Raw genomic sequence first — 51041 nt, 5'->3', positions numbered from 1 at the left:
TTACCTTTGCCGCAAAACTGACCTGTGCCCTTCATTCTCTGGGTCAGTACGAATACATACGAACGTACAGTATGTATACATTTCTTTATTGGCAAATAGGGGGGGTGGCAGGGGAGGAGCCAATACAGGAGGTGGGATGGGCCAGGGGTGGGTTGTGGGCGGGGTTAGGGGGCCCAATTCAGATTTTTTCTATGGGGCCCAGTGATTTCTATGTACACCCCTGTGCATGTTAGTGTATCTGCTAGTCTGGTTTCAGCTATCCGTTTGGGTTTGTTGGTACCCACAGTTACACTTTAAGGACACACTGAAGATGGCATCAGAGGGTTCCTCCAGCTAAGCCTGAAAATGGACTATAGTGTCAAGCCAGAGGATAAGATGGAACCAAAGTCAGGCCAGGAGACGATACTGAAAGTAGAACCACAGGTATCAGGTGACAAATCGAAAGGGTGAGACAGGAGCAGAATCCAGGAATGCAGCAAGTGTCAGGAAGGGAGTCAAACTGCAACAGGAACAGTGTGCCTTAAAGGGGGTTTCTGGGACCCACCGAATCCTGCAAAGCCAACTTAATTAAACAGAGTGCCCCTGTAGGAGGTGCACCTGTTTGTAATTTACTTACCGCTCTAAAGTTGCATGGATTGGTCACTTGGAACTCAGTCTCTCCTCTTCTGAAAATCCTGCTTCCACCGACGTCACATCTGTTACCAGGTTTGCCGCCTGTCTCCCCTTTGGATGGGGCCATAACTATTCCTCTTCTTGGCACCAGCACTAATAAAGTGGATTCAGGAGTTTGTGTATGTGCCTAGGAGAAGAATAGACCTTGTTCTGTCCATTGTCCAGACTGAATACCTGGTAGAGGTGGTGATGTCGATGGAAGCAGGATTTTCCGAAGAGGAGCATTGCGTGACCAGGTTCCTGGGACGACGATTCACACAACTTTACAATATTGAGTATATTACAAACTTTGGGTGCATTCACGCGACGGTACCTGTTTTTTGCAGACCGCAAATTACGGGTCTGCAAAACACGGATACCGGCCATGTGCATTTCGTATTCCAGATCAGAACGTCCTGCCTAATGATAAAAACTTTAACTTTTTTCAGAGTTTGTTATGTTGTTCCTTGTGCTAAAATAAAAAATAATTCATGTTTTCCCCCATCGTTCTGCACTCAATACCCCATAATGAGAAAGTGAAAATAGAACTTTAGAAATGTTTTCAAATTTACTAAAAAGGAAAAACTAAAATGTTGCCAGGACATACAGTCAATATTCAGACTCTTTGCTTTATCACTTGACTTTTAGCTTTGGGGCCTCCCATTTCTCTGGATCACGTTTGAGATGTTTCTGAACCTTGATTGGAGTCACCAGTGGTAAATTCAGTTGATTGGACATGTTTTTGAAAGACACAGCTCTGACTATATAAGGTCTCATAGCTGACAATGCATATCAGAAGAAAAACCTAGCCATGACGAGACAAAACTACCTGTAGAGTTCAGAGACAGGATTGTGTGGAGGCAAAGTTCTGAGAAGGGAACAAAAACATTCTGATCTACTGAAAGTTCCCAACAGCACAGTGGCCTTCATAATTCTTAAATTAAATAAGTTTGGAACAGCCAGGACTATTTCTAGAGCTGGCCGCCCCATCAAAACGAAATAATTGATTTGGAAGGGCCTTGGTAAGACAGGTGATCAAGAAACCAATGGTCACTCTGGCTAATCTCCAAAAATCCTGTGTGCTGATGGGAGACACTTCCAGAAGGTCAACCATCACTACAGCTTACCACTAATCAAGGCTTTATGGCAGAGTGGCCAGAAATAACTCTTTCCTCAATAAAAGACACATGAAAGCTTGCAAAAAATTGCAAAAAAAAAAAAAGAAGCACCTAAAAGACTCTCAGACTATAAGAAAAAAGATTCTCTGGTCTGATGAAACCAAGATTGAATTTAGTGGCCTCAATTCTAAGCATCATGTCTGGAGAAAACCAGGCTGTCTTCATCACCTGCCTAATACCATCCTTACAGTGAAGCATGGTGGCGGCAGCATCATGCTGGGGGGACAGGTAGACTGTTCAGGGTGAAGGGAAAGCTGAATGGAGCAAAGTGCAGAGATATTCTTAATGAAAACCTGATGAAGAGTGCTCTGGACCACAGGTTCACCTTTCAACAAGCACACAGTCAAGACAACACAGGAGAGGCTTGGGGACAACTCTGTGAATGTCCTTGAGTGGCCCAGCCAGAGCCCTGACCTGAACCAAATGGAACATCTCTGAGGAGACCTGAAAATGGATGTCCCCATCCAACCTGACCGAGCTTGAGAGGATCTGCAGAGAAGAATGGCAGAAAATCCCCAAATCCAGTTGTGCAAACCTTGTGGCATCATCCCCAAGAAGACTGGAGGACTTAATCACTGCCAAAGGGGCTTCAACTAAGTCCTGAGTAAAGGGTGTGAATCCTTATGTCAATGCAAGATTTTAGATTTTCCTTTTCAATAAATTAGTAAAGATTTCTAACGTTCTGTCCTCACCTTCTCATTATGGGGGTCTGAGGGCAGAATGATGGGGAGAATTAAATTTGAACAAGTGAAAGGGTCTGAAGACTTTCTGAATGCATTGTACGTCCTTTGATGTGAATTGAGATAGCAAATAGCAGTGGCCCATAATATGGCACTTGGGGCCCAAACACCTCTGCGCTCTGTAGAGGCCGGTTGCCATGGTGATTATTCACGCAGCCGGCATTCAAAACCTTTCACGTTGCAACCTGATGAATGCATAGACATCCGAGACGGCTCCCTGGAAATGCGTGTTTAACGCAGTTGTGTATGCATACATATAGAAAGCGGTGTTTCTATAGTGGTCTCCATGGTGACGGTATTACACTGTTCCCGAGTAACTGTCCTTGTGCCGTACTGGTCGTCACGGCTCGCATCTTATGGCGTAAATTAAGACTTAACAAGGTCAAAAGCGTGGGTGGAAGGCGAGAGAAGCTAAAAGAAAAGAGAAACATAATTTTCCGTATGCAATTGTGCTGGGGCTTTAAATATTCCAAAATGGTTGACCATGCAAGCTAACGAACTGAACAGTGAACCTTTGCAACAGAAAAAAAAAACTGTTGTCAACCTACATCTGAAATTCTGTAACGACTGATTAAAAAAGCTTTATATATTGTTTTCTGATGCAGAGCTCCAAATCCCCTGCAATAGACAGATTTAAAGGGGAATTCCACTGGTACACTTTTCATTAAAATGAGGTTAGAGTGAGGAAAAATAAACATTTGCTGCTACTGCTGCTCTTCCGCTGCTCTGGTCACCGTTCCTCTGTATGTCCTGCTCTCAGGCTCGACACCCCTGAATTGGCTTGGACTACCACTTTGGTATCCAATTACTGGATAGACCATCAGTACTAGGTTGGTGGGAGTCCATTTCACGCTCTTTAGGATAGACCATCACTACTCGGTTGGTGGGAGTCCATCCCTGGCTCTTTAGCATAGACCATCAGTACTAGGTTTGTGGGAGTCCGCCTCTGGCTCTTTAGGAAAGACCATCAGTACTAGGTTGGTGGGAGTCCATCTCTGGCTCTTCAGGATAGACCATCACTACTAGGTTTGTGGGAGTCCATCTCTGGCTCTTTAGCATAGACCATCAGCACTAGGTTGGTGAGAATCCATCTCTGGCTCTTTAGGAAAGACCATCAGTACTAGGTTGGTGGGAGTCCATCTCTGGCTCTTCAGGATAGACCATCACTACTAGGTTTGTAGGAGTCCATCTCTGGCTCTTTAGGATAGACCATCAGTACTAGGTTTGTGGGAGTCCGTCTCTGGCTCTTGAGGATAAACAATCACTACTAGGTTGGTGTGAATCCATCTCTGGCTCTTTAGGATAGACCATTAGTACTAAGTTGGTGGGAGTCCATCTCTGGCTCTTTAGAATAGACCATCAGCGCTAGGTTGGTGGGAGTCCGTCTCTGGCTCTTTAGAATAGACCATCACTACTAGGTTGGTGAAAATCCATCTCTGGCTCTTTAGTATAGACCATCACTACTAGGTTGGTTGGAGTTCATTTCTAGCTCTTTAGGATAGACTATCAGTACTAGGTTGGGAGTCCATCTCTCTACACCAACAATACGGTGATTGACGTTGATCCCTTTTATTGTTTACCAGTCACAGCGCCGTACTTTCAGTAGTGGCTGTGCCTGGTATTGAAGTCCTATTCAAGTGAATAGGACTAAGCTGCAGTAACTGGCATAGTCCTAAGGAGAGGACCCCTTTAAATTTTGATATTTGCTGATATTTTTTTCTACCTTGTCTTCTCACAGTTCTATTCTCTGCAGCTTTATTTATCCGGAGCCTTCTGGTTTCAAAGTTTTGCGTCCATGCAGCATTCATTATTGACTACAACCATGTTTTGCCTTGCTTTTCTTATCCTGTCCTCCCACAATTTTATGCACTGCTCAGCCTGGGCCTCCTGATGCATAAATATAATTCCAAAACTCTAGTGAAGATTGGCACTGAAACCAGTAGGATATGATTTTATATAGCAGTGCAAATGCATATGTCATTCAGGGTCAGCGGAAAGCTTGGTATCCAAAATTAGTCGTATCTACCCAGCATCTATGACGGAGAAGACGCTCGTGCTGAGCCCTATCATAGATGTGCCTGGTTCAGTTTCCCCGCGGTGAGGATCACAGCGTCCAGAGCGGCTCACATTAACATTCAGCACAGCCCGTGCCGATGAGTCACCCAATCAGGGATACGCGCCAATACATCTAATTCCTTGTCTGCAGAAGATCAGACCCCTGCACCCCCAGGAGAATTGGGTTTCAGAGTAAATTACAGCAGCCAGCTCTCACCTGCAGCGCCAAGAGTATGGGGAAAAAAAGCGCTGTCTGCTACAAGCCATTTAGAGCTGGAAAAATGCTATGAATCCAGCATTTGTGATGATGACAAGGGTGCAGGAGGCCAGACAGCCCTCAGAGCCTTTGGTTTTAGCTGAAAAAAAAATTATCAAAAGAAATTGTGTCAGTTTTCACTGTAGCACTAGCATTATATTCATTAACTAGGAAGCTGCGGAGACGTCAGTGCAAGCTCCAGGGCCTAAAAAGCTGCTGACCCCCAGCCACCGCAAAACCTTGCATGTCTTTCCTGGAGATCTCAGGCATGGACACTGACCAAAGAAGTGAATCACGATGGTTATCTGGTGATGATGGCACCTGTCAAGTGATGGGATATATCAGGCAGCAAGTGGACAGTTCTTGAAGATGATGTGATGGAAGCAGGAAAAATGAGCAAGCATGAGGATCTGAGCAAGTGTGACAGGGGTAAAATATTGATGTCTACACGACTGGGTTAGAAAATCTTCAAAACCGCAGGTCTTGTGGGGTGTTCCCAATATATGGTTTAGATCCTACCAAAAGTGGTCCAAGGAAGGACAACCGGTGACAGGGCCATGGACACCCAAGGCTCATTGATGTGTATGGGGAGTGAAAGCTAGCCTGGAACGGCTTGAGGAACATGACTTGGTCTCTATTTTCCACAGATCATTGTCTGTGAGATGTGCTAGAACTCTGTGGAGGACTTGCCTCCAGATCTCCCAGGTGTCCCTCTTTTGGAGGAACCATCCCTATTTTTGACCCAAGACCCCCTGTGCTCCTTAAATGTCTCTCTATTTGATCTGAGGTAAAATTGCATTATTACGTGTACAATATTGATCCAGAAAGTGTTTCTCTGGTTCTTCTCTGTATATTAGACCCCATTTTGTATATTATATAATTATTTGATGCAATTTGCATGTTAGAAATTTCTATATTTAGAAAATGTTTTCATTATTGTGCGCTAAGAAAACGATTAAAGTGCATAAATATACAGGAAAAATTTATATTTTACACAATGGACCTTAAGTGTCCCTTTTTGACCGTCCACCTCACAAATTACAGGATCTGCTACTGATGTTGTGGCACCAGACACTGCAGGACCCCTTTAGAGGTCTTGTGGAGTCCATGCCATGCTTTGTGCAATGATCCCCGTCACAGATGTGTGCAAGACCTGCACAGATCAGTTCATAGGACTATATGTGCGCAGGACCTGAACAGATGAGGTCTTAAGACTGTATGTGGGCAGGACCTGGACAGATGAGGTCATGTGACTATATGTGCACAGGGCATGGACAGATAAGGTCATGTGACTGTATGTGTGTAGTACCTGGACAGATGAGGTCATAGGACTATATGTGTGCAGGACCTGAACAGATGAGGTCTTAAGACTGTATGTGTGCAGAACCTGGACAGATGAGGTCATGTGACTATATGTGCACAGGGCATGGACAGATAAGGTCATGTGACTATATGTGTGTAGTATCTGGATAGATGAGGTCATAGAACTATCTGTGCGCAGGACCTGGACAGATGAGGTCATAGGCCCATATGTGTGCAAGGACCTGGACAGATGAGGTCATGTGACTGTGTGTAGTACCTGGACTGATGAGGTCATGTGACTGTATGTGTGTAGTACCTGGACTGATAGGTCATGTGACTGTATGTGTGTAGTACCTGGACTGATAGGTCATGTGACTGTATGTGTGCAGGACCTGGACATATGAGGTCATGTGACTATATGTGCCCAGGGCATGGACAGATAAGGTCATGTGACTGTATGTGTGTAGTACCTGGACAGATGAGGTCATAGGTCTATATGTGCGCAAGGACCTGGACAGATGAGGTCATGTGACTATATGTGCACAGGGCATGGACAGATAAGATCATGTGACCATATGTGTGTAGTACCTGGACAGATGAGGTCATAGGTCTATATGTGCGCAAGGAGCTGGACAGATGAGGTCATGTGACTGTATGTGTGTAGTACCTGGACAGATGAGGTCATAGGACTATATGTGTGCAGGACCTGAACAGATGAGGTCTTAACCCCTTAAGGACCAGGCTCATTTTCACCTTAAGGACCAGGCCATTTTTTGCAAATCTGACCAGTGTCACTTTAAGTGCTGATAACTTTAAAACGCTTTTACTTATACAGGCCATTCTGAGATTGTTTTTTCGTCACATATTGTACTTCATGACACTGGTAAAATAAAGTCAAAAAAATTAATTTTTTTGCATAATAAAATACCTAATTTACCAAAAATTTGGAAAAATTAGCAAATATCAAAGTTTCAGTTTCTCTACTTCTGTAATACATAGTAATACCCCCAAAAATTGTGATGACTTTACATTCCCCATATGTCTACTTCATGTTTATAGCATTTTGGGAATGATATTTTATTTTTTGGGGATGTTACAAGGGTTAGAAGTTTAGAAGCAAATTTTGAAATTTTTCAGAAATCTTCAAAATCCCACTTTTTATGGACCAGTTCAGGTTTGAAGTCACTTTGTGAGGCTTAGATAATAGAAACCTTCCAAAAATGACCCCATTCTAGAAACTACACCCCTCAAGGTATTCAAAACTGTTTTTACAAACTTTTTTAACCCTTTAGGTCTTCCACAAGACTTCATGGCAAAAAGACATACATTTTAAGAATTTAGATTTTTGGGAAAATTTTCCAATATAATCAATTTTTTCCTGGAAAAAAACAAGGGTTAACTGCCAAACAAAACTCAAAATGGGTTGCCCTGCTTCTGTAGTTTGCAGAAATACCCCATATGTGGTCGTAAACTACTGTTTGGCCGAACGGGAGGACATAGAAGGAGGGGAATACCATATGGGTTTTGCAAGGCAGATTTTGCAGGACTGGTTTTGTTTATACCATGTCCCATTTCAAGCCCCCCCTTGTACCCCTAGAATAGAAATTGCAAAAAAGTGACTCCATCTAAGAAAGTACACCCCTCAAGGTATTCAAAACTGGGTTTACAAACTTTGTTAACCCTGTAGGTGTTCCACAAGAGTTAATGGCAGATGGAGAAACAATTTAGAAATTTCTATTTTTTGGAAAATTTTCAATTTTAACCAATTTTTTACAGCAATAAAGTAAGGGTTAACAGCCAAACAAAACTCAAAATGGGTTGCCCTGCTTCTGTAGTTTGCAGAAATACCCCATATGTGGTCGTAAACTACTGTTTGGCCAAACGGGAGGACATAGAAGGAGGGGAATACCATATGGGTTTTGCAAGGCAGATTTTGCAGGACTGGTTTTGTTTATACCATGTCCCATTTCAAGCCCCCCCTTGTACCCCTAGAATAGAAATTGCAAAAAAGTGACTCCATCTAAGAAAGTACACCCCTCAAGGTATTCAAAACTGGGTTTACAAACTTTGTTAACCCTGTAGGTGTTCCACAAGAGTTAATGGCAGATGGAGAAACAATTTAGAAATTTCTATTTTTTGGAAAATTTTCAATTTTAACCAATTTTTTACAGCAATAAAGTAAGGGTTAACAGCCAAACAAAACTCAAAATGGGTTGCCCTGCTTCTGTAGTTTGCAGAAATACCCCATATGTGGTCGTAAACTACTGTTTGGCCAAACGGGAGGACATAGAAGGAGGGGAATACCATATGGGTTTTGCAAGGCAGATTTTGCAGGACTGGTTTTGTTTATACCATGTCCCATTTCAAGCCCCCCCTTGTACCCCTAGAATAGAAATTGCAAAAAAGTGACTCCATCTAAGAAAGTACACCCCTCAAGGTATTCAAAACTGGGTTTACAAACTTTGTTAACCCTGTAGGTGTTCCACAAGAGTTAATGGCAGATGGAGAAACAATTTAGAAATTTCTATTTTTTGGAAAATTTTCAATTTTAACCCATTTTTTACAGCAATAAAGTAAGGGTTAACAGCCAAACAAAACTCAAAATGGGTTGCCCTGCTTCTGTAGTTTGCAGAAATACCCCATATGTGGTCGTAAACTACTGTTTGGCCAAACGGGAGGACATAGAAGGAGGGGAATACCATATGGGTTTTGCAAGGCAGATTTTGCAGGACTGGTTTTGTTTATACCATGTCCCATTTCAAGCCCCCCCTTGTACCCCTAGAATAGAAATTGCAAAAAAGTGACTCCATCTAAGAAAGTACACCCCTCAAGGTATTCAAAACTGGGTTTACAAACTTTGTTAACCCTGTAGGTGTTCCACAAGAGTTAATGGCAGATGGAGAAACAATTTAGAAATTTCTATTTTTTGGAAAATTTTCAATTTTAACCAATTTTTTACAGCAATAAAGTAAGGGTTAACAGCCAAACAAAACTCAAAATGGGTTGCCCTGCTTCTGTAGTTTGCAGAAATACCCCATATGTGGTCGTAAACTACTGTTTGGCCAAACGGGAGGACATAGAAGGAGGGGAATACCATATGGGTTTTGCAAGGCAGATTTTGCAGGACTGGTTTTGTTTATACCATGTTCCATTTCAAGCCCCCCCCTTGTACCCCTAGAATAGAAATTGCAAAAAAGTGACTCCATCTAAGAAAGTACACCCCTCAAGGTATTCAAAACTGGGTTTACAAACTTTGTTAACCCTGTAGGTGTTCCACAAGAGTTAATGGCAGATGGAGAAACAATTTAGAAATTTCTATTTTTTGGAAAATTTTCAATTTTAACCCATTTTTTACAGCAATAAAGTAAGGGTTAACAGCCAAACAAAACTCAATATGGGTTGCCCTGATTCTGTAGTTTGCAGAAACACCCCACATGTGGCCGTAAACTACTGTACGGACACACGGTAGGGCGTAGAGGGAAAGGTGCGGCGTGTGGTTTTTGGAAAGCAGATTTTGCTGGACTAATTTATTTACACCATGTCCCATTTTAAGCCCCCCTGATGCACCCCTAGAGTAGAAACTCCATAAAAGTGACCCCATCTAAGAAACTACACCCCTCAAGGCATTCAAAACTGGTTTTACAAACTTTGTTAACCCTTTAGGTGTTCCACAAGAGTTATTGGCAAATGGAGATGAAATTCGAGAATTTACATTTTTTGCCAAATTTATTATTTGCTCCATTTTTTCCAGTAACAAAGCAAGGGTTAACAGCCAAACAAAAGTCTATATTTATTGCCCAGATTCTGTAGTTTGCAGAAAAACCCCCCATATGTGGCCGTAAACTACTGTACGGGCACACGGTAGGGCGTAGAGGGAAAGGTGCGGCGTGTGGCTTTTAGAAGGCAGATTTTGCTGGACTGGTTTATTTACACCATGTCCCATTTGAAGCCCCCGTAGAGTAGAAACTCCATAAAAGTGACCCCATCTAAGAAACTACACCCCTCCAGGTATTCAAAACTGGTTTTCCAAACTTTGTTAACCCTTTAGGTGTTCCACAAGAGTTATTGGCAAATGGAGATGAAATTCGAGAATTTAAATTTTTTGCCAAATTTTTTATTTACTCCATTTTTTCCAGTAACAAAGCAAGGGTTAACAGCCAAACAAAAGTCTATATTTATTGCCCAGATTCTGTCGTTTGCAGAAACACCCCATATGTGGCCGTAAACTACTGTACGGGCACACAGTAGGGCGTAGAGGGAAAGGTGCGGCGTGTGGCTTTTAGAAGGCACATTTTGCTGGACTGGTTTATTTACACTATGTCCCATTTGAAGCCCCCCTGATGCACCCCTAGAGTAGAAACTCCAAAAAAGTGACCCCATTTTAGAAACTACGGGATAGGGTGGCAGTATTGTTGGTACTATTTTAGGGTACATATGATTTTTGGTTGCTCTATATTACACTTTTTGTGAGGCAAAGTAACAAAAAATTGCTGTGTTGGCACCATTTTTATTTTTTGTTATTTACAACATTCATCTGACAGGTTGGATCATGTGGTACTTTTATAGAGCAGGTTGTCACGGACGCGACAATACCAAATATGACAACTTTTTTTGGTTGTTTGTTTCAGTTTTACATAACAAAGCATTTGAAAAAAAAAACTGATTCTTTAGTGTCTCCACATTCTGAAAGCCATAGTTTTATTTATTTTTTGGGCGACTGTCTTGTGTAGGGGCTCATTTTTTTCGGGATGAGATGACTGTTTGATTGGCACTATTTTGGGGTGCATATGACTTTTTGATCGCTTGCTATTACACTTTTTGTGATCTAAGGTGACAAAAAAATGGCTTTTTTTACACCGTTTTTATTTTTTATATTTTACGGTATTCACCTGAGGGGTTAGATCATGTGATATTTTTATAGAGCAGGTTATTACGGACGCAGTGATACCTAATATATATACTTTTTTTTTATTTATGTCAGTTTTACACAATGATTTCATTTTTGAAACAAAAAAAATCATGTTTTAGTGTCTCCATAGACTGAGAGCCATTGTTTTTTCAGTTTTTGGGCGATTATCTTAGGTAGGGTCTCATTTTTTGCGGGATAAGATTACGGTTTGATTGGCACTATTTTGGGGTGCGTATGACTTTTTGATCGCTTGCTATTACACTTTTTGTGATCTAAGGTGACAAAAAATGGCTTTTTTTACACAGTTTATATTTTTTATTTTTTACGGTATTCACCTGAGGGGTTAGATCATGTGATATTGTTATAGAGCAGGTTATTACGGACGCAGTGATACCTAATATATATACTTTTTTTTTATTTGTCAGTTTTACACAATGATTTCATTTTTGAAACAAAAAAAATCATGTTTTAGTGTCTCCATAGTCTGAGAGCCATAGTTTTTTCAGTTTTTGGGCGATTATCTTGGGTAGGGTATGATTTTTGCGGGATGAGATGGCGGTTTGATTGGCACTATTTTGGGGTGCGTATGACTTTTTGATCGCTTGCTACTACACTTTTTGTGATGTAAGATGACAAAAAATGGCTTTTTTTACACCGTTTTTTTTATTTTTTTTTTACGGTATTCACCTGAGGGATTAGGTCATGTGATATTTTTATAGAGAAGGTTAATACGGACGCGTCAATACCCAATATATAAATATTTTTTTTATTTATTTAAGTTTTACACAATGATTTCATTTTTGAAAAAAAAAAAAAATGTTTTAGTGTCTTCATAGTCTGAGAGCCATAGTTTTTTCAGTTTTTGGGCGATTGTACTATGTAGGGGCTCATTTTTTGTGGGATGAGGTGACGGTTAGATTGGTACTATTTTGGGGGGCATACGCCGTTTTGATCGCTTGGTGTTGCACTTTTAGTGATGTAAGTTGACAAAAATGGCTTTTTTATACACAGTTTTTATTTTTTATTTTTTATGGTGCCTATCGGATGGGGTGGATCATGTAATATATTTATAGAGCCGTTCGTTACGGACGCAGCGATACCTAATATGTGTGTTTTTTCTTTTTTTTTCAATTTTTTATTAGAAAATCAGGGGAATGGGGCTTTTTTTTTTTTTTTTTTTACTTGAAACTTTATTTTTTTATTCCAAACACTTTTTTTTTTTACTTTTTTTAAAACTTTATTTCTATCCCACTCTGATCCCCTCTGCAATGCATTACAATACATCTGTATTGTAATGCATTGCCTGTTAGTGTATGACATTGAGTCATACACTAACTGGTTGCCTAGGAGACCCAGCCTGAGGCTGGATCTCCTCGGCTCCCGTAGAAGGCAGTTCCCGATGCCGTGCAGGGCATTGGGCAGCCTCTGCACGGCATCGGGCTGCCTTGTCACGCATCGGGTCCCCGCCACAGCAGCGCGGGGACTCGATGCGATCACTCACCTGCCGCAAACAACTTCTATGTCGCGGTCCGCGCGGACCGCGGCATAGAAAGGGTTAATCCGCCGGCATCGCTGTAAACAGCGATGCCGGCGGATACAGCAGGGGCCCGGCTACCAGGGACTGCCGGACCCCTGCAGTGATCGGGTGCGCACCGCTCCGGTGCCCGCCCGATCATCCTGCCGTACATGTAAGGCGGAATGCATTCTGGCAATGCATCCCCCGCCGTACATGTACGGCGTTCTGCGCTAAGGGGTTAAGACTGTATGTGTGCAGGACCTGGACAGATAAGGTCATGTGACTATATGTGTGTAGTATCTGGATAGATGAGGTCATAGAACTATCTGTGCGCAGGACCTGGACAGATGAGGTCATAGGCCCATATGTGTGCAAGGACCTGGACAGATGAGGTCATGTGACTGTGTGTAGTACCTGGACTGATGAGGTCATGTGACTGTATGTGTGTAGTACCTGGACTGATGAGGTCATGTGACTGTATGTGTGTAGTACCTGGACAGATTTTAAAGCCAGTGGCCTTAGAAGCAAGAAGACTCAACAGGTGTGTGTGTGTGTGTGCGTGGGGGGGGGGGGGGACTGTGTAGGCCGCTGGGTAACTGTATGGGGTCTGTGCAGGGTAACGCTGGGGAGTATGTCAAGTTTTGGGAACAGTCTAGGGCTGTGATGGCTAACCTCCGGCACTAAGCACAAATTACAGAAAAAAAGATAAAAGACAAAACCTCCGGCACTCCAGCTGTGGTAAAACTACAACTTCCAAGATGTACACTTGCTTGGCTGTTCTCAGAACTCCATAGAAATGAATGGAGCATGCTGGGAGTCGTAGATTCACCACAGCTGGAGTGTCGGAGGTTAGCCATCACTGGACTAGGGATTATGGTCTACTTAATTCACCATTGGGGTAGGTAAGTATGACAGGCATGTATATATAGGGATTATACGTCCACCTATATGTCGGTGCACACATATATTACAGAAACATCATTTCCATGCACAGATTTTACATATTTCGTATTTGTACCAGTGCTCGATATACATTATACAGTAAATTACCACACAAAAGAAACACAAACCAGTCTGTACAAATACACAGAACCATCCGACACAGCGAAGCAAATCCGAAGGGTTCCAGGGTCATTCACCGTAGGCAGCCATATTGGTGTTGGAAGAGCTCCGCCTCCCTGACTCCTCAGATCCAAGGCTCACAGGAGTCAGCTGCAGGGAGATGTGTCATGTGACCAGTCTTGGCTCTCCTGAATGGCTGAAAGGGATTGTGAAGGGGAGAGGTATAGACATGATTCGATCAGAGCCTAGATGACGATGAAAACCATTTTCAGTCCCACATATAAGATCCACAGAGGTCTTTTTGTCCCAAATGGACCCGCGAGGCTTTGTGCACCTTCCCTTATGTAAAATAGTTTTTAAAATATATATACAAAAAGGCGAAAACCATGGCCTCCGGTAGAGAGGGGACCCGGGTCAATCTGAATAGAGGTCTTGTAGGCATCCATCTTGAATGAGAAGTGGAGGGTTACATGATGGAGCAGGTGAACCCGCAGCACTCTTTTAGGAGCGTTAACCCTGTTTTCGTGACGTAGGGATTGGAGGTTTGCTGGGAGCCCGAGGTGACTGTAGCCATCTTGTCCTTCCTGCGAACTGGAGAAGGAGTATAAACAGTCAAAGATGGCGGAAGGAGATAATACACCACAATCCATATGCAGTACAGTGTATTGTATTCCTCACCCAGCTTACTACCCAAAATGGTGGAAAGTCATGTGACCCTGTCCCCCATTTTAGAAAATTACTCACCTGCTTTCTTCAGGTAACTTTTAGAAAGTTTACTCTGTAGAAATTCTGCCATTTCTTTGTCCTCCTCACGTTCCCTGAAAAAAGGTGTGAGACATTATTATATATGTACAGCTGGTATAAGTTATACATCTTCTTGTATACAGTGATATGGACCATGCTGGTATAACCTGGGTATCTCTTGTATATAATTATATATGTACAGCTGGTATAAGTTATACATCTTCTTGTATACAGTGATATGGACCATGCTGGTATAACCTGGGTATCTCTTGTATATAATTATATATGTACAGCTGATATAGGTTATACATCTTCTTGTATATAGTGATATGGACCATGCTGGTATAACCTGGGTATCTCTTGTATATAATTATATATGTACAGCTGGTATAAGTTATACATCTTCTTGTATACAGTGATATAGACCATGCTGGTATAACCTGGGTATCTCTTGTATATAATTATATATGTACAGCTGGTATAAGTTATACATCTTCTTGTATATAGTGATATGGACCATGCTGGTATAACCTGGGTATCTCCTGTATATAATTATATATGTACAGCTGGTATAAGTTATACATCTTCTTGTATACAGTGATATGGACCATGCTGGTATAACCTGGGTATCTCTTGTATATAATTATATATGTACAGCTGGTATAAGTTATACATCTTCTTGTATATAGTGATATGGACCATGCTGGTATAACCTGGGCATCTCCTGTATATAATTATATATGTACAGCTGGTATAAGTTATACATCTTCTTGTATATAGTGATATGGACCATGCTGGTATAACCTGGGTATCTCCTGTATATAGTTATATATGTACAGCTGGTATAAGTTATACATCTTCTTGTATATAGTGATATGGACCATGCTGGTATAACCTGGGTATCTCCTGTATATAGTTATATATGTACAGCTGGTATAAGTTATACATCTTCTTGTATATAGTGATATGGAGCATGCTGGTATAACCTGGGCATCTCCTGTATATAATTATATATGTACAGCTGGTATAAGTTATACATCTTCTTGAATATAGTGATATGGAGCATGCTGGTATAACCTGGGTATCTCCTGTATATAATTATATATGTACAGCTGGTATAAGTTATACATCTTCCTGTATATAGTGATATGGAGCATGCTGGTATAACCTGGGCATCTCCTGTATATAATTATATATGTACAGCTGGTATAAGTTATACATCTTCTTGTATATAGTGATATGGAGCATGCTGGTATAACCTGGGCATCTCCTGTATATAATTATATATGTACAGCTGGTATAAGTTATACATCTTCTTGTATATAGTGATATGGAGCATGCTGGTATAACCTGGGCATCTCCTGTATATAATTATATTCTGGCCCAACAGAACCTTTTTTTTAAGGGGCAAAAACACTTTACAGAGTCAGGGCGACCTGGTAAACTCCTCGCTAGAGTAATCTCCAATCAACAATCTAAAAAACATATAGATAAGGTCCGATTGAGTGATGGTAGGATAGTCACTTCCCAGGGCCCGGTGGAGAAGGCCTTTCTTGACTATTTTGTTGATCTGTATAAAGCGGATTCCAACATTACAGATGATAAGATAGATCTCTATTTAGATAGGATCAAGTTTCCAACTATTACTGAGATGCAAAAGAAAGCACTAGAATTGGAGGTCTCAATTCAGGAACTTGAGGGAGCTATTAAACTATGCTCAACTAACTCCACCCCTGGCTCAGACGGGCTTCCATATGAATTCTATAAGAAATATGAGGACTGCATTCTTCCCAGACTGTTGGAGGTCTTTGCTGAATCATCAGAGGAGGGGATGCTTCCAGACTCAATGATGGAGGCCATAATAATATTAATTCCAAAAAAAGGCAAGGACCCTTTAGATTTAGAATCCTATAGACCAATTTCACTGCTTAATGCAGATGTTAAGCTTCTTGCGAGGGTCCTGGCTACAAGGCTCTCCAGGGTCATTTCCTCCATTGTCCATCCTGATCAGAGCGGCTTTATACAAAACAAGGGTACACACCATAATCTACACCGACTCTTTTCTAATATCCAGGCCCCGGGGGGGACTGCCCGCTCCATCCTGTCATTGGATGCCTCTAAGGCCTTTGACAGGGTGGAGTGGCGCTTCCTCTGGAAGGTTCTTGCTAAGATGGGCTTTGGGGAAAAATTTATACGTATTCTTAGGTTGCTGTATAGATCCCCAAGGGCAAAACTGAGTCTCAATGGAATTCTGAGTAGTAGTATTGATTTAAACAGAGGCACCCGACAGGGTTGCCCACTATCTCCCCTGTTATTCGATATTTATATCGAGCCCCTTGCGTTGGCCATCAGACAGGATGACCAGATTAAAGGATTTGGTACCCTGGGAACACAGGACCGCATCTCATTATATGCAGATGATGTCCTGTTTTTTATAGACCATACGGAAACCATTCTTCCTAGGATTATTCAAATGGTTAACGCATTTGGTGAGGTATCTGGTCTCCGAATAAACTGGGCAAAAACTGGTCTGCTCCCAATAGATCCCCTGCCACAAAAGGAGGTTCCTGCTACACAGTTGGATATCGTTGATACTATTCAATACTTGGGTTTGACTATATCGCCTCGGGTTGAAAATTTTGTACAACTCAATCTGATCCCCATAATGGTAAAGATCAGAGCTAAAATAGGAATCTGGTTGAAACTTCCCCTATCCAGAGCTGATCGAGTTTCACTAGTTAAAATGGTGATATTACCACAATTTCTTTATGTGCTCAGGAATACACCTATTTGGATACAAGACAAACATTTTAAACTCATGGAAAGAATAATTAATGATCTTATATGGGGAAGAAAGCGAGTGCGAATTAAGTTGGAATACTTGTATAAATCAGTGGAGTGGGGGGGTTTAAATCTCCCCTACTTTAAAGGGTACTTTATTGCAGCCCAGCTACTGAGGTGCTATGAAGCAGAGGACAGTGCACTCCTGGGGAAGTTGGTAACTAGCCACGCTCACAACAACATTTTTACCTTGTTGGAATCCGGGCTTTTGAAGAGCTACGAGCAAGGCTATAAAGAGACTATAAATCTACTCCTGAAAGTGTGGAGTACAACTAGGACATGGTTGAAGGTTAGGGGTTCACTCATATTTACGCCTCTTTGGCATAATTTCTATTTACAAAGGTTAGATGATATTGCAGCTGACACATTTTGGCAGAAGAATAAAATATTATATATTTCACAGGTAGTTAAAGATAGAGAAATTAAATCTTTCACAGAAATGACACACAATATAAGAAATCTCTCATGGTTTAGGTATTTTCAATTGTGATCTGTACTATCCAGTTTGGACGATAAACGTCTGCTGGATATAGATAATTTATCCTTTCTGAATGATTGGGTAGGGGGTACACCTCTTAGAACTAAGATGTCCAATATATATAAGTTATTAATTAAGGCACGATTTAGCGATACACAATCACCAGGACAAAAAGCATGGGAAGCGGACTGCCCGCATTTGCGAGTAGAAGGGTGGGAGAATATTTTTGGGAATCTGACTTCAGTATCCCAGAACTTTAACCATGTCCTAATACAATTTTACATTTCCCATAGATTATACATTACCCCCTTATGGATGAATAAATGCGGGTTGAGAGTCACGTCCAACTGCCCCAAATGTGATATTGTAGGAGCAGACTTCCTCCACATGGTTTGGACTTGTCCAGAACTTGTAAAATACTGGAATAGCATCAATAATTGTATTATTCATAAACTAAAAATTCGAATTCCTTTTGAACCACACGTATTCGTGCTTAACGACTTTTCCAAATTAAAAAATCACAAGTATCAAAAGATCTTTCTGAGCAGAATATTGATGTTGGCTAGAGTTCTGATTAGTCGGACCTGGTTTGCTCGATCCACTCCAGATATAAATATACGGATAAACTTAACTGATAAGGTAAAAAACTACGAGGAAATTATATATAAATGGAGGGAAGTTGAGGACCAGTGGAATGGGATATGGGGTGGCTGGAAGATTGACTAACTGAGGTCATGTTGGGTTGTTTATGGGGGTCCTACTTTGACGCACCACAGATTAGGGGGGAGGGAGGGGAGGGTTAGAAAAAAAAAAAAATATATATATATATATATATGTACAGCTGGTATAAGTGATACATCTTCTTGTATATAGTGATATGGACCATGCTGGTATAACCTGGGCATTAAAAATAAAAATAGGGTTTTGGACAGTACTTACCGTAACCTCTCAAACTCTACATCATCTACTAGGAAATCTCGGGTCTCCACCAGTTTGTGGATACGCTGTAAGAGTTCCTCTTCTTTCTTTTGGTCTTCCTGAGTTTTGTCCTTATCTAGGGAAACAAATTCTATTACTTTTGGTCGGCTCCTGCAGATCTTCTGAGGTCCGTCCTCTAGGTTTTTCCGGCCTCCTGAATGGCAAATCTGCTTAGTTCTTCAGTGATACATTCGCTTCTTTTCTTCCCCTGTCTGACTGGACAAAATTGCCATTCGGGAGTCTGAAAAAACTTGCTGACAACCAACTAATGGTTGACATATTTGTTGTCAGGCAACAGATATATCCTCACACAAAAGTGGTGCCACGGGGCTAGAAAAGCGGACAAGTACCACATTAATAAATACTGTATTATTGGAATAATTGGGATTACCGGGTTTGGAGACCAGAATCTGAAGATCTTTCTTGACGCACGTAATTTCTTGACACAACTGAAAATCATCCATCCTGTAAAAAGATCCCCCCACCAAAAAATATACATTTTTTAAATTTGCAAGAATAAAGATCTTATTATACACGACCAATCATGATCACTGTCCCCATTTCTTATATTACATAGCAGAGGGCGACAAAGAGCACGAGAGAAAGCTCTGCCCACTGTAAAGTTCTGCTTCCTGTTCTCTTGTTCTCTGTCCTGATGCATGATGGGAGTGACACCCAGGACTATAATAACAGAATGTATGTACAGTACAGACCAAAAGTTTGGACACACCTTCTCATTCAAAGAGTTTTCTTTATTTTCATGACTATGAAAATTGTAGATTCACACTGAAGGCATCAAAACTATGAATTAACACATGTGGAATTATATACATAACAAAAAAGTGTGAAACAACTGAAAATATGTCATATTCTAGGTTCTTCAAAGTAGCCACCTTTTGCTTTGATTACTGCTTTGCACACTCTTGGCATTCTCTTGATGAGCTTCAAGAGGTAGTCACCTGAAATGGTCTTCCATCAGTCTTGACTGAGTTCCCAGAGATGCTTAGCACTTGTTGGCCCTTTTGCCTTCACTCTGCGGTCCAGCTCACCCCAAACCATCTCGATTGGGTTCAGGTCCGGTGACTGTGGAGGCCAGGTCATCTGGCGCAGAACCCCATCACTCTCCTTCATGGTCAAATAGCCCTTACACAGCCTGGAGGTGTGTTTGGGGTCATTGTCCTGTTGAAACATAAATGATGGTCCAACTAAACGCAAACCGGATGGAATAGCATGCCGCTGCAAGATGCTGTGGTAGCCATGCTGGTTCAGTATGCCTTCAATTTTGAATAAATCCCCAACAGTGTCACCAGCAAAGCACCCCCACACCATCACACCTCCTCCTCCATGCTTCACGGTGGGAACCAGGCATGTAGAGTCCATCCGTTCACCTTTTCTGCGTCGCACAAAGACACGGTGTCTGGAACCAAAGATCTCAAATTTGGACTCATCAGACCAAAGCACAGATTTCCACTGGTCTAATGTCCATTCCTTGTGTTCTTTAGCCCAAACAAGTCTCTTCTGCTTGTTGCCTGTCCTTAGCAGTGGTTTCCTAGCAGATATTCTACCATGAAGGCCTGATTCACGCAGTCTCCTCTTAACAGTTGTTCTAGAGATGTGTCTGCTGCTAGAACTCTGTGTGGCATTGACCTGGTCTCTAATCTGAGCTGCTGTTAACCTGCGATTTCTGAGGCTGGTGACTCGGATGAACTTATCCTCCGCAGCAGAGGTGACTCTTGGTCTTCCTTTCCTGGGGCGGTCCACATGTGAGCCAGTTTCTTTGTAGCGCTTGATGGTTTTTGTGACTGCACTTGGGGACACTTTCAAAGTTTTCCCAATTTTTCGGACTGACTGACCTTCATTTCTTAAAGTAATGATGGCCACTTGTTTTTCTTTACTTAGCTGCTTTTTTCTTGCCATAATACAAATTCTAACAGTCTATTCAGTAGGACTATCAGCTGTGTATCCACCTGACTTCTCCACAACGCAACTGATGGTCCCAACCCCATTTATAAGGCAAGAAATCCCACTTATTAAACCTGACAGGGCACACCTGTGAAGTGAAAACCATTTCAGGTGACTACCTCTTGAAGCTCATCAAGAGAATGCCAAGAGTGTGCAAAGCAGTAATCAAAGCAAAAGGTGGCTACTTTGAAGAACCTAGAATATGACATATTTTCTGTTGTTTCACACTTTTTTGTTATGTATATAATTCCACATGAGTTAATTCATAGTTTTGATGCCTTCAGTGTGAATCTACAATTTTCCTAGTCATGAAAATAAAGAAAACTCTGAATGAAAAGGTGTGTCCAAACTTTTGGTCTGTACTGTATATACAATGTATAAAGTATCTTTTGAATAGAATTTTGGAATATTTACCGTGCTGTTCATGTTCATATATACTGGGAATGGAACTCCCCTTTAAAGGGCATCTATCAGCAGATTTGTCCCTATGACACTGGCTGACCTGTTACATGTGCACTTGGCAGCTGAAGACATCTGTGTTGATCCCATGTTCATATGTTCCGGCATTGCTGAGAAATATGATGTTTTAATATATGCAAATGAGCCTCTAGGAGCAACGGGGGCGTTGCCTTTACACCTAAAGGCTCTGCTTTCTTTGCAACTGCTGTGTCCTCTCAACTTTGATTGACAAGGCCAGACAGTGTAAACATCATCACACCTGGGCCTTTAATCAAAGTAGAGAGGGCGTGGCAGTTGCAGAGAGAGCAGAGCCTCTAGATGTAATGGTAACACCCCCTTTGCTCCCAGAGGTTCATTTGCATATTTTAAAATGTCCTTTTTCTCAGCAGTGCGGACACATATGAACATGGGACCAACACAGATGTCTTTAGCTGCCAAGTGCACATGGAACAGGTCAGCCAGTGTCATAGGGACAAAACTGCTGACATATGCCCTTTAAGTCCATCAGTAAATTATAATTTGTGTAGATATTGGCTTAGGACAAACCCTACTTGTTAGAAGGATCCTTTGACAATACATTGACACCGTGTCCCTCTTTCTAGTTCCCCAGTGATCGGCTGTAGTCTGTGGAGATACTTGGCAGAAGTGTTCAGATTTCCTGCAGCGCCACCACAGGAGAAAGGAAGAATTGCACAGTGTCGATTTAGATCAAAGTATGGTGCAGGACAGGACAAGGTCCTCCAGAGCACGAGAGGCTCTTTGGATCCGCTCTTCACTCTGGCCATGAGATCTATTAGGGCGTATGATGGATTTTCATGAGTAGACTCCACCATTAAAGGGATTTTTTGGGGAATTAGGTTTGGTAGGGATCGGACTCCCGATACCCTCATCTGACTGGGCCACTGCAGTTGGTTGCCTCCTGGCGGTACACATTGTATGATCAGTTCTTTTACCTGTGACCGGTAATACTACAACTCCCGTCATGCCCTGACAGCCTGTGTCTTCTTAAAGTGATATGGCACGCCCTATAATCTGCATTGCAGAAACGGGCCGCGCTCCCTTCCTCATATGCGGGGATTATAATTTGCTGCGCACCTGGCGAGCCGGCAGAGCTGTCAGCGGGGCATCTGCCATTCACGTCCCCGCTCGCATCTTCTTAACAAGTCTGGTTAGAGGCTCGTTAATAAGACTGGACGGGCCCTCGCAGCGCCGCATCCTGCCCTGTTGCTAGGCAACCTGTGGAGCGGGGCACGCAGTGACTCATCGCTCGGTGACTCACACCTGCGTTCCTCTGCTTCTCCTACCCAAAAGGAAGATGTCCGCTTAACCCCTCCTCTGCCATAATCAGCCTTTACCATCACATCTCTAATATCTGCCAGGAAAGGAGAGAGAGTCCTAAGATAAGCAGGTGCCATGTTCTCAAGGTCACGTGAGGACAAAATGTGCGCAGTGCGGCACAGCAACCAACTCAGCTCTGCTTCATCTGGTTATCGTGATATCAAGATGTCATCAATTCCCTAAGCAGGACTTGTCTACATCAAAAACGCAGGACCCGACTAGTCAGGTGTGAACCGAACTGTACGGCAGTGTACAAAGTGTATAAATGCTGCCCCTTCAAGGCGCCTACAGAACCCCGGTAATGAAATACCTTTTCATACATGGCCCCACCCATTAGGGAAAATTTACTACACTAAATTATGTCTTAAATCTTTAACAACTACATTTATTTATGCAAAGAATAGGATGTTGACCAATGTTCTAATATACATCTATTTAAATGTACGATATCCATATAGTAGCCTCTCCCTAAAGAAAAAAAAAATGGTCCGGCCGATTTTAGTCCATTAAAATGCATCTATAGGACAGCTGGAAAGGACTAAACATGGTTTCAGTCAGGTGACCCTCACAAGTGTCACGTGACCCAGCTTTCAGTTAACTGCCCAGTCATGTATTTTATCCAATCATCATGTCTGTCATTGTCTGTGTTGTGCTTATTTTTTTATTTTATTGTACACTATACTTTATTAACATCATGACAGCATCACCTAGAGACAGGCATCCATTTTTATCAAAATCACCTATAGACAGGCAGCCATGTAAATACACACAGTGATGCAGTTACTGTAATAACCACAATAAAAATCATGATTCCACCACTAGTCCTATGTACTTGTCACATGTGTGTTGTGTGTGCTGACCCATGACACAGGGATGTGTCCCATAACTGATGCCATGTTTCAGGTAGGCCATGGATACATTACACATAATACCATTGTACTACATATAGGCGTCAACTGCATGAAATATACCTGTATATATATGTACATGCAGAATTTTAAGTATATGCATTGTATTAACTATTATATAAACAAATAACTAAGGGCCCTTTCACACCTGCGTTATAGTCTTCCGGCATAGAGTTCCGTCGTCGGGCTCTATGCCGGAAGAATCCTGATCAGTTTTATCCTAATGCATTCTGAATGGAGAGAAATCCGTTCAGGATGCATCAGGATGTCTTCAGTTCAGGACCGGAAAGTTTTTTGGCTGGAGAAAATACTGCAGCATGCTGCGCTTTTTGCTCCGGCCAAAAATCCTGAACACTTGCCGCAAGGCCGGATCCGGAATTAATGCCCATTGAAAGGCATTGATCCGGATCCGGCCTTAAGCTAAACGTCGTTGCGGCGCATTGCCGGATCCGACGTTTAGCTTTTTCTCAATGGTTACCATGGCTGCCGGGACGCTAAAGTCCTGGCAGCCATGGTAAAGTGTAGTGGGGAGCGGGGGAGCAGTATACTTACCATCCGTGCGGCTCCCGGGGCGCTTCAGAGTGACGTCAGGGCGCCCCACGCGCATGGATCACGTGATCGCATGGCACGTCATCCATGCTCATGGTGCGCTCTGCTCACTCTGGAGCGCCCCGGGAGCCGCACGGACTGTAAGTATACCGCTCCCCACTACTACTATGGCAACCAGGACTTTAATAGCGTCCTGGCTGCCATAGTAACACTGAACGCATTTTGAAGACGGATCCGTCTTCAAATGCTTTCAGTACACTTGCGTTTTTCCGGATCCGGCGTGTAATTCCGGCAAGTGGAGTACACACCGGATCCGGACAACGCAAGTGTGAAAGAGACCTAAAAAAGAAAATTAAAATTGGAATGCCCCTTTAACGGGGTTGTTCAGGATTAGAAAAACATGTCTGCTGTATTCCACACCTGTCCATGTTGTGTATTGAAGTTCAGCTAAATTGAAGTTAATTGGTCTGAGATGTAATACCTGTAATACCACACACAACCTGTGGGCAGGAGTGGTGCTGTTTTATGAATAAAGCTGCCTGTCTTTTTTCTCTACTTCTGGACAACCCCTTTAATTAGCACTGATAACTGTGCTGCACTATGGCATTCCATGGAGGCAGACCACGTGACCACTATGGGGCAGGGACCCGACATTGAACTGTTCCTTCTGTTCCCGACATGAACACACTGCAGCCCCCATTAGGGGGAGCGCAGTGCCAAGGGATTTTACAGCTCCCATTGCAATTAGCGGTAACTGTATAAATTCCTATGCACTGAGCTCCCCCTTGTGGTGGCTCTGACATATAATTTTCTAATACACTGTGTACGTCAGACATAGAGATGTATGGGGGAGAGTTATAAATGTACTTATGCCGCTTGTCTGGTATAAATACACTTAGAAATATGGTGCCGGATAGTGGATCGGGACGAGGGTAACAACTTTTTTTTAATTAAAATTATTTCTGATCAGTTTTTGCCTTTGGTCTTGTGCCACATTTATTATGTTAGACCTGTGTCTTGCACACAAAAAAGGTGTGGCTTATCAAGAAAGGGGTGTGTCTTATTGAGAAAGGGTGTGGCTTATCAGGAATGGGGTGTGCTTTACTGGGAAAGGGTGTGGCTTATCAGGAAAGAGGTGTGGCTTAATAGGTACAGCCTCCTCATCACTGAGCATTGGGATCTGGACTCTTTGCTTCCCCAATCAGTGGGGATCCTAGGGGGCAGACTCCCACTAATCACCCCGCACATTACTAAGCCCCCCCCCCCCCCCCCCCATCATTGTTCCTTTCTGTGGTGAGCCCCTTTTAAATGACCCTTCAGTAGAATACACTGCACTCACATGTATCGCAGCTCAGACTCCCTCCTGACCAAAATCTCCCGAATCCTCTCAATCTTAAAGAGCTCATCTTCGATATCATCCACTGTCGTGGTGGAATCGGCCATGGATATGACATCATCAGCTGCAAAAGAAGGCAAAAACAGTCCAAAAATCAAAAACTGGTTACAAAGTTCATCCCCGGCATCCTGATTCATGAATACAATGCCAGCTCCAGTGAAGACTGACACAGGCAGAATGAGAACAGACAGTTGTGAAGGTGAGTATTTAGTACACCATTCAAAGTCTAGGGGAGCTATAGGACCATCCATGACTGCACGGTAACGGCAGCTATAAGTGGTTGAATTACAAAAACATGGCCATTTTCTTCCCAAAACAGCGCCACTACCGTCCACAGGTTGCGTCTGGTACTGCAGGTTAGCCCCATCTCTCTTGGAAACATTGGTGGAGGAGATTAATTCTCCCCGACAACGGTTATATATAGAAGTGGATGGCGGTTCATGGCCACCGCTCCCATTTCTAAGGTTACTGAGGTAGATCCATCCATTACCTTCAGATTGATGTTTTCTATATAAAACCTGCCGGCGATCGTGGTACTGACCGGGGGGCGCCCAGGGGAAGATGTGGAAGATTATTGATCTCGTCTGCGGTGTTAAAGTATCCCTCCTCCTCCACTGCTATAGGGTTCATGCACACAAACGTATTTTCTTTCCATGTCCGTTCCATGGACCGTATACGGAACCATTCATTGCAATGTGTCCGCAAAAAAAAACTGAAGTTACTCCGCGTGCATTCCATGTCCGTTTCGCAAAAAAATAGAACATGTCCTATTATTGTCCACATTATGGACAAGCAAAGGAATGTTCTATTAGGGGCCAGCTGTTCCGTTCCGCAAAATACGGAATGCACACGGACGTATTTTTTACGGATCCGTATTTTGTGGACGTGTGCATGAGTCCAAAATGTGACTGTGCTGTTGTAGATTTGTACATTCATATTGGTTTATTGACTTATCCTCCAGTCACATCCAGAGCTGCGTTCATAATTCTGCACTTGGCTTTGCTAAGCTGCTATGATGCTGTGTTCTTTTTGTCATTGTATTGTACGGGATACTGCGCAGAGATGCAATGCACCGCAGCAGGGTGCGCTATGCACAGGCGCTGAGGCATTTGCAGTTAGCATCATGACTTGTACTCCAGTCATATCCAAAGCTGCCTTCAGGAAACTGCATTGCGTTGCATGGAATCTGCGTGGCTGAGAGTGCATCTTCTAAAGTGCACCGCACAGACACCGATCCAGCAGGAGCCGCAGGGTGATGCTGCAGCATGAGAGCTGTCAGGAAGTCGGCAAAATTTTAATTGCAGCTCTGGATGTGATTGGAGCATAAGGTCTGGACATTGCAGTACAGGTTATAAATTATGATATGGGTGAATATTAGACTCCTGTGATATGGGTGGCTTACTAGGATGGCTGGACTTAAACAGCTGTCAGGACAGACAGCCATGATCTCTGGAGAGCGCAGGGTGTCAGTATGTACTGACACTTTCTTCAGCACTTGATGGACTGTGAGCAAAACAAGCCTCTCTGGTGCCCCATGAGGCGTTCAGTAAATGTGTGCAATGTTACGCTGCGTTCACCGCAGAGATCTTTAATTTGACGGCTGCGGTGACCACACTGAACCGAGGAGAACCAGGGGGGCCTGCCGTCAAAATGGTTTCCATGTGCTGCTGTGACGGGGTATCTAAGCCATCATGTGTGATAATCCTAGGGTGATACTGTCCCCTGCCTGCTATGCAATACTCTCTGCTGAACTGTGTATCTAAGCCTGTCATATGTGATCCCGTCTGCTGACCTGTGTATCTAAGCCTGGCACATGTGATACTGTCTGCTGAGCTGTGTATCTAAGCCTGTTTTGTGATACTGTCTGCTGAGATGTTTCTAAGCCTGTCGTGTGTGATACTGTCTGCTAAGCTGTGTATCTAATCCTATCGTGTGTGATACTGTCTGCTAAGCTGTGTATCTAATCCTATCATGTGTGATACTGTCTGCTGAGCTTTGTATCTAATCCTATCGTGTGTGATACTGTCTGCTAAGCTGTGTATCTAAGCCAGTCGTGTGTGATACTGTCTGCTGAGCTGTGTATCTAATCCTATCATGTGTGGTACTGTCTGCTTAGCTGTGTATCTAATCCTATCATGTGTGACACTGTCTGCTGAGCTGTGTATCTAATTCTATCATGTGTGATACTGTCTGCTGAGCTGTGTATCTAAGCCAGTCATGTGTGATACTGTCTGCTGAGCTGTGTATCTAATCCTATCATGTGTGATACTGTCTGCTGAGCTGTGTATCTAATCCTATCATGTGTGATACTGTCTGCTGAGCTGTGTATCCAATCCTAACGTGTGTGTGATACTGTCTGCTGAGCAGTGTATCTAATCCTATCACGTGTGATACTGTCTTCTGAGTTGGTGTACCTAATCTTATCATGTGTGATACTGTCTGCTAAACTAAGTATCTAAACCTATCATGTGTGATAATGTCTGTTGAATCCCTGTATCTAAGCCTGTCATGCGTGATACTGTCTGTTGAATCTCTGTATCTAAGCCTGTCATGTGTGATACTGACTGCTGAGCTGTGTATCTAATCCTATCATATGTGTGGTGTACAGCTGGTGTATCGCACGTCACAGGCTTAGATACATCAGCTCACAGAGTGACTTTCATACACTGGCTCACAGTATCACACAGCATAGGATTGGCTCGGCAGAAAGTATCACATATGATAGGATTAGATACACCAGCTCGTAAGTGGTACTGTCTGCCAAGTCAATGTATCTAATCCTATCATATGTGGTACTGTCTGCCGAGTTAATGAATCTAATCCTATCATATGTAATACGGTCTGCCGAGCTGGTGTATCTAATCCTATCATGTGTGATACTGTCTGCCGATACAGTGTATCTAAACGTATCTTATGTGATACTGTCTGCCGAGCCGGTGTATCCAATCCTATCATATGTGGTACTGTCTGCCGAGTCGATGTATCTAATCCTATCATATGTGATAGTCTTCCGAGCTGGTGTATCTAATCCTATCATGCGTGATACTGTCTGCCGATACAGTGTATCTAATCGTATCTTATGTGATACTGTCTGCCGAGCCGGTGTATCCAATCCTATCATATGTGGTACTGTCTGCCGAGTCGATGTATCTAATCCTATCATATGTGATACGGTCTTCCGAGCTAGTGTATCTAATCCTATCATGTGTGATACTGTCTGCCGAGCCGATGTATCCATTCCTATCCTATGTGATACTGTGAGCCAGTGTATCTCCTGAAAGTCACTCTGAGCTGCAGTATCTAAGCCTGAGACGTGTGATACACAGGCAGGACACCACAGGACGGCTTTTTTTCCTCCCTCATTCATGAGGCCGCACGTGATGGGGGAGACTTTCTGAATGAATGGAGTTGTGCAGAGCTGAGGAGCTGCCTCCCGATCCTGCGCTGTGAACCGCCCTGGAGGACGGCCATGGCATGTAAGGACACCCCGGTGCCCGTGTGTGCCACCCTTGTGCAGTGCTGAGGGCACCCACATACCTGAACCCCAAGACATAAGTCTTAGATTGTGGAGTTCTATTCCTCAGTCCTATGTATAGCATGCAGTCCTGGTTCCTGGGGGACTCCTGCAGGGACTTACCTGTGCCTTGCTCGCCGGCTTTCCACACGGTGGATTCCAGGGATCCGTACTGCTTTGATGATCTTCGTTCCTTCTCCATTGTCAGCAGCCAGGTATAACCTGCGCCCTGTGCGCTCTATGTGTGCAGGTGGAGGTCCTTCGACCACAGCATCACTGCAAGAGAAAGAACTACATGGCAGAGGGGCACGGTGCAGGAGGAGGGCGATCGTGCCGACACTCGCCTGGCTGCTGCCAAACCATTGGAGATGGGAGATTCAGGGATGCTGAGGACCAGACTGCTGGGCTGGTGTCTGCCGGGCTCCCTCTGGTGGCCGTTCTTTGCATCTGCAATCAGTCTGCAGGTTCCGTAAAATAAGCTGAAAGTCGCAGGACACCCTTTTATTTCAGAAACGAAAGGGGAAATAAAATATCTGAATACCCCAGCAAGTAATGGGTGAGGGAGCCTATGTCCGGAACATGGAAGCCATATTGGATCAATTTTTCCAATGGGAAGGGGGTCATGTAGCATTTCAAAGAAGACCAGAATTTTCTCAGAAATCGATTGCCGTAATCAGATTTGCAATATCTCTTGTGGTTCAACACAGAAAGTTAAAAACTTCAAAGTTCTGTGTTCAGCACCAGGAACAACACATTGCACATGTCAAATAGCTGTGCATCACAGGGAACGTCCCCGGTTGTTGTTGCAGCTTTCTGTGTTGATAACTTTTAAACCACAAGAGATATTCTAAATCTGATCGTGGCAATTGATTTCTGAGAAAAAAATGTCTTTGAAATGCCTCCTAGATTGGAAAAATTTGGTCTTAATCCAATATGGCTGCTTTCAGGATAAAATATAGACCCCCTCACCCATTACTTGCTGGGGTATTCAGATATTTCATTATTCCCTTTTGTTTCTGAAATAAAAGGGTGTCCTGAGACTTTTGGCCCACCCTGTAGTTGAGACCCAGAGCCTTAAAGGGGTTGTCCAGGATAAAAAAAAAAAACATGGCTGCTTTCTTCTAGAAACAGCGCCACGTGTGTCCATAGGTTGTGTCTGGTATTGCAGCTCAGTTCCATTGAAGTGAAAGGGGTGCTGCTTGCTGGAGCCTTAGATATGGCTGCATTTTCTACGCCACCCATTTGCATGCAGAAAAAAAACTGTTCCCTTCACTGACAACAAGCAGAGGTCTTAAAATGGTGAGGAATGCAATAGATAAAGCGCAGCTGTGTCAAGCCTTACCTTTGCTTAAAACAAATTCAATAAAATATCGTGACATGTTGGCAAAATTTCGACAGGGTGCAGTTCACATCACAACCACCAGGTGGACACGCACACACAGAATAGACATCTCAGAGCAGAGCGTCACAATTATTTTTTTGGGTGGGGGGCTCAATGCTGCTCACCTCGATCCACACATCTCAGGATACGTTGGTATATTATAAAGTTGCAAAAGCATCACTTTACTTGCAATCTTCCACCTGCTTCTACCTTAAAGGGGTTCTCCAGGCTACAGATATTGCTGACCTATCATCAGGATAGGTCATCAATATCAGATCGGTGGTGGTCCAACTCCTCGCTCCTCCACCGATCTGCTGGAGCACTGAAAAGAGTGGAAGCAGACAGCGCCATCCCCTCTGTGGTGGCTGTGCCGGGTACTGCAGCTCTGTTCCCACCTAAGTCAATTGCAGCTGAGCTTCAGCATTTCGGCGCCGAAAACTGCAGTGGAGGGGGCTCTGCTTCCCTCTGTGCGCTGTACAGCTGAGGTGTCAGACCCCCGCCGATCTGATATTGATCACATATCCCGAGGATAGGTCAGCAGTATCTGTAGCCCGGAGAACCCCTTAAAGCTCAGCACGGTCCTTTATCTGTAGCCTTGAGAACCCCTTTAATGATAGCATGCTTCAATATCTGGAGCCCGTAGAACCCCTTTAAGCATAGCACACTTCATTATCTGTAACCTGTAGAACCCCTTTAAGCATAGCATACTCCAATATCTGTAGCCTGGAGAACCCCTTTAAGCATAGAATGCTTTAATATCTGTAGCCCGGATGACCCCTTTAAGCATAGCAGGCTTCATTATCTGTAATCCGGAGAACCTCTTTAAGCACAGCATGCTCATATCTGTAGCCCAGAGAACCCCTTTAAGCACAGCACGCTGGCCACTATAGTTACCATACGACGCCTGAAGAGCCCAGTGTGCCGGTCCTGTTCCGCTGGCGTAGTAGGAGACTGCAGCAGATGGCTGACGCATTGTAAAGGCTGGCGGAGCTCATATTCTTCGCCTGCTACGGTATTGCCGATCCCGGTGGGGCTGATAATTAGCGAGGCCGTGGGAGCTGCGCTAGATAATTATTCTTGGTTGGAAAATCCTTACAAGACAGAACCGCCTTCTACCTTCCAAGACGATCGGCCATTTCTTCTGCTTTTCTGAGGTAATTTAGGCGATTTTAGCAGCGTGACCTACTCTCCGAGACGGCGGAGTGTACAAGAGTCCTCCTACTCTACAAACCTACCCCCCAGGTGAAAGAGCATCTGTCAGCAGTTTTGTATCTATGACACTGACTGACCTGTTCCATGTGCACTTGGCAGCTGAAGACATCTGTGTTGGTCCCATGTTCATATGTGCCTGCATCGCTGAGAAACATGATGTTTTATAATATGCAAATTAGCCTCTAGGAGCAACTGGGGCGTTACCATTACACCTAGAGGCTGTGCGCTCTCTCTGCAACGTCCTCTGCACTTTGAATGACAGGGCCAGACAGTGTAAAAGTGATCACTCCCGGCCCTTGCTGAGAGAGAGAGCTGAGCCTCTAGGTGTAATGGTAACGCCCCCGTTGCTCCTAGAGGCTCATTTGCATATAATAAAACATGATTGTTCTCAGCAATGCGGGCACATAGGAACATGGGACCAACACAGATGTCTTCAGCTGCCAAGTGCACATGTAACAGGTCAGCCAGTGTCATAGATACAAAACTGATGACAGATGCCCTTAGCTTCTGACCGCTGCACCCAATCCCTGTGGATTGAGGAAAATCCCTGTTCCAGTCTCCACCAAACCTGTTGAGATCTAGTTTATCCGCAGTTTAGTTGGGGTGGTGTACCAGAGCCCACCACCCCAATGCGGTCACTTTCAGGGGAACACTATGGGAATCCACTGGTTTATGCCTAGTCCAGGACCTGATGGAGGTTAGTACACCTACCTTACGTAGACCTCTTCTACAACGCTTCACAGGGAGAACTGGACTGGCTGTGGAAGTGACAAGCAGGGCAGTGGGGGAACCCTACCTTTTTGAGGATGGGATTGTGATGCCACGCTCGGTGGTGGTGGTGGTGGTTTATGGGCTGAGGTGGTTTGTCAGTGTGGGGACACATGCTGTGCAGCATTTGGATGGACCTATGTAGTCATGACGGTTGGTTAGGGTGATCAATGGGTTCCTGTGGGGACAACTGGCTGCAGACAGACCCAGCTGTGGCCTGCTTAGTGTAGAGCCTTAGGGCAGTGCTGCACAGAGACTGTCATCGTGCCCCTTCTGCGTCTACATAATCTGGCCATACATATTAGATGAGGGGTCAGAAACCCTTGGCACTCCACCTGCTTATGAAACTACAACTCCCAGCATGCACACTTGCTCGGCTGCTTTTGTAACACCTATAGAAGTGAATGGAGCATTCTGGGAGTTGTAGTTTGAGAACAGCCGGAGGTTGCTGATCCTTGCAGTTGGTAGACATTGGCCGAAGCTAACATTGCTAACTACTGAGCTCTTCGAGTCCGTGTGCCATGCTAACCCCCCTCAGGCCCTGCACTAGGCATAACACAATATAGATTTTTCCTGGAGCATTCATTTAAAATGCAGTTCCAGATCTGCCTGTAAGGCCTCATGCACACAAATGTTGTTTTGGTCCGCATCAGAGCCGCAGTTTTTACAGCTTACATCCGGACCCATTCACTTCAACGGGGCCGCAAAAGATGAGGACAGCACACATCTGTTACTCCGTTCCATAAAAAAAAAAAATATAACCTGTCCTATTCTTGTCCGTGTTGCGGACAAGAATAGGCAGTTATATTAATGGCTGTCCGTGCCGTTGCCGTTCTGCAAATTGCGGAACGCACACGGACGCCATCCGTGTTTAGCGGATCCGCAATTTGCGGACTGCAAAACACACAACAGTCGTGTGCATGAGGCCTAAAGGCATATTCAGACTTCACTGGAAGAGAGAAAAAAAAAGAAGCAGTTAACAGATGCAGTTTTTATTATTTATTTTAAACCCCTGCAGTGCCCCTGGTGTATATAATGCCCCCCATGTAGTATCTCTGTATAAATAATAGCCTCCATTGTGCCCCCAGTATAGATTATGCTCCTCTTTGTGCTCCCAGTATAGTGCCAACAAATAAATAAATACATTTAAAAATAAAAATAAAAATCTGACCTGACTCCTGGAAGGCTTTTTTTAAATAGTGTACCTGATTTTAACAGCCATTGATGGGTGCACTTCTGTGTAAACAGCCATTTAAAACAGGCCTATTGATTTCAAGGGAGTCTGACTGGCCGTCAAAATTGCCAAAAATAGGACAAGTTCTATTTTTTTTATGCCGCAACAATGTAGAGAAGATAAATAAAGGTGCGCGGCCCTCACCGAAGTTGCTATTCAGTTTTTTTCTTTATTATTCCTTCATCAGTTGCGAACTGAATCAGCTTCTCCACTTCAGCGCTGAGCACCACATATGAAGTTACATATACCGCAGTACCGGCTATTGGCAAGTGAGCAGTGGCGGGTTTTTGAAATCGAGTGTGAGCTGTGCCGCCATATTCATTCATTTCTCCTTTTAACTCAATTTTTTTATGGTAACTGCGAAATGGACATACAGCGTGCCGTGCACATCTTTTGCGGCCCCATGGAAGTGAATGGTGGCTCACGGGACAAAGGCACTGCTGCCTTCAGGCCAGCACTCTCTGAGCTGGACTCCACAGAGCCGGACGTAGGGCAGTAGTCGCACGGGTGCTCTGTCCGACACCAGTCAGTCAATAGCCTATAAGTTGGAGTGCCGACCCTTTCCTTTCTTTGGGATGTCATGGGAAGGAGGATGACCACCACAATCTAGCAACTAAAACCACGTGACAATGCCGCCTCAGCAAATCTCAGTCTGTAGTTCTGGAACAGCGCCACTTCTGGTATGGCAGCTCCATGGAAGTGAATGGGGTGGAGCTGCAATACCACACACAACCTGGTCTGGCGCTAGAAGAAAGCAGCCATGTTTACTCCTCGACAACCCATTTCCAGAAACACATGGCCTTTCTTTTTCTTGTGTGTGGGGTACTGCAGCTCATCCTCTGCTCTACCACACACAGGCTACGGACAGAAGGGTCGCCTTTTTGTTGGGGGGGGGGGGGGGGGGAAGTGTTTTCTATCTGGTCTTGCTTTCAGTCACTAGATCTCCAACTTAACAGTGCCCAATTGTAAAAAGGGCTATTATTACTTTAAAGTAGTTGTGCTCTTGGGTGGAGTTGTCCTTTTAACCCCTTCACGCCCAGCACCGTACATGTACGGCGCTGGGCGGGTGTTTAAAGATGGCACCCGTTCCTGTCTGCTGCGGGTGCCATAGCCACGGGTGGCCGCCTGCTTCTTTTAGCAGACACCCGCGGCTCTTGTCCGCAATAGGCAGTAATTCCGATCGCAGACATTTAACCCCTCAGATGCCGTGGTCAATCCTGACCACGGCATCTGAGCGCGCTGAAACCGAAAGTGCGCACTTTCGGTGGTGCTCTGGCTCCCCCGTGTGGAGATCGGAGGAGCCAAAGCATGTATGCAGCAGCCCCTGTCCTTATGAATGACAGGAGGCTGCTTGCTGCATAGTATTTCCTATGGAGCCCTTGCCTGTAATAGGGCTCCATAGGAAACTTGTAAAATGATCATAGACTCCAATGCAAGTGCATTGGAGTCTATGATAGCAATCAGATGAAAGTGTAAAAAAAAAAAAAAAGTGCAAAACGGAAAAAAGCGTCCAAATTGCCGAGTTTTTGGTCGCTTCATTTTCTACAAACAATTAAATAAAAAAAATAAAAAAATTAAGAGATCAAAAAAAGTCACACACACCCCAGATGGTATTAATAAAAAGTTCAGATCGCCCCACAAAAAATGAGCCCCCATACAGCTCCGTACACATAATTACAAAAAAGTTATAGGGGTCAAAATATGGCAACAAAAAAATAAAACAGATTTTTTTCCCCACTTTAAAGGGCTTCTGTCACCCCACAAAAGTCTTTTTTTTTTTTTTGATAGTTACATTACTTATAGCGCAATATAGGAGAATATAATCTTGTCACTTACTTTCATGCGGCCGTTTCTTTAGAAAACAAAGTTTTATAATATGTAAATCCGGTCTCTACCAGCAAGTAGGGCGTCTACTTGCTGGTAGCCACAGCAGAAAACCGCCCCCTCGCCGTGTTGATTGACAGGGCCAGCCGTGATCTCCTCCTCCTGCCGGCCCTGTCAGTATTTAAAAAATCGCGCGCCTCTGTTCATTCGGCGCAGGCGCTCTGAGATGAGGAGGCTCGTCTCCTCAGAACTCCCTCAGTGCGCCTGCGCCGATGACATGTGATGTTTAGGTGCCCAGCGCCGCCTTCTGAAGTGAAATCGCCGCCCTCCCTTTCATTATCACCGCCTACCTCAGTTCATCGTCCGCTCGCTTCAGCCAGATTCCTATACCTAGTGCGCGCGTGCGGGATCTGGCTGAAGCGAGCGGACGTTAGAGAGGCGGCGATGAACTGAGGTAGGCGGAGATAATGAAAGATAGGGCGGCGATTTCACTTCAGAAGGCGGCGCTGGGCACCTAAATGAGATGGCTGCAGCCGGGCACCTTTCACCATGAGACGGCCCCTTGGACACATTTTGAAGCGAGTGACAGGTGATATAAACCTCTTTTTTATGACTATAGAGCCACAGGAGCATTTGATAAAGTCACTTTAGGATTCAGTGTATTACTAGTGACATCGCCATATGTTTAGGTTATAGGACTAATTTCTGATGACAGAATCCCTTTAAAAAAAATATTGCACTATCAAAACGCAAGAAAAACTATACATACAAAGTATCGCCGGATTCGTACTGACCTGTAGAAAAGTAACCGGTCAGTTTTATCGCACATTGAACGCCGTAAATAAAAAAAATAGAAAAACGTAAAACTGGTGGAATTGTTTTTTTTTTTTTTGCAATTTCACCCCATTTGGAATTTTTGTTCCTGCTTCCCACTACATCATATGCAATATTAAATGGTGGCGTTGGAAAGTATAACTTGTCCCGCAAAAACAAGCCCTCATACGGCTATGTGAACAGACAAATAAAAAAAAGTTATGGCTCTGGAAAGGCAGGGAGCACAAAACGAAAATGCAAAAAATAAAAATAAATTCAGGGCTTGAAAGAGTTAAAGCGCCTGGACCTGAATACTTTTTTAATTGCATGTAATTAAAAATGTATTATACCTACTGAGTTATTCAATGAAATCTATCTGTGTAGCGCCACCTGCTGTTTGCTCTTTTTCTATTTTCTTTGAACATGCTTAGTTCCATCCTTCAACTGCTACCAGCTGTAGCAGAAAGGACATGCTCCCTGATAAAGTGCATGCCCCCTAAGCTGCCAGCTTGAAATAAATCAAGCAGAACAATTAGAGCAATCAATGGGGAGATCTCTGGCTCCATGTGAGGTACACGGCTGGTTCTAGCTTTGTTAGAAAGAGATTGTCATGTACTATATGATGTCAGATTTTCATTTTTCACATTGATCATGGTACAATCCCTTTAAGTCATCTGACATACCCCTGTTTAGGTTGCAACCAATGTGGAATACAGCAGATTCTGCTATGGGAATAACTAGAAATCACTCAGCAAACTCGGGGGTCCTTCAGAGTGAGAATAGGACCCCCTCCTCTCCAGCACATAATGGTATAGCCCATAAATTCTCTATCTGTGTGGAGCAATTCAACCTGATGCCGCAGCTGCATCTATGGGCTACACAGAGGGTCAAAGACTGGAATGCAAAAAAAATAAAAAATACAAAGTGTAATAAAATATTATATATTATAATTTCATGGAGTGATGCGGTACATTCGAGGTAGTGGACCACAACGCCGTCAGTCATGCAGTTTATATCAGGCTACAGTTTCTTGCCATCGTCTTTCATGGCTTTGACAAGCCAGTCCCTCTCCTGGTCATCGTCGGAGTCGCTCATGTCGCTGTTGTCTGCGGCCAGGAGCCGCGAATAGTTAATTTTCTTTATGTGGGGAAGTCTGGGATGGACCAACAAAAACATACAGATCCAGAGCAGCAGAGTTACGCTGCACGCTTGGAACAGCACTGGGAGGCCGAAGCTGCCGATGATGAAACCACCTGCAAAGCTGCCCACGCCGGCGCCGCAATCGTGCGACAAGTAGTGCAGAACCAACTGCAGAGACCTCTCCGTCCCCGGCGTGGCTACGTCATTCGTTTGGGCGTTCACGGCCCATATAAGGGCTCCATTGCTAAAGGCACTCAAGACCTGAATGGGCAACACGGCCCAAGGCGTCCACAAGAACGAGTAAAACACCATCTGTACCGCCAGACAGCCAAGGCCTATGACCACCGTCCATTTGAGGGAAAAGACTCTCAACAGTTTACCCTTAAACGAGTGAAGCGTGACTTCGGAGAAGAGGGCGACGGCCACGGACAGTCCCATATAGAGCTCCGTGCTGCCCACGTCCTGCATCCGCCAAAATAGGAAGTTGTGAGCTGTGGACCAAATGGCGCCAGTCAAAAAGACGGTGATGGACAGCAGGATGACTCGACCGTCGCTTCCGATGAGACCCAAGGCTTTGATGGTTTTGTTGGCGTGTTCACTTTTCTTGGAGACGTGTATAGGATAAAGTACGCTAAGGAAGACAGTGATGACCATAAACGCAGAGTAGCTGTAGAAATGAAGGTAGATCCTGGGGATATCAGTGGTGAGGAAGCAATTGAGATTCTCAATCCACAGCACGATGGTACAGGAGCCAATGCAAGCGCCCATGTGGCCCCAAATCCAAACTTTACCATGCCGGTCTGTGGCATCTACAAAGTCAAGATACTCATAAAGGCTGTCGTCTGCTATCCACTTCAACGGAGCCGCGAAGATGGACCAGACCATTATCATACCCAACACAACCAGGAATATCTTATGTTCGCTGTCCAGGAGATGTTCTAGAACTGGGAAGGCCAAGCTGACATCTCTGACTTTCTTAGAGTGTGCAGAATGGTTGGACGGTTTATGTTTCGGAGATGGTACAGGAGAAGGACTCGAACCTACGTGAGAAGAGATGTCCTCAACCTCATCATTGTGGCTGGTGGACTTCTCTCTTGCTGGTGTTTGCTTGGTAACTGGTTTACGTCTTTTCTGATGTGGAGTGCTGGTTTGGAAAAGTTGTGTATGACTGGAAAGGGCTAAGGTTATATCTATGGTGTCCTCATTCTCCGTGGTGATGGCTTTCATAGTCAAATTCTCTACTAGTTTATCGCTGCTGAGTTCTGTAATCACGACTGGTGCCAGCTGAGGTGTCGGAGAAACTTTAGACACCAAAAGACTTGTATTATCCTCAGGACCAAACAGCACCAGATCTATGGCACCTGGGGTGGTCAACTTTTCCTTCCAAGGAAGACTTCCATTACAGTATCTTAAGACTATATCCCTTTCCAATGGTGGAAAGAAAGTGAAGGCTAAGCCTGTGCCCGCCGACAGCAGCAGTGATGCCGTGATGAGGACCCTTCTCTTACTGTTCGTTTTAGCCATAAAAGAGCAAACAGGTGCCCAAAAAACATGGACCATGTGCTTCAGGCCTATGATAATCCCCACCAGAGCAGGGCTCAGTCCCAAGTGTCGGAGGAAGATGGTTAAGAAAGGGATAAGGCAGAACTTTCCGAAGCCGTGGAAGAAATGGAACAGGCCGGCCATGGACAGAGCCCTGCTGACGTCCCATTGTTTGGTGACGCTCATGTCTTCGGTTGAGAAGAGCCTCGTCCAGGAGACCTATGAAGACAAAACGGCATTAAGGTTACATGCACTCACATGGTCTTCTGACATGAAGCTAATATGGACCAGGTTTTAGACCAAAATTTGAAACTTTTCCCTCTTGTACTGTACGCACGAGGCGTGGGCCCCTGGGAGCGTGGCCTATGTGGCCCCACAAATCTCACAGTTTGGAAAACAGTAGAAGTTTCCGTCTCTGGTGCACAGGCCTTACCAGAGGCGAACCTCCCTATAAATTTGCTGCATCTTAGGCCTCATGCACACGAGCATTGTTGTGGTCCGCATCTGAGCCGCAGTTTTTGAGGCTCGGGTGCGGACCCATTCACTTCAGTGGGGCCGCAAAAGATGCGGACAACACTCTGTGTGCTGTCCGCATCCGTTGCTCCGTTCCGTGGCCCCGCAAAAAAATATAGCATGTCCTATTCTTGTCCATTTTGCGGACAAGAATAGGCATTTCTACAATGGGCCGCTCGTTCCGTAAATTGCGAAAGGCACACGGACGACTTCCGTTTTTTGCGGATCCAACGTTCGTGTGCACGAGGCCTTACTCAACTGGCCGTCATGGGTAGTCTTGAAAATCCCTCTAATGGGATTATTCCGTAGGATTCATTATTTTTTATTTTTTAAAGGTCTCAGAGGGATTAAAAACACACAAAACATTATTATTATTATTTTTTTTTTTATTGAACCCCATTCTGATGCTTCCCAGGTCCCCGCTGTTCTCTACTTCCTGGTCCTGTCTCAACACACAGGAAATACCCAGGAAGTGGAGACCAGAGGGGACCTAGAAATGGAAGTGGTGGGGGATAAGTAAGGCAAGTGTCAATTCTTCCCTTTCCCAATTTTTTTTTCCTGGATCTTGAAGCAACGAAGAGATCTATACTTACCTGCTCCCTGCAGCTATGTCTCTCCTGGGCTGTCTTCACTGGACTTCCGCATGGATGGGGTCACATGCACCACTGCAGCCAATGGCCGGCCTCACTGGCGACACGTCCCAGCAGCGAGGTGCCACTTGTGGACATGTCTTGCTGAGGCCGGTCATGGCTGCAGTGACGCACGTGACCGTGTCTATGTGGAAGCTGACAAGTGTCGACCGGAAGTCCAGTAAAGACAGCCTTGGAGAAATCAATTCAAAAAATAAATCCTGAACAACCCCTTTAAGGGCTTTGTGTCTTCTATGCAGCACTTCCTAACAGGTTAGGGCCCTCACATTGCATTTGAACACTGTACCGCGGCATGGGCTGTACCGGTGACTTCCCACAGAATCTGCTGGGACCTGTGGGCTGCCATGTGCCACAGTCTCCACGGATTATGGGCCACACAGCTGATGCGGCTCACTGGGGTGGGTACGTATAGTATATTTTCCATAATGTCGGTATGCATAGATCTGGCGGGACACTGCCTGGTGCGTTGCAGTGAGTGTCTGCGCAGGGTGTGTGTTTGCTCTCAGCAGCAGGACATAACTTCCTGGTGTGATAATGAGCTCGCTCACCGCCCCCCTCCCCCCACAATAAACAACCTGAGGGGCCGGGTGATGGTCTGCTGGAGGGATGTCGACTGTCAGTCCAGCGTGGTCACGGGCCCCTGCCCAAGTGCTCTCAGACCCTCCCTGATAAGCTCTGCACTTTACATGACGGACTTAAAGGGAACCTGTCACCTGGATTTTGTGTATAGAGCTGAGGACATGGGTTGCTAGATGGCCACTAGCACATTCGCAATACCCAGTCCCCATAGCTCTGTGTGCTTTTATTTTGTAAAAAACCTGATTTAATACATATGCAAATTAACCTGAGATGAGTCCTGTATGTATGATGAGTCAGGGACAGGACTCATCTCAGGTTAATTTGCATATGTATCAAATCGGGTTTTTTACTAAATAAAAGCACACAGAGCTATGGGGACTGGATATTGCGGATGGGCTAGTGGCCATCTAGCAACCCATGTCCTCAGCTCTAAACACAAAATCCCGTTGACAGGTCCCCTTTAAGGTCTCTCTCTGCAGGATTTACAATGGGAATATTTTCACCTTGTTTACAGATTGTGCAGCCGGGGATCGGTGAAGGTCCCAGCGGTCAGATCACCACCGATTGGGCATTGATAGGTTTTCCTAAGGATAGGCAATCAATGCTTATGGCTGGAAACCCCCTTTCAACCTCTTAAAGGGGGTACACATGATGGCCTATCTTCAGGAAAGAATCTGAGATTCCTTCAGTCCTGGCTATTTAACCTCTCAGATGCTGCGGTCAATAGCAACCGCAGCACCGGGACGGACAGAGGGAGCGGCTCCTCTGTCCCAGGGACGCAATCGCAGGGTGGTATCGCCGTCATTATAGTGACCCGCAGAAGAACGTTATGTTCTCTTACTGCACCTCGAACACCATAAAAACGAAACCCCAAAATAATAGTGGAATTGCATTAAAAAAAAAAAAAAAAAAAGTTACAGCTCTTTTAAAGGGGTTGTCTGGTTTCAGGATAAAATCAGACAACCCTGCAATACAGAACAGGTAAGTACTTACTGACAGATCCCGCACCGCCGCTCTGGCCTCTACAGGTGGACCACTGAGGCCGGTGATTGGCTGCAGAGGTCATGTGTTCTTGACGTCACGACGGCAGCCAGGTAAGCAGAGCAAAGGTGTAGGTAATCTGTCGTCGGGGGGTGTGCTCTATTAGGGAGTGGGGATTCCCCAACCAGGCCCCCCTCTAACTGCCAGCACATAGAGCCATTACCACGTGGTATTAGCTAATCTGAGGGGAGGGGGAGACGCAGTGCCTCCGGCTAATAATAGGGGGCGCCCTGCTGACAATAACTAGACACCCCCATTTGAGGCTGTCAATCCAAGAAGATTCTTCTTGTCTCCGGGGCCCTGAGGGTTAACGGCGCCGGTCGGCTGACATAACGAACTGCAGTCCGAACAGGTTGAGCAGGATGTAGTGCAACAACGGCCACAGGCGAAGAGTTCTTTCTTCAAAGGAATTGACCGCTCTTAAGTTCAGTGAATGCGCTCTTCTGCAACTTTTCACCATTGGCTTTCAAAGCCCTGCTTGCTGTCAGTGACTGGAATCCCTCAGGGAGATTTCTGGACGTGTTGCTGTCTATCTGATCTGATTTACACGCCAGGTCTTACCTAGGGGGCTGGGGAATGCCAGGGGCTATAATGCAGCAGTTATGACGTCATGAAGAGCCAGGTGCAACATACAGATTTAATAGACCTCCATTCTACCTACTGCAGCTATTATTTTACTAGGATGACGTCACTACAGGAGAAATATACCAGAGATGTGTACAGACTGACCTGATGCTGTTAGGATGATGCAGGGCTCCCCTCCGCGCAAGGAAGGGTCTCCCGGAGGGGTGAGAACCGCAGGAGCCTCCACATCTCCGGGCAGGACACGGTTACACCTGCCTCCTCCTTCCTCCTCCTCACCTGTCTGAGGTGGGGGACACGTCACCGGCCTACAATCTGCAAGCAACCGCCCAGCCGCTCGTAACCACGCCCCCCAGCAGGTGTCACCGCTCAGACACCTGCCAAGCGATGGATGACTCAGTCACCTAGATACGGGATGAAGAGAGAAGGATAGACAAGAGGGCCGCGGCAGCTACCGCCATCTAGCGGTCAGACAGCGAATGGTGATTTTACGGTAAACTATAGCAGCGGGGGAATCCCGAATGAAGTCGCGACGTGAAAACGTCATATCATTGAATCTACTTACCTAATAAGCTGTACTGAGAGCTTCGCTGACTCAAATCTCCTCAGGGGAAAAAATTGCCGCCTTTTTCTCAACCGACCAATCGGGTGGCGCGTTTGATATTTCCAGTGCAGTTGTAAGGAATGAGAACGAGATTCTGATTGGCTGCAGTCTGAGGCGGGAGCTCGGTTTCTCTCTCTCTGAGGTTTTACCTCATGGGGCTTCTCCCTGTGAAGATGTGAGGGAACTTTGACCAGTCTTACTTGAAATATTGGAAGGGCTGCCATGTTATATGTGGCAAGCCTTCAGAGCAGTTGTGGTGATACATTATAAAGGTTGTATGTGGGCCCCAGCTTCCTAGGGCCACAGGAAAAACTGCAATCACTTTTTAAGGAGCTATAGAGATCTGACCGTCCATGTATCCAATATTATACCATCTCACAGTTTAATCCCTTCAAGACGAAGCCCTTTTTTTCATTTCCAGTTTTTCCTCTCCACTTTCCAGGAGCCATAACTTTATTTTATTATTATTATTAACCTCAGCCGTGTTAGCCCCCCCATATCAAAATTTTTGAACAAAACATATGCAATTGGTTAGATCTTTGTTAGATCAGGTTAGATCAATTGTTGTTTGCGTTAGATCTCATACAGAAGTAGAGATATTAACAGTTATTTGCAGGGGGGGCTAACCCGTCATCAGCCCCCCCTTATCAAAAATTGACCAAACAATTAGCTATTTTGGAAGATATTTGTTAGATCAGGTATGATCAACTAGTTGTTTTGTTAGATCTCACATAATTACAGACTTATTAAGTGATTAATGAGGGGGGGCTAGCCCCCCCACATGCAATTTTCAGGTAAAATTTGATGCAGAGTAATAGGCCTTCGTTAGATCCGGTAAGATCAAGTGGTTTCAACGTTAGATCTCATATAATTACAGAGATATTAGGAATTACATAAGGGGGAGCTAGCCCCCCTATTTAATACTTCCTAATATCTGTGTTTTCATTTGAAAAATCTCTGTAATTATATGAGATCTAACGTTGAAACCACTTGATCTTACCGGATCTAACAAAGGCCTATTAGCCTGAATGAAATTTTACCAGAAAAATGTATGTGGGGGGCCAGCCCCCCCTTATGTAATACCAAATATTTATAATATCTCTGTAATTATATGAGATCTAACGGTGAAACCACTTGATCTTACCGGATCTAACGAAGGCCTATTAGTCTGCATCAAATTTTACCTGAAAATTGTATGTGGGGGGGCTAGCCCCCCCTGACGTAATACCAAATATCCATGATATCTCTGTAATTATATGAGATCTAACGTTGAAACCACTTGATCTTTCCGGATCTAATGAAGGCCTATTACTCTGCATCAAATTTTACCTAAAAATTGCATGTGGGGGGGCTAGCCCCCCTCATTAATCACTTAATAAGTCTGTAATTATGTGAGATCTAACAAAACAACTAGTTGATCATATCTGATCTAACAAATATCTTCCAAAATAGCTAATTGTTTGGTCAATTTTTTGATAAGGGGGGGCTGATGACGGGTTAGCCCCCCCTGCAAATAACTGTTAATATCTCTACTTCTGTATGAGATCTAACGCAAACAACAATTGATCTAACCTGATCTAACAAAGATCTAACCAATTGCATATGTTTTGTTCAAAAATTTTGATATGGGGGGGCTAACACGGCTGAGGTTTATTATTATTATAATTTTTACGTTCACAAAGCCATATGAGAGCTCTTTTTTATTTATTTTTTTGCTAGACAAGAACACCATAACATTTTTGTCTTATATTGGAAAATAGGGGGAACATTTTTTGACAGATGAAATTAAAAAAAAAAAATATTCCGCCATGGTTTTTTGGGTTTTGACATCACAGCGCAAAAAAATTACATGACGTCCTTATTCTGTGGGTCAGTACGATTACGGCGATACCAAAATTGTATATATTTTTTTACTATTTTAAAAAATAAAAAATGTCTTTGCATTGCCATAACTTTTTAAAATTTCCATCCATGGAGCTGTATGAGGGCTTGTTTTTTTTGCAGAACGGACTGTAGTTTTTATTTAGGGTCCATTCACACGTCTGTGAATGTGTCCGCACCCATTTTGCAATTCTGCGGAACGGGTGCGGACCCATTCATTCTCTATGCGGACACATTCTACGGACGTGTGAATGGACCCTAAATCCGAGCTGATAATGTGAAATAGATTTTAGTGACCGCCATAATAAGGAGTATTGGTCACTAAGGGTGTTGAAAAAAGATACAATAAAAAATAGTAAAAAATCTTCAGGTGCCCAAAACAGTACAGTATAATTGATCTCCTGTACCATGCAGACTGCAGGAACTCCTTCCTGACTGAAGGGGGCGCATACTGAGTTTTCCCATGTTGCCCTATGCAATCTGTGTACCCCCAATCTGGACTGCCTATCATTCATCTTGCCATCAGGAGATCTACTGTACTAAGGGGGCTGTGACCTTATGTAGAAATTGAATGGGTATTTTTAGGTAAAGCCCCCCCTTTTAACAAATTATTTTTAATCTGCATTTATTTCTTTATAGGTTTTTCCATAGCGTTACGGCAGCAAGTTACAGCAGTTCCTCTTTATGGACACGTCATACGTATGGCGGAGGCCGAGCAGGTAATCTATGGTATCCATATGCCCTAGTACAGCATATGGGCAGAGGTCCGTATGGCAGCCCTTATACACATTAGATGTCGGCTGAACACAATGGGCCAGATTTATCACAACTCTGACAGCTCACTCCACTTTCACATATGGCTAAAGTCAGTTTTAGCCAAGTCAGATTTATGGTCGGCCCTTTAAGACTGTAATAAATGTGGTTTGACGGTAGCAGTTTATCCGTCAGTAAGCAGCTTTACAAAAGTCGCACGTTTTTATGAAAAAGTCGCACGTTTTTATGAAAAAGTCGCATGTTCTATTAAAAAGTCTCAAAAGATAAGCATGGTCCTCACTGGAGTAAAATTGCAACTTTTTTGCGACTTTTTAAATAGTCCCAATAGTAAATCTGTCTAGAGATTCATTTACATAAGAAAACATGCCCACTTTCAGAAAACTGGCGAGCATAGTGCAGAGCTGAAAAAGTCGCAAATTTGTGTGCTGTTTTAGCGTTCGGGACTTTTTTGGGGACTTTTTCACTCCATTATTCTGACCTGAGCTAATAATAAATCTGGCCCATTGTCTTTCGCAGGACTGGAGGGTGGTGTACGGCGGTGTCCAGACCGCCCCTCATTATCAGATGTTCAGGTGAAATAGTGGTCAGACATGTTGGAGGATGCATTTATATGGTGGAACTGGAGGAATAGCTGTCGGTCACACTGTGCCTTCACTTTATGATTAGCGGGGGTCCGACACAGATTGTGAGAACAAAGGGACTCCGCTCCCTGCACAGCTGCACTTCTGGCAACTTGAATGGAGCCGCCTTGGATCTCCCTGCGGAGCGTGTGAACAGGGCAGTGGAGGGGATGCAGCCCTTTTATCCTCAGGATCATTTGGGGTCCCAGCAGGTAAAGAGAGTAGGGGTGGTAAAAAAACATGAGGAAGAGAGGGATATTTTTGTCCCAGGTCAGGCACTTCGTCGGTGATTTGGACGATGGAGTCAGCCAGATATTTTCCAGCCCGCCCTCTGCACCCCCAGGTCCTGCACTGTGACCCGGCACACAAACCATTTATTGTCCAACCTTCATTCTGATTCATTTACAGCCAGTTCTGACTCTCTCGGCAGCCTGTCCCTAGGATCTGATTGGGATCTTTTAGCAGCTCCTGCACCATTGGGGCACGGTGGGACAACCATCAACTAGCTTATCGTTTGAGGACCTTTCTAACAAGGTGAAAAACCCCATTAATTATTATTTCAGGTATGGTAGCAAAACGATCAGTCCTGACTAGATGGGTTCAATGGCTTTTAATTTTACATGCTAAATTGTGTACGCATTGGACGCCATGGGAGCTTCGGGGTGCAGGCTCCCTGTGTAAACCCCACCTTAAAGGAGTTATCCAGGAAAATATATTTATGACTTATAATTATCCAGTATCAGATCTGCAGGGGTTCGACACCCGGGACTCCGCCGTTCTGCTGTTAGAGCACCGCAGCCTCTTCCTAGGCCAGTGATGTCACTGTATATCGGTCACATGGCCTTGTTGCAGCTCAGCCCTATTCAAGTCAATGAGGTAGAGCTGCAATACCTATCACTGCCACTTTACAATGTACAGCGCTGTGCTTGTAAAACTGCCGGAGCCTGCATCGCTCACCAGAGTTAGTGTGGCGGCTCCCTGAAACAGCTGATCGGCGGAGGTGCCGGGTCTTGGACCCCTGCTGATGTGATAATGATGACCTGTCCTGAGGATAGGTCACCATTATCTTTTCCAGGATAGCACTTGGTGTTGCAGGCAGTTTTATTTTTCTAAGAAAGCAGCTTTAGTGAACTTAGTTTTGTTTATACCGTGGCACCTCAATTTCCTCTCAAATGCCTCCTTGTAAAATCATTGCCACCAGTAGAAGGCAGTCTTGCTGTACTGAACCGCTGTGATTTAACCCCTTAAGGACACGGCCCTATTTCACCTTAAGGACCAGGCCATTTTTTGCAAATCTGACCAGTGTCACTTTAAGTGCTGATAACTTTAAAACACTTTGACTTATCCAGGCCATTTTGAGATTGTTTTTTCGTCACATATTGTACTTCATGACACTGGTAAAATAAAGTCAAAAAAATAAATTTTTTTTGCATAATAAAATACCTAATTTACCAAAAATTTGGAAAAATTAGCAAGTTTCAAAGTTTCAGTTTCTCTACTTCTGTAATACATAGTAATACCCCCAAAAATTGTGATGACTTAACATTCCCCATATGTCTACTTCATGTTTGAATTATTTTGGGAATGATATTTTATTTTTTGGGGATGTTACAAGGCTTAGAAGTTTAGAAGCAAATCTTGAAATTTTTCAGAAATTTACAAAAACCCAATTTTTAGGGACCACTACAGCTCTGAAGTCACTTTGCGAGGCTTACATAATAGAAACCGCCCAAAAATGACCCCATTCTATAAACTACACCCCTCAAGGTATTCAAAACTGATTTTACAAACTTCGTTAACCCTTTAGGTGTTGCACAAGAGTTATTGGCAAATGGGGATGAAATTTGAGAATTTAATTTTTTTGCCAAATTTTCCATTTTAACCCATTTTTTCCACTAACAAAGCAAGGGTTAACAGCCAAACAAGACTGTATCTTTATTGCCCTGACTCTGATGTTTACAGAAACACCCCATATGTGGCCGTAAACTACTGTACGGCCACACAGCGGGGCGTAGAGTGAAAGGTACGCCATATGGTTTTTGGAAGCCAGATTTTGCTGGACAGTTTTTTTGACACCATGTCCCATTTGAAGCCCCCTGATGCACCCCTAGAGTAGAAACTCCATAAAAGTGACCCCATCTAAGAAACTACACCCCTCAAGGTATTCAAAACTGATTTTACAAACTTTGTTAACCCTTTAGGTGTTGCACAAGATTTAATGGAAAATAGAGATACAATTTCAAAATTGCACTTTTTTGGCAGATTTTCCATTTACATTTTTTTTTCCAGTTACAAAGCAAGGGTTAACAGCCAAACAAAACTCATTATTTATGGCCCTGATTCTGTAGTTTACAGAAACACCCCATATGTGGTCGTAAACTGCTGTACGGGCACACGGCAGGGCGCAGTAGGAAAGGAATGCCATACGGTTTTTGGAAGGCAGATTTTGCTGGACTGTTTTTTTGACACCATGTCCCATTTGAGGCCCCCCTGATGCACCCCTAGAGTAGAAACTCCAAAAAAGTGACCCCATTTTAGAAAATACGGAATAGGGTGGCAGTATTGTTGGTACTAGTTTAGGGTACATGTGATTTTTGGTTGCTCTATATTACACTTTTTGTGCGGCAAGGTAACAAGAAATAGCTTTTTTGGCACGTTTGTTTTTTTGTTATTTACAACATTCATCTGACAGGTTAGATCATGTGGTAATTTTATAGAGCAGGTTGTCACGGACGCGGCGATACCTAATATGTATACATTTTTTTTTATTTATGTAAGTTTTATACAATAACTTCATTTTTAAAACCAAAACATTGTTTAGTGTCTCCATAGTCTAAGAGCCATAGTTTTTTCAGTTTTTGGGCGATTATCTTGAGTAGGGTCTAATTTTTTGCGGGATGAGATGACGGTTTGATTGGCACTATTTTGGGGTGCATATGACTTTTTGATTGCTTGCTATTACACTTTTTGTGACGTAAGATGGCAAAAAATGGCTTTTTTTACACCGTTTAAATTTTTTTTTTTTACGGTGGTCACCTGAGGGGTTAGGTCATGTGATATTTTTATAGAGCCGGTCGATACGGACACGGCGATACCTAATATGTATACTTTATTTTTATTTATGTAAGTTTTACACAATGATTTTATTTTTAAAACAAAAAAAAATCATGTTTTAGTGTTTCCATAGTCTAAGAGCCATAGTTTTTTCAGTTTTTGGGCGATTATCTTGAGTAGGGTCTCATTTTTTGCGGGATGAGTTGACGGTTTGATTGGTACTATTTTGGCGTACATTCGACTTTTTTGATCACTTTTATTTGCTTTTTTTGTGATGTAAGGTGGGCAAAATTTCAATTTTCTCATAGTTTTTATTTTTTCATTTTTATGGCGTTCACCGTGCGGGGAAAGTAACATGACCGTTTTATAGATCAGGTCGTTACGGACGCGGCGATACCTAATATGTGTAGTGTATTTTATTTTTAAATTTTTTATTCAGTGATAAATGTTTTTTTTTTTATCTTAACTTTTTTTTACATTTTTTTTTTACCCAGACCCACTTGGTTCTTGAAGATCCAGTGGGTCTGATGTCTGCATAATACAGTACAGAACTTATATAGGGTTCTGTACTGTATTTTACTTACACTGAACAGATCTATGCTTTTAGCATAGATCTGTTCAGCACCATGGACAGCAGGACGCCTGAGCAGGCGTCCTGTTGCCATGGGAACCTTCCCCGTCTGCCACAACTTCGCAGACGGGCAAGGGTGAGGACGGGGCTTCGGGGGGCTGCCTGGGGGCTCTCTCCCTCTCCATCGGAGCTCCCTGACCGATGACAGTTAACCTTTTCCATACAGCGGTCCGTACGGACCGCGGTATGGAAAGGGTTAAACGGCTGACATCTGCACAGATGTCAGCCGTTTATACCAGGGTGCCAGCAATGTGCTGGCACCCTGGTATAACCCACTAGACGCCAACGATTATTCAAGGGGAGGCGGGCGGGGGATCGCGATCCCGCCTGCCGCACCGCCCGCGCCGCCTGCGACACCCCCCCTGCACCACCCGCCGCCATCAAATCGTGCAGTGGTGTAGGGGGGGGGGGTGAAAATCTAATTTAGGCACTCTAAAGTTTCTGATCCCCGTGGTCAGGGACCGCGGGGATCAGAAACTGCAAAAAGCACAGCAAACCACAGGTCTGAATTGACCTGCGGTTTGCTGCGATCGCCGACACGGGGGGGTCAAATGACCCCCCCCCCCCCCCCCGTGTTGTTACGGGATGCCGGCTGAATGATTTCAGCCGGCGTCCCGTTCCGATTAACCCCCGTGGCGCCGGAATACCGGTATGTCCTGTGTCCTTAAGGACTCGGGAAACCGGGCGTACCGGTACGTCCTATGTCCTTAAGGGGTTAAAGAGGACCTGTCACCGCTCCTGACATGCCTGTTTTCATAGCTTCATGCTTTCCCCATGTAATAACAATTCTGGAGCATCTATTCTTATGGCTCTATGTTGTGTCATTCATGTATTATTTCTACTAAAAGTTATGAATTAATTACTAGCAGTCTGCAGTAAGGGTACAGAGGGGTGGTAAAAAGTTTGGGGTGTGTCCCTGCAAAGTCTGAAAATGGCAGCACTGATTGGATAGAGTAAGTCTGTGCTGATACCCCCCCTTCCCCCCCCACCAACTGGTTACCACCCCTCTCTACCCTTACTGCAGACTGCTAGCAATTCATTCATAACTTCTAGTAGAAATAATAAAGGAATGTCACAACAGCCATAAGATTAGATGCTCCAGAATTGTTATTACATGAGAAATGCAAGAAGCTACTAACACAGGCATGTCAGGAGAGGGGACAGGTCCTCTTTAAGTAGCTATTGTACAAGAAAATGCATAGGGAAAGCATTCTGGTTACAGTTATTTTGCAGAGTGTGGCTCTTTTAACGACCCATGCCCGGTCGTGAAACATATTTCAGGGGTCGTGGCCTGGTCAGGCATGTAAGTAGACACAGCGCTAAGAGACTCCCGTCCTGCCTGCCGATAATCCTCCTGAGTCC

General features: G+C 44.1%; 2 protein-coding genes across 2 annotated transcripts; both read right to left on the bottom strand.

The window, feature by feature from the left end:
* Positions 1-14135: 14135 nt before the first annotated feature.
* On the bottom strand, positions 14136-29096 carry LOC122942464 (bMERB domain-containing protein 1-like). The gene is made up of 6 exons (XM_044300105.1): positions 28960-29096; positions 25266-25386; positions 19102-19175; positions 18672-18786; positions 14414-14487; positions 14136-14260 (listed from the first exon to the last, which is right to left on the bottom strand). Exons 1-6 carry the CDS (start codon positions 29036-29038, stop codon positions 14136-14138), a joined length of 588 nt encoding a protein of 195 aa, XP_044156040.1. The 5' UTR covers positions 29039-29096.
* Positions 29097-37024: 7928 nt separating this feature from the next.
* On the bottom strand, positions 37025-42492 carry MFSD6L (major facilitator superfamily domain containing 6 like). The gene is made up of 2 exons (XM_044298274.1): positions 42263-42492; positions 37025-38969 (listed from the first exon to the last, which is right to left on the bottom strand). Exon 2 carries the CDS (start codon positions 38934-38936, stop codon positions 37089-37091), a length of 1848 nt encoding a protein of 615 aa, XP_044154209.1. The 5' UTR covers positions 38937-38969; positions 42263-42492; the 3' UTR covers positions 37025-37088.
* Positions 42493-51041: the final 8549 nt, after the last annotated feature.

This window comes from Bufo gargarizans, chromosome 6 (assembly GCF_014858855.1).
Source record: "Bufo gargarizans isolate SCDJY-AF-19 chromosome 6, ASM1485885v1, whole genome shotgun sequence".
NCBI lineage: Eukaryota > Metazoa > Chordata > Amphibia > Anura > Bufonidae > Bufo > Bufo gargarizans.
The sequence above is the reverse complement of the archived record's forward strand: the minus strand, read 5'-3'. Positions and strand labels throughout refer to the sequence as shown.

Excerpts from the sequence above, each read along its gene's own strand:
- LOC122942464 (XM_044300105.1), bottom strand. The coding sequence starts at position 29,038 with ATGGAGAAGGAACGAAGATCATCAAAGCAGTACGGATCCCTGGAATCC. Across the intron at positions 25,387-28,959 it reads AGCCGGCGAGCAAGGCACAG|CTGATGATGTCATATCCATG; the intron begins GTAAGTCCCTGC and ends CTTCTTTTGCAG. Across the intron at positions 14,261-14,413 it reads AAGTTACCTGAAGAAAGCAG|TTCGCAGGAAGGACAAGATG; the intron begins GTGAGTAATTTT and ends CTCCTTCTCCAG.
- MFSD6L (XM_044298274.1), bottom strand. The coding sequence starts at position 38,936 with ATGAGCGTCACCAAACAATGGGACGTCAGCAGGGCTCTGTCCATGGCC.